This window comes from Myxine glutinosa, chromosome 1, assembly GCF_964187855.1.
Source record: "Myxine glutinosa chromosome 1, kmMyxGlut1.1, whole genome shotgun sequence".
NCBI lineage: Eukaryota > Metazoa > Chordata > Myxini > Myxiniformes > Myxinidae > Myxine > Myxine glutinosa.
Genome location: NC_136261.1, coordinates 340,603,163 through 340,675,251, shown reverse-complemented (window position 1 = coordinate 340,675,251; position 72,089 = coordinate 340,603,163). Strand labels below are relative to the sequence as shown.

The 72,089-nt window shown below is 39.8% G+C and overlaps 1 protein-coding gene across 1 annotated transcript; it reads right to left on the bottom strand.

Annotated features, from left to right (window-relative positions):
- Nucleotides 1-51,150: 51,150 nt before the first annotated feature.
- LOC144892612 (olfactory receptor 51I1-like) lies at nt 51,151-54,172 on the bottom strand. The gene is made up of 5 exons (XM_078779956.1): nt 54,150-54,172; nt 53,661-53,727; nt 53,448-53,568; nt 51,319-52,285; nt 51,151-51,196 (listed from the first exon to the last, which is right to left on the bottom strand). Exons 1-5 carry the CDS (start codon nt 54,170-54,172, stop codon nt 51,151-51,153), a joined length of 1,224 nt encoding a protein of 407 aa, XP_078636082.1.
- Nucleotides 54,173-72,089: the final 17,917 nt, after the last annotated feature.

Here is a 72,089-nt window from a genome sequence, read left to right as displayed (position 1 = left end):
CACAAAAACAATTCACACATCTCCTATTACTCATATCAGATTTCTTGATACATTTAAATTCATGGCAAGTCCATTGGCTAACTTGGTTCAAAATCTAAAAGAGTTTCCATGTCTTTCAGAGTATTTTTCAGATAAAGATTTTCTAACACAAAAGGGAATTTACCCCTATGACTATATGGACTCATTTGAGAGATTCAATGAAACACAACTTCCTTTAAAAGAAAATTTCTATAACAAATTAAACAACAGTCATATATCTGATAAAGATTATGTACACGCACAAAATGTTTGGGAAAAATATAAAATCAAGAGTCTTGGCGAGTATCACGATTTGTATCTCAAAACTGATGTGCTTTTATTGGCCGATGTATTTGAAGCCTTTAGATCTGTTTGTCGCACTGGATATGGATTCGATCCTGCTCACTACTACACAGCACCTGGATTGGCTTGGAGCGCGATGTTGAAAATGACAAAACAAGCTTTGGATTTGATAACCGATGTCGATATGCTTTTGATGATTGAAAAGGCAAAAAGAGGTGGAATTTCACAAGTCTGCTCGAGCAGATACGCAAAAGCAAATAACAAATATCTTCCAAATTATGATTCAACGAAAGAGAGTTCTTACTTGAAGTACTATGACGCAAACAACTTGTATGGCTGGGCAATGTCTCTAGCTCTTCCTTATGGGAAACTAAGATGGGTAAAGGAAAAAGACTACACAAAGGTTTTACAAGATGTATGTATCTCTACACAAAAAGAATTGGATGATTCAAAGGTTGGTTATTATTTTGAGGTCGATTTAAAATATCCTGAAGAACTTCATATCAAACATAAAGATCTTCCATTTGCTTGTGAGAAAGAAAGTCCAAAGAAAGAATGGTTGAGTGATAATTATCAACGATCGTTTGATATAGGTGAATCAACAGAAAAATTACTTACTACATTATATAACAAGAAAAATTATGTACTACACCAAAGAAATTTGCGACAATATTTATCAAAAGGTCTAAGAGTAGAGAAGATCCACAGGGTTCTAAAGTTCAATCAAAGTCATTGGTTAAAGGGGTACATTGATTTTAATACACAAAGAAGAACAGAGTCAAAAACAGATTTTGAGAGAGACTTTTATAAATTGATGAATAATGCGGTCTTTGGTAAGACCATGGAGAATGTGAGGAAAAGACAAAATATCAGACTAGCAACATCTTGGGAACAAGCATCAAAATTAATTAATAGACCGAGTTTTATTAGAGCTGAGGTCTTTACTGAGAACTTTTGTGCGATCCATTTGGTTAAAGAGAGTATTGAAATGGACAAACCTATTTACATTGGAACATCAATTCTTGACTTGTCAAAGTCATTAATGTATGATTACTTTTATATTAATCTAAAATCAAAGGATAAGGATAATGTGTCATTGTTGTATATGGATACTGATAGTTTTATTTTGAAAATTAATACTGATGATGTTTATTCAGACATGAAAAAGGACATTAATATCTATGATACAAGTAATTACAGTCCAGAGAGTGAGTTGTTCTCTTCTAAAAATAAAAAGGTGATTGGAAAGTTCAAGGATGAATTGGGAGGAAATGTTATGAGTGAATTTGTGGGATTGAGGTCGAAGGCTTATGCTTATAAATACATTGTGAATAACGTTGAAAAGGCTGATAAGAAGTTAAAAGGTATAAAGAAAAATGTCATTAAAGAAACAATAAACTTTAAGGATTATTATAACTGTTTAACAACAAAGAAAGAAGAATTTAGAAAGATTAATGGAATAAGAAGTTATAAACATCAATTATATTCAGAAGAGGTGAATAAGAAAGCATTGGGGGCTTTTGATGATAAGAGGTTTATTTTAGAAAATGGAATTGATAGTCTCCCTTATGGTTATATAAGTATATAAGTGATAAGATATATAAGTGATAAGATATATAAGTGATAAGATATATAAGTGATAAGATATATATAAGTGATAAGATATATATATATATATATATATATATATATATATATATATATATATATATAAATATATATATATATATATATATATATATATATATATACATACATATATATATATATATATATATATATATATATATATATATATATATATATATATATATATAAGTGATAAGTTAAAAAAGGGGGTTAGGGATTTTAATGGGCTACCGACGCCTTTTTTACTATTATATAAATGATAGAACCAAGTATCAACCAGACTAAAGAGTGGAGGTGTAATCAACCTTGGTATATAAATGGAAAACATAACGAATGTGAAAAATATCAGATTCAAGAGGTTGAGAGAATCACTGGTCAGAAGGTTCTCAAGCCGGATAAACGTATTCATTTGTTAAGTGGGGTAATGGAGGGCGGGAAGAAAAATATATTAGAGTGGAGTGAGAACTTTAATGGTTATCAATCGGATAATAAATATTATAATTTTAAAATGGTATGTGGGAGAGGAGGAGGTCAAACAAGAACCCTCCGTGAAACATACCACTTTATACTTTCACAACAAAAGGTTAAGGAACCTGTATACTTTATAAATATACTTGATGGGGATGAGTTCTATAGGAGAATGGAACTCTTTAAAAAGTTAGAAAGAGATAATATATTTATAGGCTCATTAGTAGAGTGGTCTAAGGAACTACATTAAGGGGGTAGTGGGGGGAATAGGGTAAAAATTACATGTAAGTGAGAAGGATCATAGGTTCATAAGGCTAGAAGGATTATAGGTTCATAAAGGAAGAAAATCATAGGTTCATAAGGTGAGAAGGATTATAGGTTCATAAGGTGAGAAGGATTATAGGTTCATAAGGCGAGAAGGATTATAGGTTCATAAGGTGAGAAGGATAATAGGTTGATAAGGTGAGAAGGATTATAGGTTCATAAGGTGAGAAGGATTATAGGTTCATAGAGGGAGAAATAGAGGTGTTTATGGTTTTTTAAAAAGACAGGGGGGTAAATGACATTAGATAGGGATTTCCCATGTTAAACGGAGGTGTCCCAGAAGCAACATTTATCACCTACTCCCCTTGTATAGAGGGACGAGAGTACTCAGTTCCCAATACACTGGAATGCGGCCTTCTTTCACAACCAGATTACAGATCTCTGTCATTCTCTTCACACCCCAACTTCCTGCTGCCTTCAACATATCTCTCACAACTCCCCTTGGCCCTCCCGCTTTTCTGCTCTTCATTGCTTTCATCGGTTCCTCAACTTCCTTCTCGGTTATCTTCTCTGCCGGTCCTAAAACTGGGTTACTCCCTATGTTGCCATCCCATTCATTCTCTGCATTCAACAGTATTTCCATATATCTCTTCCATCTTCCTTTACTTCCATCTGGGTCCACAATGATTTGTCCCACTTCATCCTTCAAGCAACTCAAGCTAATATTTGGACATGACAATGACCAAGTGATTTGTCTGTAAAGGGTATTTTTGATTTATTGATTAATCAATTAATCGATTAATTAATTATTTGTTGATTAATCAATTAATTATTTAATTTTTCATGAATGACTTATTTAATGAAATTTCTAAAAGTTACATCTTCGGATGAAGCACTAGTGGTTTAGTTATGCTATTAGCCAATTGATTAAGAAAATATTTTATGACAATCTTTTGTTGATTTTAAATATGCAATTTATCAATCAAATATTGTGCACCTCGCCCTCCAAATACAGTCTCTATGAGCTGCACGGCGGTATTGCCGGGCGCCAAGGGCGCCCCGGCAATGCCGCGCTGGAGGATATTTAATTATTTGGCATGGGGGCGGTGTACTTTGAATGTATCTGTACTTGTTTGTTTGTTTGTTTGTCCGGGCAGCTTCTTAGCCATCAATTGAGCTAGGAAGCGGATATTTGGGCGCAATAGTGTGCAAGTGCTTTTGAAAAAACGGTATTTTTTGTTTTTTGATTAATCAATTAATTAATGAGTTACTTGATTATTATCGACTAATTAAGTACTTATTTATTTCCTTTCTCATGTGGGCAATATCTCAGGCACCTTTTGAGCTAGGAAGCTGATATTTGGACCTGACAATGACCAAGTGATGTGGCTATAAAGAGTATTTTTCATTTATCTGTTAATCACATACTCCATTAATTCATTATTTTTTCAATTGTTTATTTAATTATATAATTTTCAAAAAGTTACAGATTCGGATGAAACAGCGGCGGTTTAGGTATGCTATTTGCCAATTGGTTAAGAAATACGATTATTATTTATTTATTTTAATTATGCAATAAATCAGTTATTGTACACTGCTTACTCCCAACTCCGTTTCCATGTGCTGCATGGTGGCATCGACAGATGCCAAAGGCCCTGTGGCAATGTTGCATGCTGCATGTATTTAGTTGGAATATGTTATGTATTTATTTAGTGTGGGGGTGGTGTACTTTGAATGTAGCTCTACTTTTTTGTTTTACTCCACCCCCTCTCGATTACATCTCCAGACACTGAATGACGTCATCGCCAGGCGTTGAAGATGGCCCGTCGATGATGTGTGCGGAAGGAGCATATTCAGTTTTCACTTTTTGTACTCTGCACCTCGCTATCCCATCTCCAAACACTGCATGACATCATCTCCGGGTGTTGAAGGCATTTTGTCCCTCCCAATTACGTCTCTATGTGCTGTGTGGCGGCATCGTCGGGCGTCTGAGGCGCCTTGGCAATGACTCGCGCTGGAGGATATGTTATCGATTCATTTGGCATGGGGGTGGTGTACTTTAAACATAGCACTATGTGTCGATATGCTTATTTGAGAGAGTAAACCCTCACTAATTTGAAACCTGGTAATTTTAATTCAAAACAAGCTGATTCAAGTTTGAGTTTTAGCTCATACTGAATATCTTACATAGCCTAAGGCCATGCACACGCACCTCAAAGCAATTTAGCTTGGGTTTTTGTGTGACCCTGCTAAAAACAGGCAGTGCAATGCATCACTGTGTGCACCAACCATGAGAAGGATGTTAAACTGGAGGGCTCTTCCAGCACTGGTTGTTGGTGGATGTTAAAGATCCCATGATGTCTTTTGCACATAGTGGGTGATTTATCACCGTCACCTTGGCCAAATTCCAAATGCTTGTCAATGTTGTGACCAAGCGTTGGCTTCACCAAGCTTATTAAATTATACAATGGACTACAAAATGTAAATGTTTCATGATATTTTTAATATTATATCACCTTTATCTGTCAATATTGTTGAAATGAAGATCAAATAGCTGTGTGTTGAAATATGTTGAAAAAGTCAAAACTTTACATGGGGTGTACATACTTTTTCATGTGACTGTATATATATATACACAAAGAATTAAGTTAAGCACCCCTACACAAAGAATTAAGTTAAGCACCCCCTAATCCTGTCCTGAACCTGAACCCCCTCGAGCACGTTTGGGACATGTTGGGACGACAAATTGCGAAGATGGTCCCTCCAATAGCCAATCTGGATGAATTGGAACGTGCATTACATCGGGAATGGAACAACCTGCCACAGCAACGCATACGACGGCTTACAGGGTCTATGAGACGTAGGGTTGAGTCAGTGATCCGATCACGTGGGTCCTACACACGTTATTGACGCAAAGATCGCTAGAGGTCTTCTCAGAACAATGACTGTACGTTAGAAAACATAAACGTCATCCACACTGTCCGTGATGGACCTATAGCTCCATACTTAAATTGAGGTGAAAATATGCCTAAAATTCCCAAAAATTTTCACCTTAAATTATTCAGAATAAAATATTGAAAACGGCATGATTGTTATGTTTTTATGTGACCATAATATCACTTCTCCAGAAAATATAGCAATATCATGGGTATATTACACTGTTTTGACGACAACAAACTTGTAATGTGCGAGGTTGTAAAAAAACGGGGGGGGGGGTGCTTAACTTAATTCTTTGTGTGTATATATATATATATATATATATATATATATATATATATATGCAGAAGTATTCATTTTATTTCCTTATTTATTGAATTATTATTTTGCCAAAACATTTACATGAGGTATTTTACATCCTTCTGAAATCAGTAGTGATTCAGGGCCTAAATGCATATTATGGAAGGGTAATGCTTGTCTGATAAACAAAGCTCTTACTGACTGACTGACTGATATTAATGTACCTTTCAGGTGTCAAAGCTGAAATTTGGCATGCCAACGAGCATTGAAGCTGATATACTGGGAAAAAAATCACAGAACCATTGCAAAGCGTCAGTAAATGAAAATGTAAGTTTAAAAACCGAAAACACGTCCGTAAACGCAGAACATCAATCGTTATCTAGTATTTGAAAGTTGTAATTTATATAACTGAATGAATGAATGAATGATCGTTTTAAGGCCATTTTCCCTGCTAGAGCGGGGGTTAGCCTTGCGGGCCCCATGACAATCATGGTTCCCTGTTTGAGGCAATGTTTTTATGGCTGGATGTCCTTCCTGACGCCAACGCTTTATCACGCTCTTATGATGCGTAGGGATACGGTGTACCTATTCTAAATTTCTATAACTATATACAGCGTGAGTCAAAAGTAGCGCCCGATTTCTGTTTTTTCGGCTTTCTGTTCTGTTTCTGTTCTGGCGAATTTCCCCCCGAATAAATGGTTAGATAAACATGCCGTTCATTTATTTCTACCATCTTGTACACTGTAATACAAATGGCAAACAAACAATCAACTGACAGAAATATATATATATATATATATATATATATATATATATATATATATATATATATATATATATATAAACAGAAATCGGGCGCTACTTCTGACTCACCCTGAATAACTAAATAAATATAACTATAAATATAACAATAATAATAATAACTATATATATAATATATAAATATAATATAATAAATATATATATAATATATATAACTACACAACTAAATGTAATTTCTATAACCGTAAACTGTGAAATAAACATGACAATAATGTCCCTAAAGGAGAAAAATAAAAAAAACGTCCGTAAATGAATATTTACTTTAAAAACCATAAAAGTGTTTTTTTCCATTAAAAATAAATAAATAAATAAAATGTAGCAGGAGGTCGTTAATGCTTGCTTATAATGATAAAGCTTTTATTTATCATGTACCGACATACTTATTGCTTACTCGGTAGGCATAAGCATAACCCACTGTTATAAGAAATCAGTGCTGTTCCGGAGTGACATATGTACTGCTTTGCACGTACAGTACTTCGCAGAGTGCAGCCGTTGTCGCAGTGACGTCACGTTCTTCGGTCGTAGGTTTAAGCACAAATTATATATATATATATATATATATATATATATATATATATATATATATATATATATATATATATATATATATCTGTGCAGCGTCTGTCCTGTCCTGTGTTGTGTTGTCTAGTCACTGAACTACTTTCTCAAACTTTTGTGAAATCGCACCAAACTTCTGGCATGCACATATCTCTCCCGTCGGTATGTCCTAAGGGTCGTTTTTTGGAAACATTTGTGTTTACAAATATTACAAATACATTTGTGCAAAATAATTGTTTGAATTATGATTGGTTTAAACCATGACAAAACGGCAACTCGGGTACAGTCATTTATCTATATATCTACATATCTGGGCAGTCTCTGTGTTGTCACTTAACGACTCCCTCAAACTTTTGTTTCCGTGGTTGTGAAGTGTTTTTAATAACGTGGTGGTGAGGTATTTTGAATTATGTGGTGGTGATGTGTTTTTATTACGTTTTTTATGGCTGTGAGGTGTTTTCAATTTCGTAGTGGTGAGGTGTTTTCAATTTCGTGGCTGTGAAGTGTTTTTATTACGTGTTTTATGGCTGTGAGGTGTTTTTAATTTCGTGGTGGTGAGGTGTTTTTAATTTCGTGGCTGTGAGGTGTTTTTATTATGTGTTTTATGGCTGTGAGGTGTTTTTAATTTCGTGGTGGTGAGGTGTTTTTAATTTCGTGGCTGTGAGGTATTTTTATTATGTGTTTTATGGCTGTTAGGTGTTTTTAATTTCGTGGTGGTGAGGTGTTTTTAATTTCGTGGCTGTGAGGTGTTTTTATTACGTGTTTTATGGCTGTGTGGTGATTTAAATTTCGTGGTGGTGAGGTGTTTTAAATTATGTGGTGGTGAGGTGTTTTAAATTATGTGGTGGTGAGGTGTTTTAAATTATGTGGTGGTGAGGTGTAATCGTCCCAAACTTCCAGTCTGCACCTACCCCTCCCCTATGTGTGTGCTGAGGGGTTCTTTTTTGGAAAAAAAAACATTCAACCTAAATCTTTAACCTAAATTGCCTATAAAAATGTAATGTCACAAACACAACAAATACATTTGTGCAAAATAATTGTTTGTATTATCATTGGTGTAAATCATGACAACACAGCAACTCAGGTGCAGTCATTATCCTCAGCTAAAATAATGCCGTTCCTCAGTAAAGAAGTTCGGTGAGGGGAGCGGAGCGAGCCGAGCCAATCTAATATATGTGTCCCATAAGTTTGGAAAATAAATGGGACAAAATAAGCGATTCATTGATTTGTTTCATTTAAGAATGATTTTTTTTCATGATTTTTTTCATTTCATGATGTTCCAAATTTATGGAACACCCTGTATACTGAATATAAAACTGAAAAACATAGATGGATTTAGAATCCTCGTCGAGGTGAAGTCTTGGTCTTCTGCTGTGAGTATATCTATTAATTACGTACTGTCTGAATGTGAGTTTGGTCATCAGTATGTCTATTAATTACTTTTTATAGGAGCTTGACTATATCTATTAATTACCTCTATTAATTATGGACTATTGGAACATGTCTCTCAGACACGTAGACCTGGAGCCCTTAAACCTTTTAGACCCCTTGGACCTTTTCGACCCCTTTAGACCATCTTAACCTTTTATACTCTTCAGAACTTTTAAGACCATTTATACCCTTTAAACCTTGTTGTAAATATAATCTCTATATTAAAGAAGTGGCAGTTTTTTGTCCGTCCGTCCCTCACGCCATAGCGTGACGATGATGTCATTTACATCTATGATGTCATTGTAATCATTACGTACATCATTACGTCTGTGATGTCTATATGGGGTAGGACGGCTGACTCCACCGGCCGGCATTTTAATTTATATGCCGTTCAGGCCAAACACGTCGTCAAAGCGGTCAAACCTATCATATATCACAATCGCCATGTTCTACCTTCACGTTTTTCATTCAGTGTGAAACAAACAAACCGATTGTTAAAATGACCATCACATATTGAAGGCATAGGCGTTATGGGTCTTCCAGCAACACAGTCCGTAAAGGCCTTAGGCTTCATGCCTCTCCTTCAGGCCGCTTCAGACAAATTGAGGCCAGTTTCTTTATACAGTAGTATCGTTTTCATAATAATAATAATGTTAACAATAATAGCCAGCGAAGCCGGTGTTGTGAATGAACGTGTACGTATTGTGTTGAAAAGCCAGATTTTGCTGGATCCTTCGAGAATTTCGAAGCTTTGACGCACCAAATCGCTCAATGGAGGCCGCCATCTTGCGGATGCGGAAGTATGCATAAAAAATTGAGAAAAAGTTAAAGAGGAGTTTGTTTCACCCGTCTTTGTTTGATTCACCATCTTATGCACCTCTAATTTGTAATTAAAATACTTTAAGTCCAACCTCGTTCCCCAGGCCCACACGAGCCCTGGTTGTCTTCAACGAAAATCGTCACCAAACACCGGAACCAATGAGATTCGAGCATTTGAAAAAATATTTCAAAAACCAAATCGCTCAATGGAGGCCGCCATCTTGCGGATGCGGAAGTATGCATAAAAAATTGCGAAAAAGTTCAATAGGAGTTTGTTTCACCCATCTTTCTTTGATTCACAATCTTATGCACCTCTAATTTCTAATTAAAATACTTTAAGACCAACCTTGTTCCCCGGGCCCTGGTTATCTTCAACGAAAATCGTCACCAAACACCGGAACCAATGAGATTCGAGCATTTGAAAAATTATTTCAAAAAAGCTTATGACAGCATTCCGGAGGCTGAAAACGGCGTCAAATATTCTAAAATTGACGAAGAATTATTTTTTAGAAATCTCGGGGCCGTAGGCGATAGTTTTTCACAGCCGGAAATATCCGAAGTTGAGACGGAATTCACCGAATTAATCAAGAAGTAAATTTTATAAATTTTAATCTCATCCAGAATGCAAATGGTGTTATTTTGAACTAGGTACGGTAGCTACTACACCTACCTACTACCAACTACCTAACCTACTGATGCCATAGTGATGGGTAAAATATTGGCAAGAGGCTTTGGCTTCGCCGGCTCATTGCGGCTTTGCCGTCAGGTACTAGTAATATAGAAAATATAACCGTAACACTTTGATCCCAATGTTGTGAATGCAAAGTTTAAGGATTGAAGCAGTGTATGGTTCATGAATCAATGATAAGTGGTGTACGGTACTGATAACCGCAGGAGTAAGGAATTAGCCCAGGTTTCTTGTTACAGTAGTATCGTTTTCGTAATAATGTGCCATTGTCTCATCCTGTACTTTCTGTCCAGGTGTATCGCGGTGCTTTTCGCCCAACCCCCATTATCTCCTTGCCATCCACCTTTTGCCCTGTTCACGTGACTCGTGGTGGTCCCTCTCGGCCCTCCCCCCGTTGGTATTTTGTGCATATAAGACTGTTCACGGTTCTGTTTAAATATTATTTTAAATATGTTTAACCTTTCCCCTTCAGTGGTTTATTCAGTGGTATATTACAACACGCTGTTTTTCTTCCTATTTAAAAGGCTTTTCTCAATTTCCTCTCCAACTCATTCCACGTCAAAAAAAAGAAATTCAATATCTTATACGTCTCCCTCACTACATGGTCTAAATTCACATTCATTCCATCCCTCCTCCATCGTTCTGAATCGGATTGCTAACTTGAAAATCACAACAAACCCAATTTGTTATCAATGTTCGTCTTTCATTAATCATCCACTTTCTAAACTCCCCTCTTGCCCCTCCCCTCCAAATCCCCCCCCTTGCACCTACACTCCTAAACTCCCCCCTTTCCCCTCCACTCTTAAACTCCCCCCTTGCCCCTCCACTCCTGAACTCCCCCCCTGCCCTTCCCCTCATAAACTCCTCCCTTGCCCCTCCCCTCCAAATCCCCCCCTTGCCCCTACACTCCTAAATTCCCCCCTTGCCCCTCCACTACTAGACTCCCCCCTTGCCCCTCCCCTCCTAAACTCCCCCCTTGCCCCTCCCCTCCTAAACTCCCACCTCACTCCTCCCCTTCAAAACTCCCCCCCAACTCCTCCCATTCAAATCTCCCCCCATACCATTCCTCTCAAATTCTCCCTCCTCCCCCCTCCTCAAAGTTTCCTCCTCCCCACCTCGTCTCCCTTCTATCTCATGCCTCCACCCCCCCCAAACCTTCTACTGTCCCATGCCCTCCCTCAAACAACCCCTCACTCTGCCTCATCCCTTCACCACCAAACCTTTCATCCTCCTCATCCTTCCTTTTCTTGGAACTCTTCTATAATCTCTGACACACTATCAACTGCTCTCCCTACCTCCCCCTCTCATCCTTCATCTTACCCTACTCCTCCCCTCCCCTGTCCTGTACCCGATGCTCCCCCTCTCTCTTCTTTAACGGTATGGACCTCAAACATCCGGGGCCTTCGCCTGACTGATCTCTCCATACAGGTTGCTTCTGACAATCCAGACTTGATCTGCTTAACAGAGACTTTCCTCCTTCAAGATGTCTCTGATTCCTCAATATCTCTTCCTGGTTACTCCCTCTTCCGGTATGATAGACCTGAGCCTCGTCCTGGTGGTGGGGTGGCTATCTTTATCAAAAACTCTCTTCCTCATTCTCCTTGCACTGCCCTCTCTCCTCCTCACCCCCAGGAGTACCTCTGGCTACGGCTTCCTCTCCGCTCCCACCTTTTGTTCATATGTGTTCTGTACCATCCCCCAAACAGTGATGACTCAATTTACATTTCACTCTCTGACAACATGGACCAACTTCTATCCACTCATCCCAACTCTCTCTTCCTCATATGTGGTGACTTCAACTCTCATCATGCCACCTGGTTGGGTGTGGGTTCCTCTCTCACCAGTCATGGCACCTCAGCAAAGGACTTCTGTGACTCACTGGGATTGACACAATCTGTCAATTTCCCGACCCGGATCTCAGCCAATGGAGTTTCTTCTCTTCTAGACTTGGTTATGACAAACTTCCCTGCTAATGTCTGCTACTCTTCTTCTGCTCCAATCGGTTCTTCTGATCATGTGCTTGTCAAAGTGGACGTCTCTCTGGCCATTCTCAGAGAGCCTCCTCAGCGTCGAAGAGTCTGGCATTTCACTCAGGCCGACTGGGACGGGCTTCAAGCAGCCATCAATCGTCTGGATTGGTCTCCCATCTCCACTGCCTCTGACATCAATTCTTCCTGGGAATTCTTCCAAAGCAAACTGATCTCTCTCATGCACAGATTTATCCCATCTCGTCTTCAGTTGTCTTACCCTTCCTCCCGTCCATGGTACACCGAATCTTGTGGTGAGGCAGTTGCCCTGAAACAACTTGCCTTTGCCTCTTGGAAGGCTAATCCAACTGAAGGCAATCTCAGTTCCTTCCACCAAGCTCGGAACAAGTGTGTGTCTACCCTCAGGAGTGCCAGGAAGCACTATCTCTCCTCACTCAAGAACGAACTCTCAAACCTGTCTCCTTCCTCCAAATCCTGGTGGCGTCTGGTCAAATCCGTTTCTGGTGTTTGTTCCTCCTCCATCCCCTCCCTTACCTCAAATGGCCACACAGTTGACATCGCACGTGACAAAGCCGAATGCCTCAACTCTGTGTTTGCCTCAAAATCTTTAGTCCCAAACCCATCTCTCTCTGTTCCCACCTTTCCCAGTCGAACCCAACTGCTCCTGGACTCTGTGTCCTTCTCTCCTGACAAGGTGGAGGAGTTTTTGTCTAACCTCGACTCTGACTCTGCAACTGGACCAGACGGCATCAGCCCACGAGTCCTAAAATCCTGCTCTGCCACTCTATCTCACCCTCTCTCTGTTCTTTTCACCCTATCTTTTGCTCAAGGTCATCTGCCAGCATCCTGGAAATCAGCAAACATTACCGCTTTACACAAAAAAGGTGCAAAAACAGATCCTTGCAACTACAGACCAATCAGCCTGCTCCCAATTATCAGCAAAGTCATGGAATCCATCATTGCTTCGGATATGAAATCTTTCCTCTTCTCCAATGGCTTGATCTCTGATCATCAATTTGGATTCAGACCAGGTCACTCTACTCTGGACATGCTGCTTCTCCTGTCTCAACAATGGATGGAGGTCCTCAATGCCAAACAGGAAATTAGAGCTGTCTCCCTCGACATATCACGTGCCTTCGATACGGTCTGGCACCCAGCTCTGCTCACCAAACTCTACTCCTATGGTATCCATGGAAATCTCCATGCATGGCTTGCGGACTTCCTCTCTGGTCGTAGTCAACGTGTGGTCCTGAATGGATTTCTCTCATCTCCCCTTCCTGTTCAGGCTGGAGTTCCCCAAGGCAGTGTGCTGGGCCCTGTGCTTTTTCTGGTCTTTATCAATGATCTCTCCGACTCTCTGGAAAATCCTCTCTATCTCTTTGCTGATGACTCCACTCTCTGCCGCTCCATTCCTCTTCCCTCAGATCGGCAGTCTGCAGCCTCCTCACTCTCTGAAGACCTGGACAAAATCACAGACTGGTCAAACAAGTGGAACATGTCTTTCAATCCTGACAAATCTCACACTCTTACTATGTCTCTCCGAAAAGATCGACTGGACAACCCTCCCATCTACTTTCTCAACAATCCTCTCCAAGAAGTTCTGTCGCTCAAGCTTTTGGGTCTCACTATCTGCCATGATCTTTCTTGGGAAAACCACATTTCCAAGCTGGCCTGCAAAGCCAGTTGCCGACTGGGCATCCTCCGTCGTGCGAAGTCCTTCCTAGGCACACCTGAGCTCCTCACCACATACAAGGCTTTCATCCGCAGCTCAATGGAATACTGTTCTCCCCTATGGGCTGGTGCTCCTGCCTCACACCTAGCTCGGCTTCACGCTGTTGAAACCAAAGCTTTCAGAATCATTGGAATCTCCCGCGATGAAGCTATCTCTGAGGGCCTTTCACTCACTCACCGCAGGCAGGTAGGTGGTCTCTCTGTCTTCTACCGACTCCTCTCCGGCCTTGCTCCCCCAGCTCTCTCTGTGCTATGTCCCCCAAATATTCCTACAGGTCGCACAAGATCTGCCAGCAAGCCTCTGATGGTTAAACTGCCAAAATCTCGACTCTCTGCTCACCTTCACTCCTTCATGCCTCTTTTCTCCCGCCTCTGGAACAAACTCCCACACTCCCTTCAATCCCACTCCTCCCTCCAGGTCTTTAAAACAGCTGTTCACCACCATCTCTTATCTTCCCCCATCCAAAACCTTGATCTTTTCTACCCCCGCTAATTCACCCCAGATCCATCTTGTTTGAAATTCCAACTTCTTTCCTGGAGGTCCTGGCAGTGTCCATATGTTTTATACCTCTCCCACCGCCCCCTTCCCATGACCCCCCCCCCCCCCCCCCCAAAGCCCTCGCCCTCTCTCAGATCTCTCGATGTCTCCATGTCTCTCGGTCCCTGCTCTCAAATGTTGTGTTTGTGTCCTTCCCCCTCTCTCCCCATCTTGTCTACCGCTCCCGATGTTATATGTTTTATGTGTCGGTTTGTCTTTCTGTGTGATTAATGTTCGCTCTTTCACGAGCCTCGATCTTGTATACAAAAAAAAAAAAAGAAAAAAAAAAAAGAATAATAATCTATCTATAATTCCAGTAATCTCTGTACGTTTGTACGTCTGTACGTTTGTTTGTCTGTGACCGCTGTTTCTCGACAACCACGGGTCCGATATACTTTTAACTTGCCAGGTATATTGCTGGGGACCCGAGGATGTGCCTTTTCAAGGTTTCATATTAATCGGACAATTACTTACCGAGCTATGTCCAAAAAACGATTCAACCAATCAGAGAGCAGCGAACGATCGCGTGTGCCGAACGTGGAGGACACACTCTGCCTCGGATGGCACATTTGAGAGCGTATTCATTTATTTCACGTTTGCAAACTATGTTGGCGTTAAACTATGTTTTAAAACTAATAAAACCGAATTTGCGATTCATTCGCTTTCCTGCGCGTTTGTGCACGCGATGGCGATTTCTTTACCAAACTCCGGAAGCCGTTCGCTTTGGACCAAACCATTGCATGTAAATAGAGGGGGGGGATTGTCACCGTACTCGCAAGCCGTTCGCTTTGGACCAAACCATTTCATGTAAATAGAGGGGGGGGGATATAATTTTAGATATAGATATAGTACGGGCAATGCCCTAGTAATAATAATAATAATAACGTAACGTTAATATTATAGTAAATCTAATCGGAACACTAATCCCTTCGTAGTGACTGCAAAGTTACTGAAGGTTAAAATATATCACATATCAAAATCACCATGCTCTGCCTTTGCATTTTTCATTGTGTGAAATGCAAAGTGATTGTTAAAATCATTCCAAAAGCATACTTGTCATGGGTCTTCCAACGACACTGTACGTTTCGGCCAATAATACTGTGCTAAGTAACGTTCATTTTTAAGGCGGTGTATTTTTTTAGAACTCACGATGTTATCTCCCATGGCCAAGAAGGACTTTTATCGTTGAAGAAATTAATTGTACTGCAATAACATATTAATACTATTGTGGCGGACACGAAAGCACTGACGTGGTGACATCACCCGCACACCGAGTGGGGGTGGGCCACGCCCGGGAGAGAGGCGTGGCCTCACGATATACACGGGGTGCGCAGCCCTGAGAGTTCAGTGTTACGGTGAGCTCTTGAATAAAGACTCTTACAAATTACCGCGTTGTCCGCTTCCTCCTTGTTTACAAACAGCGCGCGTAACACCGCGCTTTACTGTTGACCCTCGACGTTGGATCTGCCATAGCGATCCTTCCAAACACGACGCCATTACCATGGCCAACAACGCGATGTCGATTAAACTTCCCGAATTTTGGGAGGCCCAGGCCGAAGTTTGGTTCGTCCAAGCCGAAGCCCAGTTTCAGCTTCGGCGCCTCACCCACGACGACACGCGCTACTGCCACGTCGTCGCCTCCCGCGGGCCCGGCACGGCCGCTCGAGTTGTGTCCGTCCTTCGCCACCCACCGGATGGCCACAAGTACGAGGCACTCAAGCGGCTGCTCCTAGCCACGTTCGGCCTCACGGAGGACGCACGGGCCGACCGCCTCCTGGATCTCCCCGAGCTCGGCGACACGCGCCCGTCGGTCCGAATGGACCATATGCTGTCACTGTTGGGCGACGAAGCCCGTGGTTCTCTATTCCGGGCGCTTTTCCGTCGCCAACTTCCAGCACAGGTACGCCTCGCGTTGGCCGGGACCGTGCTAACGGAACCCCGAGCATTGGCCACCGCGGCGGACAGGTACTTCGCGGCTTCGGACACACGGGCGAGAGTCGGTGCGGCCGCCATGGACCTCGAGGCTGATACTACTGATGATGATGCTGATGATGCTGATCCACAGCATCAGCTTACACAGCATACGCAGCATGCTGATACGCACCTCGTGACCGCCGCCACGCCCCGCCCACCGCCGCGGCGAAAACCACCACCGCGGGGAACACCGCCAACTCCGCCGGCCTGGCGGAGCCAGCCGCACTCCTCCAGCTCCACCACCTGGTGCTGGTTCCACGCCAAGTTCGGCCACGAGGCTCGACAGTGTCATCCGCCATGCTCCTTCAACAGGTCGGGAAACGCCCGGGCCAGCGCTCGATAGTGGCAATGAGCGCCGGCCGTTCGAACAGCCTGCGGTTCATCACGGACACCTTATCCGGGCGCCGTTACCTGTGCGACACAGGAGCGCAGGTGAGTGTCGTTCCTGCCGGTACGTCGGACAAGCACGCCGCAGGCGGGGGCCCCGCGCTGCTTGCCGCAAACGGGACGCCCATCCATACGTACGGAAAATGCTGCCTCTCTCTGCGGTTCGGAGGGCAGGTTTTCCGATGGTCGTTCATCACCGCCGACGTGCCCATGGCATTGCTTGGCGCGGACATCCTGTGCGCAAATGGGCTCCTGGTCGACGTAAAGCACAGACGTCTTGTCCAGGCCGAGACGTTCAGCTCACTCGCTTGTGTGCTGCCCAGTTCGTCGAGCAGCCCACTGAGCGGCTCACCGAGCGGCTTGCCAAGCGGCTTGCTGAACGGTTCGGTTCCAGCCACGTTGATCTGTACGCTTCCGGCAGCGGACGAATTCACCCGCCTCCTCGCCGGCTTCTCGGCCCTCACGCGGCCCACCTTCTTGGCGGGGGCCGTCAAGCATGGGGTGGCCCATCACATCCCCACCGTCGGGCCACCGGTCTATGCCCGGGCACGCCGCCTCGAGCCAACGAAGCTGGCGGTAGCAAAAGCGGCGTTCACTACCCTGGAGCGACTCGGCATCGTTCGGTGCTCGGAGAGTGCTTGGGCGTCGCCGCTGCACATCGTGCCGAAGCCTGGCGGGGGATGGCGACCGTGCGGGGACTATCGCCGTCTCAATGACGCCACCACCCCCGACCGCTACCCCGTCCCCCACATTCAGGACTTTTCCACCCGTTTGGCGGGCATGTCCTTCTTCTCGAAGGTGGACCTCATACGCGGTTACCATCAGGTCCCCGTCAGGCCGGAGGACGTCCCGAAGACGGCGGTCATCATGCCGTTCGGACTCTTCGAATTCCTGCGGATGCCCTTCGGTCTGAAGAATGCGGCTCAGGCGTTCCAGCGGCTGATGGACAGCGTCCTGCGAGACTTGGATTTTGTATACGTCTATCTGGACGATATCATCGTCCCCAGCGCGTCCCACGAAGAGCACCTACACCACCTCCGCACGCTCTTCGAACGCCTGGGCCAGCATGGCCTGATTGTGAACCTGCAAAGTGCAGGTTCGGCGTCGCTGAACTCGATTTTCTGGGGCACCGCGTCACCAGGCACGGAGCCGTCCCCCTGCCGGCCAAGGTGGAGGCAGTGAAGGGGTTTCTGCGCCCCCGCACGATCAGGGGGCTGCAGGAGTTCCTGGGCATGGTGAACTTTTACCATCGGTTCCTGCCCCGTATCGCCCAGCTCCTGCGCCCCCTGCACGAAGCTCCCTGAGGTAAGCCGGGCAAAGGCGACGTCACCTGGACCGAGCAGATGGACGCGGCGTTCACGGGCGCGAAGCTCACCTTGGCTAACGCCACCATGCTCGCGCACCCGGCGCCCGATGCGCCGATCGCCCTCACCACCGACGCCTCGGACTACGCGATGGGCGCGGTGCACGAGCAATGGCTGCCTGGAGCTTGGCAACCGCTGGCGTTCTTTAGCCGGCAGCTTCGCCCGCCCGAACGCCATTACAGTACCTTCGACCGCGAGTTGCTTGGGCTTCACTTGGCGGTCAGGCACTTCCGCCATCTGCTCGAGGGCCGTGCGTTCACGGCCTTCGTCGACCACAAGCCGCTGGTCTTCGCGATGGGCAAGGTCACCGAGCCGTGGTCGGCCCGGCAGCAGCGTCACCTCTCGGCCGTGTTCGAGTACATGACGGACATCCGGCACGTCGCGGGGAAGGACAACCCGGTGACGGATTGCCTTTCCCGGGCCGTCACCCACGCAGTCCACCTCGGCATTGACTAAGCCCGGATGGCAGCGTACCAGGCCGCTGACCCCGACGTCCAGGCCTTGCGAACCGCCGTCATGGGCCTCCGCGTCACCGAGGTGCCGTTCGACGGCGCGGGCGCGGCCCTCTTGTGCGACGTCTCCCTCGGGCAGCCTCACCCCATCGTGCCCGCGGGCTGGCAGCGCCAGGTGTTTGACGCCATCCACGGCCTGTCCCACCCGGGCGCGAGGGCCTCCCAAAGGTTGATCGCTGACAAATTCGTCTGGCATGGCCTCCGGAAGGCCGTCCACGGCTGGGCCAGGATGTGCCTCGCGTGCCAGCGCGCCAAGGTGCACTGGTACACCCAGGCCCCGTTGGCCCCGTTTACGGTGCCGGAACGCCAGTTTGACCATGTCCACGTGGACCTGGTGGGACCTCTGCCCCCCTCGCGGGGTTTCACCCACGTCCTCACCATGATGGACCGCACCACCCGGTGTCCGGAGGCCGTGCCCTTGGCGTCGACGACGGCGGCGGACATCGCGCAGGCTTTCATCGCCACCTGGGTTGCCCGGTTCGGCGCCCCCTCAGACATCTCGTCTGACCGCGGCCCCCAGTTCACCTCGGAGCTCTGGGGGGCGGTCGCGCAGGGGCTCGGGGTCCGGCTGTGCCGAACCACGGCCTACCACCCCCAGGCTAACGGCCTGTGTGAGTGATTTCACCGCTCATTGAAGGCCGTGCTCCGTGCCACCCTCCGCGACGGCGGCTGGGTCGACAGGCTCCCCTGGGTCCTGCTGGGCCTCCAGACGGCGCCCAAAGAGGACCTGCGCGCATCCGCGGTGGAGTTGGTCTTCGGGCAACCGCTGCGGGTGCCGGGCGAGTTCCTTCCCGACTCCACGGCACCATGGTCCGCGGCACAGCAGTGCTCCGCTCTGCAGGAGACCGCCCAGAGGTTCGCCCCGGTGCCAACGGCATGCCACGGGCACCCACCGACGCACGTCGCCCCGGACCTTCGCACGGCGGAGTACGTCTTCGTCCGCCATGATGCCCACCGGACACCACTGCGGCCCCCATACGACGGGCCTTTCCGCGTGCTGGAGACCGGGGTGAAGCACTTCACCCTGGACATCGGCGGTACTCCTGACCGCGATTCTGTGGACCGCCTCAAGCCGGCCCACCTCGACGTGGACCATCCACCGCCAGTGGACCGACCCCCGCGTCGGGGCCGCCCCCCTGCGGGCGGACCCCCGGCACCACCCAGCCCCGCCACCACGCCCCCCCCCGGTCCTGCACCCATCCCAGGGGCAGCCGGAGGCATCCCAGATGGCATCCCTGCATCCCAGACGCCGCCAGTCGCCAGGGGGCGCTTCGGCCGAATCATCCGTTTGCCCCGCAAACTGGCCCTTCAGGTGCGCGGGGATTCTGGGGGGGCGCGTGTGGCGGACACGAAAGCACTGACGTGGTGACATCACCCCGCACACCGAGTGGGGGTGGGCCACGCCCGGGAGAGAGGCGTGGCCTCACGATATACACGGGGCGCGCAGCCCTGAGAGTTCAGTGTTACAGTGAGCTCTTGAATAAAGACTTACAAATTACCGTGTTGTCCGCTTCCTCCTTGTTTACAAACAGCGCGCGTAACACCGCGCTTTACTATACTGATTGCCTCTACACTGCCCAAACAAAGGGAGGGTTTTCCATGGAACTCCATTCAACGCATCCCTGCTATTGATGTGGTAAATAATGATAATGGTACAAAATTTGAGTATGTCTCTTACTTAATTACCGGTTCTAATGAAATGTAAGTACTACGTCTATTAATTACGTTTCATTCCAACATGAGAACGTCTATTAATTCCATGCTATTGTAATGTAAGTATGTACATTAATTACATAGTAATTCAATGTGAGTACATCTATTAATTATGTACTCATGAAATGTGAATTCTATGTCTATTAATTGGATTTCATTTGCAAGTGAGTATGTCTATTACCCTTAGATCCCTTCAAATCTTTTTACCCTTTGGACTCCTTGGACCATTTATATCCTCAAAGAACCTTTTATAACTTTTTCAGACCTTTACACATTCAGACCATTACATCTTTAAAACCTGTTAATACACTTTAGACCACTTGACTTTTTGACCCTTTTTGGATATTTTAAGATGCTTTAGACCCCTTTATACAATTGAGACCCTTTAGACATTAACTTACACCCTTTAGACCCCTTATACCTGTAAAGACTCCTGACACCCTTCATCCCTTTTCACCCCTTAGACTATGTAGATCCCTTCGACCAGTTCAACCACTTTAGACCCCTTTATACCCTTTTATACCCCTTTAGAAATACTTACATTCTTTTAGATCCCTTTAGATCTTTTCAGAACTTTGACCTTTACTCCTTTACACCTTTTTAGAAGTTTGCCCTGAAGACCATTCAGTCTTTTTTGGGAAATGCTTCCATTTATTTGACACACAAAATACACAACATAAAAGAAGTCCTCGTGAGGGTCTGCAATCTCTGATTGTTCTTTCCAGTTTGTATTGTATTCAAGTGTGTAAAGATGGTCCCATCTTGCAAAACAAGAAGTTTTTATATGCTGCCATGAATTCAGGGTTTCGTGAATAGAGGAAAGGGTTAAATGTTGAATTAATGTAACCAAGCCAGTTGAAGAAAAGGAACAGAGGATTGGGAATGCAGAAATCACATAAAACGTTCAAAGAGTTTGCAATAAAGAAAGGAAGCCAGCACATAATAAAAACCCCCATGACCAGACCAAGTGTTTTTAATGCCCTCTTCTCACTGATGGACGCCGTCAGGTTTTTTGCTTGATTCTGTAGGTTTTGTCCATTCAGTCCATGTTGCTTATCCCGCAGGATGATCAGCTTCGCCTAAAGGAGCAATAACACTTGAGTTTCTCTTATAGTAAGGGCATTTTATGAGATATTTCACAAATCTGTTAACTAAATTGTTACCAAAAAATTTCTTCACCAATATGTTTGTAAAGGTGTGTAATAACATGTGTTAAAATGTTGAAGGTCAACTCCCGTGGGAAACCCAGAAAAAAAGCTGTTGAATTCGGGTACCGAAAAATTATTTTCGAGAATTTTTACTTTTTTTAAATCGGCCCTTAAGTAACTTATGAGGGGTCAAATAAGGGTTTTTCATGATTCTGAGTTGATTGTTGATCACCCGGGGGAAAGCTGCTGTTGTCTGTGGATCTGGCAAAGGTGGTGCCGGAGAGGTGACTTCGATCCAACCCATTGAGTGAAAGGGAGTGTTTCCGTGAATAGAGACAATGTTTAAATCTATATTGTCTCCAACAAACTGAGTGACTGCATTGTTTGTTTCCCCAACCTCCATAAAGACCACCTGATCATTACTTGACAATTCACTTTCACTGGCTGGCACTTTGGCTGTCATCACTGATTGATCCTCAAGCGCAGCATCAACCGCAACCTCATCATTGATCTGTTCATCGGTTTCCTCCACAATGGTGTCAAGAGTGCCAGAAGTATCTGGAACATCATCTCCACTCCTACTCCACATTGGATGAGCGCCCTCTTGTGGCATTAAACGCATAACCCTGACATTCACTTAACATTGGATGAGCGCCCTCTTGTGGCATTAAACGCATAACCCTGACATTCACTTAACATTGGATTGGAAGCAGTATTTGTAGTTTTGTGTCTCCGTGTAAGACTCAGTGTATCCCAGCCGGTGGAACTTGTTGAGCATCCATTTTGACCCAAATCTATGATCAAGTTGTATGGCAAGCCCCATTTGGTGTGGCAATACTCCAGACTGAGGTCGACAGGCCTTAATAAAATTCTGCCCCCAAACGGCAACTCTTTCGTCTGTCTTGACAATCGGTCTCAAGAACATCTGAAGGCTTGCAGGAACAAGTGTCAGCTGACTATCGATGTCAGTCATACTGTGTGTAGTGGGGTATGACTTTGGACCTAAATCAATCAAGGCAATATCATTGGATATGAACTTGAGTGCCGTCTTTATGATCTGAGTCTTCTCATCTCCATGGTCAAGATTAGCATGATGCCCTCGCAGAATATTGGCGGTGCCATCTTTGAGACAGAGTACATCTGCCCTTCTTTCCTGTGTTGTGAAATACAAGGTGTCTTCGTATTTCTCTAGAAGTTTTATCTTTAGCCAATGCTTTGAATAAGAAAGGCTCTTGTCTGGTGACTGATCAAACTCCTGCAGCTTTTCATGGACTTGGTCCATGTTCATTACCCCATGCTCTAATTCTGAGTCTAACCATTCGCAGAATTCAATAAAAACTGCCTCTCGCTCCTCATCAATACTCCTCTGTCCTCTCTTCCTTTTTCCTTCCTCATCAGTCTTGGACAAACTGTCACCTCTCGCAAACATAAGTTTGCATCGCAAATGGTACAGTGTTTCTTCTGCTACCAAGTCGTTGATCCCTTCCAGGCGTCCAGTGACTTCAGTGCCCCAGTCATCCCCGCCACTCCGTGCTGTCTTCAGCAAGCTTGCCTTCAGTGTATCTGCAGTCAAATTATCTGGCACTCTGTATTTCTTTCTAGCTTGTGCTGGATTATTTTTGTAGAGCTGGGCTGGTTGGTTGCAAAGAATGCATACATCCTTATACAGGAGGTCAACTGACTGTGATCTTCTAGAACTGCAGCCAGTTGATGAACTGAACTCACAAGTAGTGCGTCTTCTCTTCAACTTTGATGACTCTTTCTCTGCCTTTGATGCTTGAGCTGACTTCTTGGTGGTTGCAACAAAGTTGTTGTACAGATCATTTTTACACTTCTGGTGGTACCTCAGTTTTCCTTCCTTTTGAGCCTCCTTCATACGTTCCACAACAGTAACATTTTCGACAGTTTCTGCTTGTTTCAATAAAGTTGAGTATCCCTTTGGAGTTGCCTGTATGAGCCTTTCAGCTGGTGTATCCGAGCGTGCACAGATGAAGCAATTGAGCACAGGTGGAGTAACGTCTTCATCCATATTGCTAGACTCCATGTCCTGCAAAGTAGAAAATGAGATATATTTAGAAATTATTTTTCCACAAAGGAGTGTCTGTGGTGAAATATAAATGTTAACAATCAACTCAGAATCATGAAAAACCCTTATTTGACCCCTCATAAGTTACTTAAGGGCTGATCAAAAAAAAAAAAATTCTCGAAAATAATTTTTCGTTACCCGAATTCAACAGCTTTTTTCTGGGTTTCCCACGGGATTGACCTTCAACATTTTAACACATGTTATTACACACCTTTACAAACATATTGGTGAAGAAATTTTTTGGTAACAATTTAGTTAACAGATTTTCATATGTTTCCCTTACTATTATGCATATCGACTCGTTCATCAAACGTAATTTCAACAACAAAGTTAATGCTGACTGCCAGAGAGGTGGTTTAGCAGAGAGCAACTACATAGATATGAGTTGAGCTGTATTAAAGTATTAGGAACACTTTTTTTGTATACAAAGTCGAGGCTCATGTAAGAGCGAACACATTAAACACAAAAAACATAAATGGACACAAAAAGCATTAAATAAAGGGAGCGGGAGACGAGAGGGGGAGAGAGAGGAAAGCACACAAGCACAACAACAGTAGAAAACAGGGACTTCAGTCGATCTGTCGAAGGGAGAGGGCTGCGACGGGGTACACGGGATAAACAAATGGACACTACTTGGCCCTTCAGGAATTAAGTCAGAGATTGAGAGAGGTGAATTTGGGGTGCATTAACGGGGGTAGAAAAGATAAAAGTTTTGGATGGGGAAGACAAGAGATGGTGGTGAACAGCTGTTTTAAAGACCTGGAGGGAGGAGTGGGATTAAAGAGAGTGTGGGGGTTTGTTCCAGAGGAGGGAGAAAAGAGGAATGAAAGGGTGAAGGTGAACAGAGAGTCTTGCTTTTAGCCGTTTCACCAGAAAAGGGTTGCTGGCAGTTCTTGTGCGTCCTGCAGGAATATTTGGGAATATCTGCAGGAATATTTAACTTCTCCACACAGATGAGCAGCACACCCATGAGAGAATAAGCAACAATGCTTCGTGTTCTCCACCACCAAACCACTCACGACAGTGGACAACGACTATGAAAAATGTAAAAGTATTATGTATTGTCACACACAAGCAGTTGATTACACTCGATAACTTTTCCGAAGACATCCAATTGCTGATTTCGGAATAAATAATATCACAACCTCAATAATTCAGCAGCTTGCATGAATAATTCCGTTTAGACAAATACATTTATTAACAGGATTGCGGGAAAATTACACGTCCAGGTTCTCCGTTGAAAATGACATGCGGGAAAATTACACACCCAGACCAGGAATCAAACCCATGCCCTCCGTTGAACTGCACCAGCGCTCTGCCATCTGCGCTATCTGGGTAATGTCACGTATATCAATTTAATTATTTATAATCCTGTTCATTTATTTCATTGTTTCTACGCCCCTGGTGGTATTTATAATAGAGGACATGGATTAGTTCCCCCCCCCCCCCCCCCCCCCATTGGAGGAAGACCCTCTCGTGTTCTGGCCGTTGGCGCTCCTATGGTTGGCAGCGAGTGCCCCAGAAGCATTGACGGAACGAGAGTGGCAAATATATGTGTGGGTACATAAAGGTTCCTCAGATAGCTCAGATGGCAGAGCACTGGTCCAGGTCCACCTGAGGACCTGGGCTTGATTCCTGGTCTGGGTGTGTAATTTTCCCACATATATCAATTTATTTAGATGTAATTGTTCAATATGGCAGTGACCTGGCGTAAAATGCTAATTGTAAATGTATTATACAAATGAAACAATTATTATCAATCGATGGACTGAAATAGTATAATGTGGAGTGGTTTTTGATTTTTTGAAATGTGGAGATGAAAATAACTCGTGGAGTCGGTTTTTAAATGAATTTCTATTGCAAAACGAAAGTTTCGCGAAGTAAATTCTCAAGACGTTCTCATCTCCCATTGGAATAATTCAGTTGATCATCATAAAAGTAAATTTTGTGATTCATGAAGACATTTTTTCCAAGATATATATATATTTTTTATTAAGTTGCATCATCTACTCTTCTGCTGCATTATTCATATTCTAAGAATCATAGCACTACCACAAGGGGGTTGTCTGCATATTTGGACAAATAATTCACCTGTAGACTTACCTATTATATTTCATAGAACATTTAAGTGACAAACAAAATATGACAGAAATCTTTGCCACATGAAATTGAGGACACCAAAAACACTTACCTGACGTTCAGCCTCCTTCAATACTCGATTATAGACAAATATCATGATGATAAGTGGGATGTAGAAAGAGATCGCAGAGCTAATAACGGCAAAATATTTGTTTGTGATGAAATCGCAACACGTTGGATCATCATAACAAGTCTGGGCTGCGGGATCGTCTGACCGCCACCAGCCGAGGTTAATTGGGAGGATGGAAATTGCAGCAGACATGACCCACACGCAGATAATGAGGATGTAAGCTCGGCGTCGAGTCATGATGGACTGATAGCGCAGCGGAGACGTGATGGCCACATATCGATCAATAGCGATCGCACACAGGGTCTCGATACTGGCAGTGACTGAAAGAATGTCGATGGAAAACCACACTGCACACATTGTTGAACCGGCACTCCAATAGCCGGTGAGCATAAGAGAAGCACCAGGAGGCATGATGAGAGCACCAATCAGCAGATCTGCACAGGCGAGTGAACTCACAAAACAGTTCGTTACTCCTTGCATCAACCGTTTGTTGCTCGAAATTGCTCCAAGAACCAGAATATTTCCTACAACTGTTATTATTGCCAGGAAAATGAAAAATGTCCCAAAAGCAATGTTGATACGTTGAAGTAACACATTCGAATTTTTTACGTTCGTACTGCTGTTCATCTTGCCATGTGTTGCTGATCATCTTGGATTGAATCACCCACAGCAGAGATATATAAGAGGGTTCCATGTCTCCAGAGTAAACACTCCTTTGAGAATTCTCGTGCAATGCACCAATTGGAGTTCGTACCATTCTATTGGGACGTATGTTTTAATTGGTTTTCATCAATCTTGATCAAATGGTGTTGTGTTTATCTGAACATATTACAGCAAAACAATGAGATGTTTTATCTCGTACACAGTGACTTCAAAAAGTATTCACATCCCTTGACTTTTGGCACATTTTGTTACAGCCTGAAATTAAAATGGATTAAACTGAGATTTTTTGTCACTGATCTACACATTATATATATATATATACGTATATATATATATATATACATATATATACACACATATATATATATATATATACATATATATATACATATATATATATATATACATATATATATACATATATATATATATATATATATATATATATATATATATATATATATATATATATATATATATATATATCTTTTCTTTTTTTTCAGTTGCAGATTCTGATGAAATGGTGGTGGTTCATGTGTTCTGTGACCGAATTGATTAATAATTTAATTTTTTTATGATTATTATTTATTTATTTTCATTATTAATCATTTATTTATTTTCTTTCTCATTTGGCCAATGTCTCAGGCACCTTTTGAGCTGGGAAGCTAATATTTGGACATGACAGTGACCATGTGATGTGGCTATCAAGGATATTTTTGATTTATTGTACACCTCACCTTTCCTATGCCATCTCCAGGCATTGCAAAACGTGATTGCTGGGCACCGAAGGGGGCTCGGCAGTGACGCACGCTGAAAGGGAGTACTCACTTTTCACTCGGGTTGTTTGTTTTCTTGTTTGATTTCTTTCTTGTTTGTTTGTCCGGGCGATATCTCAGCCATCCTTTGAGCTGGGAAGCTGAAATTTCGGCACAATAGTGAGCAAGTCCTTTGTCAAAAACTGTATTTTTTGTTTTTTGATTAATCCATTAATTGAGGAGTTATTTAATTATTCGCGATTAATTAAGTACTTATTTAATTAATTAAATTTCCTTTCTCTTCTGACCATTAACTCAGGCACCTTTTGAGTTAGGAAGCTGATATTTGGACATGAGTGACCAAGTGATGTGGCTATCAAGCATATTTTTGATTTATTGATTAATCAATTAATTAATTAATCGATTAATTATTTAATTATTCGATTAATTACGAAAAATAAATAAATTCAGTTACAGATTCTGATGAAATGGTGGTGGTTTATGTGTTCTGTGACCGAATTGATTCGTAATTTAATTTTTTCATGATTATTATTTATTTATTTTCATTATTAATCATTTATTTATTTTCTTTCTCATTTGGCCAAATATCTCAGGCACCTTTTGAGCTGGGAAACTAATATTTGGACATGACAGTGACCAAGTGATGTGGCTATAAAGGATATTTTTGATTTATTGATTAATTCCTTAATCGATTAATTATTTCTTGATTAATTGATTAATTATTTATTGATTAATCAATTGATTTTTTTATTTATGAATGACATATTTAATTAAATTTCTAAAAGATGCATCTTCGGATGAAGCACTTGTGGTTTAGTTATGCTATTAGCCAATTGATTAAGAAAATATTTTGTGATAATCTTTTATTGATTTTAATTATTCAATTAATCAATCAATTAGTGTACACCTCTCCCCCCCAATGCAGACTCTATGAGCTGCACTGCGGTATTGCCAGGCGCCTGCCACGCTGTAGGATATTTAATTATTTGGCATGGGGGCGGTGCACAATGAATGTATCTGTACTTGTTTTCTTTCTTGTTTGTTTGTTTGTTTGTCCGGGCGATATCTCAGCCATCCTTTGAGCTAGGAAGCTGAAATTTTGGCACAATAGTGAGCAAGTCCTTTTTCAAAAAAGGATATTTTTGTTTCTTGATTAATCAATTAATTGAGGAGTTATTTAATTATAAGCGATTAATTAAGTACTTATTTAATTAATCAAATATCCTTTCTCTTCTGACCATTAACCTTGGCACCTTTTGAGTTAGGAATCTGATATTTGGACATGCCAATGACCAGGTGATTTGGCTGCAAAGGCTATTTTTTATTTATTAATTAATAAATTAATCAATTATTCGATTAATTATTTAATTATTCGATTAATGACGATTTTATTTTTTTTAAGTTACAGATTCTGATGAAATGGTGGTGGTTTATGTGTTCTGTGACCGAATTAATTAATAATTTAATTTTTTTATAATTATTATTTATTTATTTTCATTATTAATCATTTATTTATATTCTTTCTCATTTGGCCAAAATCTCAGGCACCTTTTGAGCTCGGAAGCTAATCTTTGGACATGAGTGACAAAGTGATGTGGCTATCAAGGATATTTTTGATTTATTGATTAATCATTTCATCTATTAATTATTTATTGATTAATCGATTAATTATTTATTGAGTAATCAATTAATTATTTAATTTTTTATAAATGACTTATTTCATTAAATTTCTAAAAGATACATCTTCGGATGAAGCACTATTGTTTAGTTATGCTATTAGCCAATTGATTAAGAAAATATTTTGTGATAATCATTTATTGATTTTAATTATACAATTAATCAATCAATTGGCGTACACCTCTCCCTCCCAATGCAGCCTCTATGAGCTGCACTGCGGTATTGCCGGGCGCCAGAGGCGCCCCGGCAATGCAGCGCTGTAGGATATTTAATTATTTGGCATGGGGGCGGTGTACTTTGAATGTAAGTAGGGTAATAATGTTGTTCCTGGACCACCCTCATTTTCCCATTGACTTACATGTTAATTTTTCTCTCACCCTCATTTCCCTTAACACCTCTATTTCTCCCACCCTGTTCTTTACGAATCTTTTAGCCTTTTGCCAAACTCTTATTCTCAATGTTGTTCATTAGACCACTCAAACAATGATTCTACGAATATTTGCTCCCTCTCACTCTCTTAATATCAATAATCCCGAGTAGACCACTCAAACAATGATCCTACAAATATTTGTTTATGTGTGGGAAATAATTTAATTATCTTACCACTACCATCACCATCTAATACATTAACAAAAAAGATGTTTGAGTTTGGTTCTTTATTAAGATATTTTAACTGAGTTAAGATAAAATGATAAACCTCCCTCAATGTTCTTGTCTGAGCGCCTCCTGTGCCACACACTTTTTGTTAAGCTCCGCCCACTTTTTGGTAAGCCCCGCCCACTTTTGTTAAGCCACGTCCGCTTTTGTTAAGCCACGCCCACTTTTTACTAAGCCCCCCGCCCACTTTTTAACTAAGCCCCCCCCCCCCCCCCCCACTTTGCGAAGCCCCACCTACTTTATAAACTCTCCAGCATTGTATCATTTCCAGGTAAAACATTACATCATTTTCAGGGAATTTCCATCACATCATTTCCAGTTAAGACACGCCCAGGGAATTTCCACAGGAAATGACACACCCAGTCCTTATAAAAGGCACCGACCACACAGGCTTTTTCAAACACGCTTTCTGCTTCACTTGAGAATGGACTACTATGCCGAAATGGAATGGGATAACTTTGCTATTCCTTGGAGTCCTACTACCTGTGTAGAACTCAACCTTCAGATTGATGAGCTGGACTCGAACCTCTTATCAATGGAGGTAAGTTTGTTTATTTATTTATTTATTTATTTATTTATTTAATTATTTATTTAATTCTTTTTTTTTTTTTTTTTTTTAGATGAGACTCGTGTAAGAGTAAACAAAGTTTATTTTAATATTCATAGAGCTTGATTTATACAAATAAAAATATTGTATTAAATTAATACATTGTTATTTTATCTTTCACAGGAAATTGTATCTGAGATACGAAATGAAATTTCTGCTTTTAACACAACTTGGGATGAAGTTATTTTTTTGTTTAAAGACATTTTGAACAACCAAGCCCCACAGAACGAGTTCTACCTTGATGACCCAGCCAAAGAGTTATACCTTGGAGATCCACAAAATCCTGAAAAAGAGTTCTACCATGATGATACTTATTGTGAGTTTTCAAAACAAAACCCACTGAACAAGTTCTACCTTGATGAGCCAGAATACAAGTCATACATTGGAGACCCACAAATTTCTGAAAATTGGGAAAGGGGAGTTCTCCCTGATGGTCCGCAGTTATACTATGTGAGACACATCATAGAAACCCTAAAAAATTGGGAAACGGGAATTCTCCCTGATGGTCCGCAGTTATACTATGTGAGACACATCACAGAAACCCTAAAAAATTGGGCAAGGAGAGTTCTCCCTGATGGTCCGCAGTTATACTATGTGAGACACATCATAGAAACCCTAAAAAATTGGGCAAGGAGAGTTCTCCCTGATGGTCCGCAGTTATACTATGTGAGACACATCATAGAAACCCTAAAAAATTGGGAAACGGGAATTCTCCCTGATGGTCCGCAGTTATACTATGTAAGACACATCATAGAAACCCTAAAAAAATTGGGAAATGGAAGTTTTCCCTGATGGTCCGCAGTTATACTATGTGAGACTTATCATGGAAACCCCCAATATTTCTGAAAATTGTGGTTCTACCTTGGAGACTTGGAAAGATGGTTATATTTTTGGAGACTCGGAATGGGGGTTTTGTTTTGATGACTCGGAATGTGATACCTATCTTGGAGGCTCAACAGGAATGTGGTTATACCTTGGGAACTTGGAAAGTTGGTTTTATTTTGGAGACTCTACCTGTGGGGTCCATCTTGGAGACTCTTTGGATTCTAAAGCAATGAACAATGTGCTTTGTTTAATGACGCTTGATTTAAGCAATATCAAGAAAGTTCGAGGAAGAAAATGCTGGAAAATTCTTTCTTCCCATTTCTACTTCTTCAAACTTGAAAGCCTTGAAATACAGAATTGGAAGAAGAGGAAGAAAAAAAATGAAATATGTATTTAAAAAAAGAAGAAAAAAAAGATTATGTTAGGGTTAGGGTGGGATTTTGAATGTGAGGGTTAGGGATGGGGTTGGGTTAGGGTTGGGATTTTGAATGTGAGGGTTAGGGATGGGTTGGGTTAGGGATGGGGTTGGGTTGGGGATGGGGTTGGGTTAGGGTTGGAATTTTGAATGTGAGGGTTAGGGATGGGGTTGGGTTGGGGATGGGTTGGGTTAGGGATGGGGTTCGGATGGGGTTGGGTTAGGGATGGGGTTGGGTTAAGGATGGGGTTGGGTTAGGGATGGGGTTGGGTTAGGGATGGGGTTGGGTTAGGGATGGGGTTGGGTTAGGGATGGTGTTGGGTTAGGGATGGGGTTGGGTTAGGGATGGGGTTGGGTTAGGGATGGGGTTGGGTTAGGGATGGGTTGGGTTAGGGAAGGGGTTGGGTTAGGGATGGGTTTGGGTTAGGGATGGGGTTGGGTTAGGGATGGGGTTGGGTTAGGGTTTGTATATTATTATGACTCACTCACACATACACACACACAAAAATTAAGCCCCAACTGAAAAGTTGAGGGATTCTGTGTTTGGGGTTCACAGATCTCAATAACGTATCCCCATTGTACACACACACAAAAGTTAAGCCCCAACTGAAAAGTTGAGGGATTCTGTGTTTGGGGTTCACAGATCTCAAGAACGTATCCCCATTGTACACACACACAAAAGTTAAGCCCCAACTGAAAAGTTGAGGGATTCTGTGTTTGGGGTTCACAGATCTCAAGAACATATCCCTATTGTACACACACGCAAAAGTTAAGCCCCAACTGAAAAGTTGAGGGATTCGGTGTTTGGGATTCACAGATCTCAAGAACGTATCCCCATTACATTTTATTTATTTATTTATTATTTTCAAGGGTATTATCTGCTTACTTGTGTTTTTTGTAATTCTTGTGAGTAAAATGAACCCAAGATTTCTTCCCCATTCATATCATATAATTTGTAAGTCCAAGGGACTGAATCCATTACATCAACAATTTTAAATAATTCATTAATCCATCTCTTTGTATAACCTTTCTCAAAATGGCTTTTCCATCTGTATATTCTTACAATATCACCAACTTTGAACTTGGGCTTTCTCAAATTAATCTCCTTTTCATATTCTAATTTTGTAAATGATTCTGACGGTTTTGATTTTGTTGATGAATGAACGGTATTATTGTAATTATCTACAATATCCTGAATTAAATATACCCATTGTTGAGAACCGAGTTGTGTGAATTTTTTATATAATTTCTCTTTCAAAGTACGATTAAAACACTGAATAACAACTGCTTTTCCTTCATTAAAGGTGCTGTATAATTTAATACCCTCCCCCTTAAGAAATTTAATAAATATTTTGTTATAGAACTCTGTTACCTCATCAGTCCATAACTTCTTTGGTTTCCTTTTATCCTTATCAAATATTAGCTTAAAGGTTAACATTAAAGTATTACCTCTCTTGTTTTTCAAAGGAACAACGCAGGCAAATCTACTCCTCAAATCAATAACGGTTAAAGCATACCTGTATCCCTTATCATTATTTAGTTCGATTAAATCAGCGGACCATATGTGGTCGGTGTATTTAGAATAAACTTTCCTTCTTTTAAACTTTGTGATTATAGGTTTATGTAAATCATTAGCCAAAAGCTCCTCAGTCTTGATAACATCATTGGAGTTTAATAGTTTTTGGGGAATAACCAAGACCAAGTTTCAATTTAGCACTTATCATTTTTTTCACAATAAACCTATCAACTTTCTCTCTCAATGTAGGATTTCGTATCAAGGACAAATTATACAACATTTCTCTGTCTGCTTCATGTTTTTCATCCAATGTAGTGGTATTCCCATAAGCAATATCATGCTTCATACACACTTCATCAACCCTATTTATAGGCTTGGACCAAGGTTTAGGATTGTCAGCCTCATCTAATCTTTTCTCCAGGTTTGTTCTAGGACCACAGAAAGAATATCCAGGTAGATGTAGTTCCCCAGGAATTCCAGTTGTTGTAAATTTACTTCCTGACAGAAACTTTTGTATGTCTCCTCCACTTTTAGGAGAGATGAATTGGCACTTTTTAGAGCCACACACTTGACATATTCCTTTTTGATAAACTCTATTATTTTTAGCTTTAACATAAGAGATATTTTTAGATTTGGTTTTCTTTTTACATTTGAGACAATAACTCATATTTATTTATCAGAAAAATTCCGACAGAGTATCAAAACCTTTTTGGTTTTCAACATATACATTTCTATCTTAATTTTTCAAACATAAAGAATCCTTAGGAATGCCTTCACTCTCTCCTCCATTTATTTACAAATAAAAACTAACTAAAGTCAATAACACCAACATCATCAACTATATGACCTTTGTCTTCTTCATGTAAATCTCCTCGCTGAACTCATCTCAACCATTTTTAAAATAATTATCTTAGTAAGAGTCGTTAATTCTTTATTTTCCTCTTCGGTGCGTTGAGATTGATATGTTTGCTGTAAGACACTCAATCTTTTACGAATCTCACTGATTTCCATCTTTTTATATTTTTCCTCCCTCTCTCTTTGCTCCCTTTCCTCCCTCTCCTCCTTCTCCTTTTTCTCCCTCTCCTCCTTCTCCTTTTTCTCCCTCTCCTCCCTCTTCTCCTTCTCCCTTTTCTCTCTTTCCTCCTCCTCCCTTTTCTCCCTCTCCTCCTCCTCCCTTTTCTCTCTTTCCTCCTTCTCCCTTTTCTCCCTCTCCTCCTTCTCCTTTTTCTCCCTCTCCTCCTTCTCCTTTTTCTCCCTTTCCTCCTTGTCCTTTTTTTTTTTTTTTTGGATACAGGATCGAGACTCGTGAAAGAGGGAACATTTATCACACAAAAAAAATCAAAACAGACACATAAAATATATAATAAAGGGAGTGGTCGACAAGATGGGGAGAGAAGGGGAAGCACACACAAACAACATTAGAGAGCAGGGACAACAGGAGATCTGTGAGAGGGAGAGGGCTTGGGGGGAGGAGGTGTGGGAAGTATAAAACGCAAGGACACCAAGGACTTCCAGGAAAGAAGTTGGTATTTCAAAAAAGTGGAATTGGGGTGAAATTAGCGGGGATAGAAAAGATCAAGGTTTTGGATGGGGGAAGATAAGAGATGGTGGTGAACAGCTGTTTTAAAGACCTGGAGGGAGGAGTGGGATTGAAGGGAGTGAGGGAGTTTGTTCCAGAGGCGGGAGAAAAGAGGAATGAAGGAGTGAAGGTGAGCAGAGAGTCTTGATTTTGGCAGTTTGACCATAAGAGGGTTGCAGGCAGATCTTGAGCGACCTGGAGGAATTTAGCAATATTTGGCAATAACTATGAATTAATACTCGGGATGAACGAATGATGAAATGACAGGCCATAAATGAACGTTATCTGAAAGAACATGCACTTTTTGATTTGTATCGATGAGATCAAGCTGTTACATTCGATTAGAAGGATTTATTTTTGGTCATCATCGAAAAGAGAGGGGAGGGGGGGGAGGGTGACTAAACAATACAAACTCGTCTTCAGGCATTAATACACATTACTCATCAAATATATAAATAATGCTCATCTCCTGTCCATGGTGTTCCCATGTAAACCTCATTGAAGGCGTCATCGTATCATTTGCTTTGTTTTCTCAGCACGGGCAATCAACAATCACTGGGTGTGGAAGTGGTTTGGTGGTCAAAGTTGCACTTAAACCTTTTTCTCCCTTTCCTCCTTCTCCTTTTTCTCCCTTTCCTCCTTCTCCTTTTTCTCTCTTTCCTCCTTCTCTTCTTCAACTCCTTCCTCATCCCTTGCTACCCTTGAGTTTGAGCCCCAAAGAATATTATACATATACTCATCTGGATTTTGAGATATTCTTGTATCTATAATTATTTTTCTCATAATAGGATAACAATAAGATTTGTTGATGATTTCTAAAAGAGTTTTATATTTCATAACTTTGAGAAGTTCATTTTTATTTAATATTTTAAACAAGTCTCTATTTGTGGGTTTAGCAATATCAGTATAAGGCCAGTTTTTTATGACAAAATTCCCATGTATATGCTCCAAATCATAAGGTATGTAATACCGAGCACCCTTTTCTTGTAGGTATCCTTGAATACAAAAATTATAATTCTCTTGTAGTCTTCTTCCTGCCATTTATGTATCAGAAATATATGTGAGATTAATATTATGACAGGTAATACCACCCCATCTTCCCACTTCCAAATCGGTTTGTATTCCTCAGCTTTCTATCCTTATCTCATTACCTTCCTTCTTTGTCATGCTAACCATCGCTAGACTATCATACATTTTTCTTTTCTTAAAATCACGTATTTGTTGTTTACTAATTGTACTTCCACATAAATCCTTATCCTCGCCAAGTGGATAATATTCTTCTTTACGAGACTGATTCAAATCATGTAGGTCTTCTAATTTTATTGAAAAATACCAATTATACTCTAAATCAGGCATATCATACCCCCATTTATTAATTCGCATATTAACTATATGTCCTTCTTTATAAAATTCAATTGTAAGCAGGTAGTTAAATTCAATGAGGAAAGGTGTATGGTCAGTATAACCAGGTGTTGTGGTTGTAAATTTTACTTGTTTAACAAAACGTGCTGTTTTCTTAAAAAATATATTTTGTGATAAATCACTGAATCTAATTAAGTCATTCGCATCTGTAGGGTTTGGATAATTGATTAATTTATAAGTATTCTTCATATTAATATTTTTACTTATACTATATTTTTGTCGTTCAGCCTGTGCCTTTGTATAATAATTTGATAAATCAATATCCTGAGAGGATTCTCCAAAGATAGAACCATCTTTTCCAACATAAGCCATTTATATTAGATTAAAAATGATATCATAAAAATTTTCATTATTGTTGAGTTGAAATAATACATATAAACATAATTGACCACAACATTTAGAATTAATTTCTTGAACTTGAAATGTTTGATAAACACCATTCTGTAAGAATTGTATTACTTCAACAGGTGGTGGCATACCATAACTATCAAAATAATATTTATCCTGACTATTATGAATACAAACCCAATGAGAACCATTCAGTGTGTCTAAATTCATAATAATATTCTTTGTATTCTTATTTATATGTATTAATTCATCTCTCATACAAATAACCACATTATCAATTTTTTGTGTTTTACAATACTTAGCTAGTTCTATATTTGATGTTGTATTCTTTCCAAATTGTTTAAACCATTTATCCATTTATTTATGAGAAAGATACAATCCATTACCCCATTTAGTTAGTTTAACACCCGCTTGAGCGATAGAGGAAAGCATATCTCCAACCAACAATCTAGCTTTATCAGGAAGACTTTCAAGTTTTTGAGCAAAATCTACAATTACACCACTTCCACTAATTTGTTTCTCCAACTCCTTGTTATGTCTTTCCAATTCTTTTTGAGCTTTTAGTTGTGCCTTCCTTTCGTTAGCAGTTTTTACCGCTGCTGAAATACCACCAGTCAATGCTCCCGCCGCACTTAAACCAGCAAATAAAGGAATTAGAAACGGGAGAAATCCTCCCTCTTGTATTGAATATTTCTTCAACAGAGGTTTTGTCATTTTAATTTTAGGTGATCCAACATCATTTAGTGTTTTCACCTGCTCTCTTGTGAGTAAAACATCAATTCTTACTGCTCCTTTTCTTTGAATTGAATTAACATTAATAATACAAGGCTTTTGATTTTGAATACAAGATGTTAATTTATTAAGATTGATTTGATTAACATATACCAGTTCTTTCCTACTCATTTATTTATGAGAAAAAACCTATGTGATATTAATCATAACACCATTATCTGTATTAATCTGTAATTCTGTTTCTTCCAAAAGCAAACAATAAGCATCAACTTTTTCACTCTCCCCTCTTTCAATGTATAGAGAAGTATCCACTCTATTGGACTTTATAGTTTCCTTTTGAGAACTCAGGTCAATTGTGTAGATTGTATAAAGTTTTTGAAACGCAACCATATCCAAAATAGGATCATTATTACCGTTGCTTTCACACACCTTTTGGTAAGACTTGTAGGCTTCTGCATAATCATTTTTTTCCCAATCAATTTCCAATCTATCTCGCGGGTAAAATGTACCATCAAGAGAAACCCGAAGTTGTTTCACCTTAGCATTATCACTCAGCGCATTATTCTTATCAGTACCTTCATCTCCATCTGGTTTTTTAAAAATGAGCCATAGGTATCGTGGTTTTCCTGCCAAAACACCCAAATTCCAAGTGTAGGTAGTGTGTTCCAGTTTAACTTGTTGACATCTTCTTTTAAGGTATGATACATTTAGTGGTTTATTTGAGTTAAGTCTTCTATTTAACATCTCTTCCGTTTTAAGATTAGGAGTATATTCACTGATATACCAACACAAATCATTAATAACAAATTTATTATTGTCTCCAAAAGCATTTTGAGCCCCAAAAAGCCACCTATTTACATTATCATTCCTTTGTAGTTGAAATCTAATTTTAAGACCATACAAAACTTTATCATAATCACAAAATCCAAATATACCTTTCAGAGGTACTGCTACGGTAAAACTATTCTCTGCTTTTGTATCATCATTATACATTGACTTCCTTTGACTATAACCAGGGTCAGCATTTGTTCCCGTTGACATATCAGGAATAAAACCTTCAACAGCTCCCTTACCCATTCTATCACTAAACGAATATAGTGTAAATTTCATCATTTCAGATGTAGCAGAGACATAATCAACCGCTTCAACCTCTTGTGTTCCAATATACAGGTGGACACTATCAAACATTTTCCAGAAGAAATCATTTATGAGTGTAGCATTAGTATTATTCGCAGCCTTAGTGAATTTAAATTTACACAGCAAGAAACTATCAGCTATATTCAAGTAAGTTTGTTGATTATTTATTTCAAAACTTTTTGTTCCGTTTGAATTCCAGTCTGTTCCTGTTATAGCATTTACCTTAAAATAGTCTTCCTTTTTAGTGGAGTTTGAAATGATAATCGTATCATCCAAATCATAGATACTATCAATCGCTTCCATACTTGTATTTATATAGCATTAAAATTGTTGAAACCCTGACCCAAGTATTTTAATGATTTTTTGTCGTTCTTGTGAAGATAGTTGAGTTTAACTTTTTTTATTTCTTTGATTGCTTGTAATTTATGAGACTCCTTTTGAGCATCTTTTATACCCTTTATAGCACCCGCAACTGAGCCCACGGCAGAAGCAGTTGAACCAATTAGGTCTTTATGTTTTAGGATGGTTGAACCAATACCCATTAGAGTATCAATTATCCCATCTCCTTTATTTCTAAATTGATGTCCCACACCCCGTTGTCTCTTTGGTTTATAGTCTCCTCTACCAAGAAACATACCTTCACCCTTATAGTATGGTGAAAGGAACATCCCATCCCCTGTAATTATTTTATATTTTCCCAACTCGTGTTTTCTCACAATAACCATTATTTATTTATTGAAAAACTTCACGTAGGTGAATTCTGATGGATATAATTTTATCATTAAAGGATATCATACGATTATCTTGGTCGGTTATCCTAAAATTTACTCTGTATATGGTTTTTCCTGACACAGGTAAATAGACAAGATTTCTTGGTTCCATATTAAATTTATAACCAATCGGGGTTGAGTATGCGCTGAATGAAAATATTGTATTTGTTCTTATTCCATCGTTATAAGCACCATCAATCAAATCACAATGAATTAATACTGAATTTATACCGGAGGATATTTGAATGACATTATCACTGTAAAACGTCCCGTTAGTTTCAATCTTTTTTGAAGAGAAACCCAATAGCTCTCTAAACGATTTTTCAATCGTGAAATCAACTTTATAATTATTTTTAAGTTTAATTGTTGATTTTGAAGTGTTTTTGAATATCTATTACAATATTTTTTGGTTCATCACCTTGTTCTTTCATAAGGCGACTTCAGAAGATATTTGAGAAATCTCGTAAGCTCCGGGTGAAACTGTTATAGTTTTGTATCCACTTCCTGTATTATAACTAAACTTGTTGTTTTTCTCTGTGATATTAAAAAGTGTATTATAAGTTTCCATTGATAACAAAGAAGCCTCATATTCTTTTGTGGGGTCAAGTTGTAGTGGGTAAGGGAATGAAGCTGTGTAATCACTCGTTGTGAAATTAAAACTAAGAATTGAGCTTCTCATCTTATTTAATATCTAATAAAATATCTTTGTATTGATATTTATTAATTATTTTCTTAATCATCAACTCGTCTAAAATGGCGGATGTTTCATTAAAACAATTGTTGTTTCCAGCCTTCTTACTACCTAACAGCAATCATAGTCTATTAACTAATTGTGATGGGTCATTTGGAAGAAAGCTAACACCCGAACCAAGCTTACTTAAAGCATCAATAATATGTTTCTCCTTCTCATTCTTCTTACTTTTACCAGCAACAGAAACTCCATAATCAAGTGAGTTTAGTAAATCAATATATACCATATCTTCCTCTCTTTCCATATCAAGTGGTTCCTCAAAATATTTTGAACCGCTGAATCCGGAGTTTGTTAGAAGAAACATTAATCTTGGAGTTAATTCAACATTTGGTTGAGCAGAACTTAAGAACACCAATTTATCATTAAATATCAATAACTTTTCTTTCACAAGATGGAACTGTGCTGGTTCTTCTGTTGGAATGAGACCTGCTCTGGTTTTTGAACCCGCCGAATATTCATTGTTTTGAAGAGCTTCCACAACATAATTAGGGGGTTGATTTACCTCCTCAAGTTTCCGAAATAATCCTTCATCATCATATTCTAATTCTCCAAGTTCTTGCTCTGTCATTTGACTGAAATCTTTGAGCATTTGAAGTTTTTTCGGAGTAAATTCTAACGTGGGAACTGGAGGTGAAATCGTTTGTTGAGTTTTTTAAAGTGGTTTAAAAAATTTCTCTTGTTTTCTTTCAAAGGCTTCTTCACCAGTTAGTTTTTGTCTCCGTTTCTTCTTTATCTCTTCCTGTTGTTTTACAACCTTTGAAACCAACTCTTGATGTTCTTTAAACTTTCTTGCTCTTTCTTCGGTATTCATTTTCTGTATTTATTTTTTGAAAAATATCATTTAATGAATTGTAAAGGTCAATGGGAAAATTTTCCTTTTCTTCATCATTATAGTAAATGTGTTGAAATAAATCCTTTTCTTTAAATATTTCATCAAATTCTTTATTGGTATTAATACGAGTTGTTATTTCTTCTTCACTAATACTTGTATCTCTGCTTTTCATACATTTGTGTTGAGTCTCCTCATCGATATCAAAACCGAATGATAAAATCTTAACTCCATTAACAGACAATTGTTTAATAATTTGTCTCATTCCTTCAGGATTAGTTTCTAAAATCCCAAGACCATTAGATTTTACTTTATTTAACTCACTCTTACAATGTGAATATTTTGTAAAACCAAGAGAGGCCTCCTCAAATATTTGACCTTCGTTCCTTAATCGCATATGTTCCTCCATTGAAATGTCGTAATAATCTTTCCCTTCTACTTCTCCTGGTCGCTTTGCTCTGGTTGTAGTACTCACAAAACGAATCATAGGGTGTTTCTAAAAAAAACTTACAATCTTTTTATTTTTACTATTCCAGAGTTTAGATTTATGAAAGTTCTTTCCTGAAGCAGATTTATCCACAAGATTAATAATAATAGTTATCATTTATGTGTGTAAAATATCAGTTAGTATCTCATCTTGTTTCACAACAATATATTTATATTTTCCAATCGTGTGTTTCATATAATTTTCAAATTCTTTTTTACTACATAACGTAGAGCAATTATCTCTCCGAAAATTATTTACATCTATTGAATTTAACTTAAATAAAATAAAAGTATTGGCATTGTTTCTTATTGAGCGTCGAGGGAGTTGAAAATATGATTGACTAAGATAAATACAATTACAAGAAGAATGTCTCCCTCTTGTATAGTAGCTATCCATTACTGTTTGGTTTCTCTCATTAACACAATCATCAAAGATAACGAGGTTCTTTTTTGATTTATCTAAATCTTGAGGTGAAGGTATATCATCCGTATTATCACTGAGAATACAAGTTATGGGTTTTGGTTTCGGTTTCTGTGTATCACAAAATAGTTGTATTATATCCTCAATGTTAAAATCATTTAGTTTGTTTTGAAGTTTAAATAAACCGATAATGTCTTCCTTTTTAAGACCCGCATTAAAACCTTGTGAGAGTAGTTGATACTCGGGTTGAAAACTTGACTTTGTTAAAATTATTAAATTATCATAATCTAAAAAATTAGGACGAAGGAGCATCTTTAAAAGCAAACAGGTTTTTCCACATCCACTTGAACCAACTATTAGACATCTCAATGAATTTGGAATATTTTTATGGTTATTAAATTTTATCTTATTTTCCCAAACGGGTAAAAAATCATTCATTTATATATTTGGAAAACAAGTAATCTAACTTTTTTTGAGCTATTTTAGAAACTCTATATTTTATCCTGAGTTCAGGTTTAATTTCAAAATAATTCATTATTTTATTTACATAGTATCTTGTATTAACATTTCCATTAAAATTATTTTGAATAATAAATATCATTAAACCCTTATACATTTCCTCAATACAAATAGTCTCTTCCCTTGTAAGAAATGGTGTATTATCATCATAATAATTAACATTCATCTCTCTTATTAATCTTGTAAAGTAATTCATTTTTGGTTCTAATTTAAAAGAGTTATATATATATTTATATTTTTTATTATCATTAATTAGAAGATAATCTCAGAATAAACATTGTCTGTATGAATCCTCATCATTAAGCCCCACTCTATCACAAGCCGGACAATTCTCTAATTTATCATATGGAGAGTCTGGAAATTCTAAATATCCTTCTATCATATTTATATAGTAAATTTTTACTTAAACTAAACGCAAGTTTATAAGCTAATAAATACAATGTTTCAAAACACAAAAGACAAATTTCAATCAATCTCTACTTCGGTGGAAGATATAGAAAAATATGTCAAAGATGTTAAATTGAACAAAGATAAATATGGAAATTTTTGGATTAAACCCATAATGGAGAATAACATGTGTCCTTTTATTAAATTTACGGGACAAGCTATGTTAATTAATAACTCTATTAAAGTAAATTTGACAAAAGTTTCTCAACTACTACTGGCAATTTACTCAAAGCTTGAAAAGATCATTGATAAAGAAGCTTTGAAAATGAATGATAAGACCATCAACGATTCTAGAGGAAACATTTGAATATTCTTTAATAGACCCAAAGATGTGGGTGAAATTAATAATATGAATATTAGTGGTGAACTATCATTCCGGACCCTGATTATTAGAGATTATTTGAAAATAACATTTAATGTAAAAAATATTGTGGTTATTAGTTCTAATGAAAGAAAATATATAGATATTGATGGAAGTTTAATGGTATGTAAATGAGTGGTATTAACAGTCAATACTCTGAGAGTCCAGGATCTGAATGTGATACTGAGAGTCTAGGATCTAATGATAATTATGATACTAATAGTTTGTGCTCAAATGATAGTTATGAGAGTAGCTTTATTGATGATGATAGTGAATCAATGAGTGATAGTGATAGTAATTTTAGTGATGATAATTCAGTGTACACAGATGATACTGTGTTCTCATTGAACTTTGATGATAGTGATGATGATGATTTTAGTGTTGTATTTTGTGATTAAAAAGTGTTTTACTTTAAGCACAGTTTCATATATAAAAAGCCTGTAAAAAGGCACTTTCTTTTATAAGTGTTTTACTTTAAGTATAGTTTCATATATAAAACAGAGTTGAAAAGCTCAAAAAGTGTTTTACTTTTAAGTATAGTTTCATATATAAAACAGCACGTTTTCTCACGCTATAAATATGGTTTATTGTGATACTTGCGAGAAGGAAGTAAAATATTATAAACGACATATTCTCACCACAAAACACACTTACAACATTCTAAATCAATTATCACCACTTCCTAAGAACAAAAAACATTGTAGTCTCTGTAATAGAGATATCCTAAAGAAGGGTTTCAAAGCCCATCTTAAAACAAACAAACACTTGTCAAAATTGTTTAGTATTAAAAAGACTGATGGTGCTTTCAAAAGACATATCAGGATTCGAATCTTTAACTTTAATCCTCCTGGTCCAAAGTCAATACTTGAAGCTGTAGAGGTTATTAAACCATCAATGAAAGCCTTCATTGAAAAGACTCTTCTCGAATTGAATTCAATCAAGTTCTATATGGGTATTAAAATAAAAATCTCAAAAGATTGTCCATTCACTGGTGAAAACATCATTGATTTAGCTTACATGAGAACAGGCACACACTTTATAACAACATACAATCAGATTAATCCCACTTATGTTGAACTTATCCAGCAAGAACAAGAACTTGAGCATACTATTACTGGAAGTGGTTGGAATATAGATGAGATACTATTTATTGAAATTCATATTCTTAAATCAGATCCTCTAAACGCTTCTTCTTACATTGATTTACCAAGTGTTATCAAAAATAGAAAAGCAGTTATCAATATCAAAAATAAAGACAATAAATGTTTTCTCTGGTCTATTCTTGCACATCTACATCCTCAAGATAGCCATGTTGAAAGAGTATCTCATTATAAAAAATATGAGAATACATTGAAAACAAAAGATTTAAATTTTCCAATGGCTTTTAATGATATTCCTAAATTTGAAAAGATGAATAATTTATCAGTTAATGTTTATGGTTTGACAGAAACAAACAACATTCAGATTTTAAAGCTTTCTGAAAATTATAATCAAACTCATATTAATCTTCTTTATGTTAATTCAGAGGAAAATTCACATTATACATACATCAAAGATATTACAAAATTAATAAAACCACAAGTATGTAAAAGAACAAATAAAATATATATTTGTTTGCGTTGTCTTAACTTCTTCCATACACAAGAAAGATTAGATAAACATTCAAATTATTGTGGTGAACATAAATCAACGGTAATCAATATGCCAAAAGAAGGCTCAAATATCTCATTCAAAGATGAAAAGCAAACAGTAAAACATCCATTTGTTATATATGCTGATTTTGAAAGTATTTTAGAAAAAATTGATACTGCTTCTACAGATCCAGAAGAATCATACACAAATAAATATAAAAAACATACTCCTTGTGGTTTTTGTTAATATATCAAATCATCCATTGGTCATGAATATAACAAATTAGAGGTGTATAGAGGCTCAAATACCCCAGAGGAGTTTGTGAAACGACTAGAAAAAGACTGTGTTCGATTAAGAAAGATAATGAGAGAAACCAATAAACCAATGTCCTTGACGAGTAAAGAGAAAAGGGAATTTATAAAAAACAATGTCTGTCATATTTGTGAGGAGAAAATTGGTGAAGGTCTAAAGGTTAGAGATCATTGCCATCTCACTGGTAAATATAGAGGTCCGGCTCATCAAAGTTGTAATATTAATTATAAACTCCCCTCTTTCATTCCTGTCTTTCTTCATAACAACGCTAATTATGATACGCATCTATTTATCAAGGAACTCTCAAAGACATCTGGACACATTTCAGCAATTCCTAACACGGATCAGAAATACATTTCATTCACAAAAACAATTCATACATCTCCTATAACTCAGATCAGATTTCTTGATACATTTAAATTCATGACAAGTCCATTGGCTAACTCGGTTCAAAATCTAAAAGAGTTCCCATGTCTTTCAGAGTATTTTTCAGACAAAGATTTACTAACACAAAAGGGAATTTATCCCTATGACTATATGAACTCATTTGAGAGATTCAATGAAACACAACTTCCTTCAAAAGAAAATTTCTATAATAAATTAAATAATAGTCATATATCTTATAAAGATTATGTACGTGCACAAAATGTTTGGAAAAAATATAACATCAAGAATCTTGGTGAGTATCACGATTTGTATCTCAAAACTGATGTGCTTTTGTTGGCTGATGTGTTTGAGGCTTTCAGAACAATCTGTCATTCTGGATATGGATTGGATCCTGCTCACTATTACACTGCTCCTGGATTGGCTTGGAGTGCAATGTTAAAAATGACAAAACAAGCTTTGGATTTGATAACCGATGTCGATATGCTTTTAATGATTGAAAAGGCAAAAAAAGGTGGATTTCACAAGTATACTCGAGCAGATCCGCAAAAGCAAATAACAAATATCTTCCGAATTGTGATTCAACGAAAGAGAGTTCTTACTTGATGTACTATGACACGAACAACCTCTATGGCTGGGCAATGTCTCAGGCTCTTCCTTATGGAAAACTTAGATGGGTAAAGGAAAAAGACTACAAAAAGGTTTTACAAGATGTATGTATCTCTACACAAGCTGAATTAGATGAAAAAGTTGGTTATTATTTTGAAGTTGATTTGAAATATCCAGAGGAACTCCATAACCTACACAAAGATCTCCCATTTGCTTGTGAAAAGGAAAGTCCAAAGAAGGAGTGGTTAAGTGATTATCAACAATCATTTAATGTAAAGGGTAAAGCATCAGAGAAGCTTCTAACAACACTATACACCAAGAAAACTTATGTGCTCCATCAAAGAAATTTGAGACAATGTCTTTCAAAGGGTCTCCGTGTTGAAAAGATACATAGGATTCTCAAGTTTAATCAGAGTCATTGGTTGAAAGAGTACATTGATTTTAATACACAAAGAAGAACAGAGTCAAAAACTGATTTTGAGAAAGACTTTTATAAATTGATGAATAATGCTGTATTTGGAAAAACGATGGAGAATGTTAGAAAGAGACAAAACATTCGTCTATCAACATCATGGAAACAAGCATCAAAATTAATCAACAGACCAAGCTTCTCGAGAGTAGAAGTTTTTACGGAAAACTTTTGTGCGATACATTTGATGAGAGACAGCATTGAGATGGACAAATCTATTTACATTGGTACCTCAATACTTGATTTATCAAAGTCCTTGATGTATGATTACTTTTACAATAACTTGAGGAAGAAATATCAAAATGATGTTAATCTACTTTATATGGATACAGATAGTTTTATTTTACAAATTAATACTGATGATGTTTATTTTGACATGAAAAAGGACATTAATATCTATGATACAAGTAATTACAGTCCAGAGAGTGAGTTGTTCTCTTCTAAAAATAAAAAGGTGATTGGAAAGTTCAAGGATGAATTAGGAGGATATGTTATGAGTGAATTTGTGGGATTGAGGTCGAAGGCTTATGCTTATAAATACATTGTGAATAACGTTGAAAAGACTGATAAGAAGTTAAAAGGTGTAAAGGAAAATCTTATTAAAGAAACAATAAACTTAAAGGATTATTATAACTGTTTAACAACAAAGAAAGAAGAGTTAAGAAAGATTAATGGAATAAGAAGTTATAAACATCAATTATATACAGAAGAGATAAATAAGAAAGCATTAGGGGCTTTTGATGATAAGAGGTTTATTTTTTAAAATGGAATTGATAGTCTCCCTTATGGTTATATAAGTATATAAGTCATAAGATTTATAAGTGATAAGATATATAAGTGATAAGATATATATAAGTGATAAGATAATGGGGTTAGGGATTTTCAGGGCTACCGCTGCCTTTTTTATAAATAAATAAATGATAAAACCAAGTATCAACCAGACTAAAGAGTGGAGGTGTAATCAACCTTGGTATATAAATGGTAAACATAACGAATGTGAAAAATATCAAATAGGTATAATTGAAAAGGCAACTGGTAGAAAAGTTCACAAAACAAATAAGAGAATTAATTTAAATACCGGTGAGTTGGGTAAAAAAGATGGAAATATTTTTGAGTGGACGGAAAACTTTGATGGTTGTCAGGAAAATATATACTTTAATTTAAAAATGGTGTGTGGCACTGGAGGCGCTCAAACAAGAACATTGAGGGAGGTTTATCATTTTATCTTAACTCAGTTAAAATATCTTAATAAAGAACCAAACTCAAACATCTTTTTTGTTAATGTATTAGATGGTGATGGTAGTGGTAAGATAATTAAATTATTTCCCACACATAAACAAATATTTGTAGGACCATTGTTTGAGTGGTCTACTCGGGATTATTGATATTAAGAGAGTGAGAGGGAGCAAATATTCGTAGAATCATTGTTTGAGTAGTCTAATGAACAACATTGAGAATAAGAGTATGTCAAAAGGCTAAAAGGTTCGTAAAGACCAGGGTGGGAGAAATAGAGGTGTTAAGGGAAATGAGGGTGAGAGAAAAATTAACATGTAAGTCAATGGGAAAATGAGGGTGGTCCAGGAACAACATTATTACCCTACTAATGTATCTGTACTTGTTTGTTGTACACCGCACCTTTCCTATGCCATCTCCAGGCATTGCAAATCGTCATTGCTCGGCACCGAAGGGGGCTCGGCAGTGACCCACCCTGAAAGGGAGTACTCAGTTTTCACTCTGGTTGTTTTCTTGCTCTCTTGTTTTCTTGTTTGTTTGTTTGTCCCGGCGATATCTCAGCCATCCTTTGAGCTAGGAAGCTGAAATTTCGGCACAGTAGTGAGAAAGTCCTTTGTCAAAAACTTATATTTGGTTTTTTGAATAATCAATTAATTAAGGAGTTATTTAATTATTAGCGATGAATTAAGTACTTATTTAATTAATTAAATTTAATTTATCTTCTGACCATTAACTCAGGCACCTTTTGAGTTGGGAAGCTGATATTTGGACATGCCAATGACCAGGTGATTTGGCTGCAAAGGCTATTTTTTATTTATTAATTAATCAATTAATCAATTAATCGATTAATTATTTAATTATTCGATTAATGACTAAATGTTTTTTTTTTTAAAGTTACAGATTCTGATGAAATTCTGGTGGTTTATGTGTTCTCTGACCGAATTGATTAATAATTTAATTTTTTTGTGATTATTATTTATTTATTTTCATTATTATTCATTTATTTATTTTCTTTCTCATTTCGCCAATATCTCAGGCACCTTTTGAGCTCGGAAGCTAATATTTGGACATGAGTGACCAAGTGATGTGGCTATCAAGGATATTTTTGATTTATTGATTAATCATTTAATCGATTAATTATTTATTGATTAATCGATTCATTAATTTATTGATTAATCAATTAATTATTAAATTTTATATTAATGACCTATTTAATTAAATTTCTAAAAGACACATCTTCGGATGAAGCACTTGTGGTTTAGTTAAGCTATTAGCCAATTGATTAAGAAAATATTTTTTGATAATCTTTTATGGATTTTAATTATACAATTAATCAATCAATTAGCGTACACCTCTCCCTCCCAATGCAGCCTCTATGAGGTGCACTGCGGTATTGCCGGGCACCGGAGGCGCCCCGGCAATGCCGCGCTGTAGGATATTTAATCATTTGGCATGGGGCGGTGTACTTTGAATGTATCTGTACTTGTTGTACACCGCACCTTTCCTATGCCATCCCCAGGCATTGCAAATCGTCATTGCTGGGCACCGAAGGGGTCTCGGCAGTGATGCACGCTGAAAGGGAGTACTCAGTTTTCACTCTCATTGTTTTCTTGCTTTCTTGTTTTCTTTCTTCTTTGTTTGTTTGTCCGGACGATATCTCAGCCATCCTTGGAGCTAGGAAGCTGAAATTTCGGCACAATAGTGAGCAAGTCCTTTGTCAAAAACGCGATTTTTTTTTTGATTAATCAATAAATTGAGGAGTTATTTAATTATTAGCGATTAATTAAGTACTTATTTAATTAATCAAATTTCCTTTCTCTTCTGACCATTAACTCAGGCACCTTTTGAGTTAGGAAGCTGATATTTGGACATGCCAATGACCAGGTGATTTGGCTGCAAAGGCTATTTTTGATTTATTAATTAATCAATTAATCAATTAATCGATTAATTATTTAATTATTCGATTAATGACAAATTTTTTTTTTTTTGGCAGATTCTGATGAAATCGTGGTGGTTTCTGTGTTCTCTGACCGAATTGATTAATAATTTAATTTTTTAATGATTATTATTTATTTCTTTTCATTATTAATCTTTTTTTGTTTTTTCTTTCTCATTTGGCCAATATCTCAGGCATTTGGACATGAGTGACCAAGTGATGTGGCTATCAAGGATATTTTTGATTTATTGATTGATAAAGTAATCAATTAATCGATTAATTATTTAATTATTCGATTAATTACTAAAAAAAAAAAAACAGTTGCAGATTCTGATGAAATGGTGGTGGTTTATGTGTTCTGTGAACGAATTGATAAATAATTTAATTTTTCAAAGATTATTATTCATTTTTTTTCATTATTAATCATTTATTTATTTTCTTTCTCATTTGGCCAATATCTCAAGCACCTTTTGAGCTGGGAAGCTAATATTTGGACATGACAGTGACCAAGTGATGTGGCTATCAATGATATTTTTGATATATTGATTAATCATTTAATCGATTAGTTATTTATTGATTAATTGATTAAGTATTTATTGATTAATCAGTTAATTATTTAATTTTTTAGTAATGACTTATTTCATTAAATTTCTAAAAGATACATCTTCGGATGAAGCTCTAGTGTTTAGTTATGCTATTAGCCAATTGATTAAGAAAATATTTTGTGATAATCTTTTATTGATTTTAATTGTACAATTAATCAATCAATTGGCGTACACCTCTCCCTCCCAATGCAGCCTCTATGAGCTGCACTGCGGTATTGCCGGGTGCCGAAGGCGTCCCGGCAATGCAGCGCTGTAGGATATTTAATTATTTGGCATGGGGGCGGTCTACTTTGAATATATCTGTACTTGTTTGTTGTACACCGCACCTTTCCTATGCCATCTCCAGGCATTGCAAATCGTCATTTCTGGGCACCGAAGGGTGCTCGGCAGTGACCCACCCTGAAAGTGGTACTCAGTTTTCACTCTCGTTATTTTCTTGCTCTCTTGCTTTCTTGTTTGTTTGTCCGGGCGATATCTCAGCCATCCTTTGAGCTAGCAAGCTGAGATTTCGGCAAAGTAGTGAGCAAGTCCTTTGTCAAAAACTGTATTTTTTGTTTTTTGAATAATCAATTAATTAAGGAGTTATTTAATTATTAGCGATGAATTAAGTACTTATTTAATTAATTAAATTTCCTTTCTCTTCTGACCATTAACTCAGGCACCTTTTGAGTTAGGAAGCTGATATTTGGACATGCCAATGACCAGGTGATTTGGCTGCAAAGGCTATTTTTGATTTATTAATTAATCAATTAATCAATTCATCGATTAATTATTTAATTATTCGATTAATGACTACTTTTTTTTTTTTTAGTTGCACATTCTGATGAAATCGTGGTGGTTTATGTGTTCTCTAACCGAATTGATTAATAATTTAATTTTTTAATGATTATTTTCTTTTTTTTTTCATTATTAATCATTTATTTATTTTCTTTCTCATTTGGCCAAAATCTCAGGCACCTTTTAAGCTCGGAAGCTAATATTTGGACATGAGTGACCTAGTGATGTGGCTATCAAGGATATTTTTGATTTATTGATTTTATTCAGGCATCATTTACGTTTGTGCCAGAGGTGGAGAGGAAGAGGAATGAGTGAGTACAGGTGAGCAGAGAGAGGGTGGAGGGGGGGAGGGGGGGGAGCTTCTACCTTCAGAATGCCTGCAGAAACTTTGCCCAGTTGGAGCGATAAGTTGAACTGGAGAGCACAATTTAGCACTGAAGGGTGCTACTAACGGGGGAGTACGATAAACTAAACTGGCTTTCAGATTACAGTTTTTTTTCTCTGACGATTACCATTCTCATTGAGGGCAATCACACAGATTGAATGGCTTTTCATGGGGAATTGCTTGCATATGTCGGAAAGCAAGAACAATCGTTGAGCGAATCTCCTGCATTCTGAAACCGAAGATTAATGGATTAACAAGAGCCGGTGTTACCGAACTGAAAAGATCCAAGATGAAACCAAACGTAGGAAGTCGGACAAATCGTTTCAACACCATCATGACAATAAGTGAAATGAACTGTGCTGAAGATGCAAACAATTGTGTAAAACATGTGTGCAACGCTTTTATATTTGCCTCTGTGGATGATTTTCGACATTTACGAACAATACACCATGTGGAGTACACTGCGGTAAAACCAGTTAATCCATACACCACGTACTGAAAAAATAGAGAATGAATGAGTGAAGGAGAAACATTTCCACAGGCTGATCTTGCAACGGGTGAAGAAGCACAGATAACGTCGGGAACTACGATGGAGTAGTTGCAGTACACCATAGTTGTTGGTACTACAACATAGCTTACACCCAACAACAACCCGATTGTTAAAACTACAATCACAAGTTTCACAGCACCACCTTTGTTCACCATCAGAGACACGTAACTGTACGGCCAGAAAATAGCCCAATGTCGGTCAACGTACATCAACCACGTGGTGAGAAACTGCTGAAACACTGTGCAATGTATACAAAACACCTGAACCAAACATTCATTAAACGATATTATTTTACGTTTTGCAATTATTCTGCTGAAAAAGCTTGATATTCCCACGACTCCCCATAAAGTGTCAGCGAGCGATGATAGAGCAATGTACATGAGCATGGGTGAATTGAATCTCCGATAAAAACAAGCTGCGATGATTACTGCATTGAGAGGGATTGAAATACACATGATAAACGTGAAAACCGACATGATGACTCGTGCGCCGTAATTCAAAGGAATGTCCGACACATCCAGGGTGACCGTGCGAGGCAAAGATCCCACAACTGTTTCGTTCATGGCTCCTGGAGAAACACAATGAAAATTGTAATAACTTGTGTTACACCAACTTCACAATGAAACATGCACTTTCTAAAACATTCATACATATCTCACAAATTAATATGACTAGAGAGCTACCTGTGCTACGCACGAGTGGGAGGCCAGAAGCAAACAGGCAATGCAGATATGGCGAATGCTAAAGCATGAAACCAATAAATTCCACATTCCTGTAGCACTTTCAGTCGCACGTCAGACATGGACAGCAAGTTCGTGAAGGATTTCCATGAAAAACTTACCCGTTCGCAAACAAACGGGTACGTTCACGTCGAGAAACATCGATCGTGGGACCGTGGCGAATCTGCATATGGCGATGGCAAAATATCAGAAATTGAAGGTTTTTTTTATTTTAAACGATTCATATAAACATCCGTTGAATCATATCACATGCAAATCATCAAAATCTAAACAGTATGTTGAGAATTTCAATAAAAGCCACATCACTGTTCATATCGGTAAATATTATTCCATCGTGTTTCAAATCGTGATCGATACACTATGATCGTGATGATCGTGATCGTGAATCGTGATCGATAATCGTGTTCACAATCGCTATGGCGTATTACTCGCGATACGTGTACCAAATTCCCGATACGTGTAACTGTACCAAATCAACAGGTAAAAGGATTTTGAGCCGATAGCTGTTACGGCCTTGGCAAGATCGATGGAGACAGTGATCTGTGAGCGATCGATGGAGACATGTTGCTTTCCCGGGTGCAGCCGTTTGTGCGTCGTCACAATGAGAACAATGGACGTCATGCGAACGCGAATGTTATGCGGGAGTCCAAACCTGAGAATGCTGGAGAGCAACGCTGAAATTGGGAAAACTAAATAGCCTATTTTACTCCCAGGGGTCGCAGGATTACCCACCCAAAATATATTTTCGATCGGTTCAGCTGTTTTTACGGTACCTTCGAACAGACGGACGGACATTTGGTGAATTATAGTAAGATAACCATATATGTTGAGGATAAACACTGTTTGGTGAAGAAACCCTGAGATATGACATTAACATTTGAAATCTAAACTAAATTGGTTTGTTCTGCTTTATGTCGGGTCTATTCATCTCTACATGTGGAATCTCAAGTCCAAATCCGAGATATTTGAGATGATTTGTGCTTTATTTACTGTGGTCTTTGTAATTCATGTTAAAGCAAATGCTGATGTCACCTGATGGACTGGAGTATATGTAATAATTACCTCGCGTACGAAGAGAAACGCGGGGCCAAGCAATTGCTTCACTTTCTGTCTACAAACGTCAAATTATGATCCAGGAACTACTTAGTTATAATTGAATTATATATTTTGAACACGAATCGGAACATGAATTGGAACACGAACTGCAGTTTCGCAGTAATTTGACTCGATTGTGCGGCGCATGGAGTGAGATAGTTTTTTTACTGCTTGTCTGTCCGTCAAAGAAAATAGAAAATCATTCCAAATAATATACTTGCTGTTTTGAAGGACGTCATAAAGGACACAAACAACAGGCACAAATAACTAATGTAACGTGTTGAATAAGGTGGGGTAAAAGACGCAGCATCATCGATGGTAAACTTCTCAAAATGGTTTTTCCTAAAACCTCTAATGTCTTTATTGTATTTATATTGAATTAGCCACTTGATATATGGAACACAAATCGCCTTCATGGCACTTTCTAAAACCTTAAGTTTAGCAGCATTTGGACAAAATATTACGGCATTTCACGTCATCTGAACCAGAAACATTTGCTGCTCGCTGTCCCTCCCGTGTACTTTTTTCTGAAGACTGTGGAGTGAGATATTTCCATGAACTCGATATTTGTTGAAAGTAAAAAAAAAATTGATTTACTTTCCAATTTTTAGAGATGTCATGGTCGGCAAACAGGTTCTGGATTTTCTCATAACAACAAATTTCAACAACACAAGGCATCCTGTGATCTAATTTTCACGTTGAACAAATGTTTGTTATTTATCTTTCCATCCATAGATTTTGTCTATGTTCACAATCCTCATCCGACCGCTGGTGAGCTGGGGATCTGCTTTGTGTTCAAACAACAGGAAGCATTTTGGAGCTTTCAAAAGGAGAAATTTTATATTTACCAGAAAAAAAGAGCAGAAAAGAGCAGATGTGGTGGGCAGGACGATGGACAATGGATAACAGACGGGAAAGGTAGAATAGAGATGTACAATTGGCCAAGTGCACTGATCCTTTTGTTTTCCAATCATTGACAGCAATATACAATCAGTTGAAAAAAGATTCATTTCAGATTCATAAAATGAGATTTTGTGTTTGACTTCCTCTATGACGTTCACATTTTTCAGAATAGAACATCAAAGCTATTGAGGGAACATTACTTCAAACTAGAGCAACATTTACATCATGGGGACTCCAAAGATATTGATGCTTCGATTTGATCAGTGAATTGCGATCCATTTTTTAAGACGGGTTCCAAATTGGGCACGACCGCAAGATGTTCTGAACTTGTCAAAGTATTCTCACGTATAATGTCCGCCACACATGTAACGCTTTCCGCATCCTCTTCACACTCGCTAATTCTGTAGGCGGAATGAGCGAAGCTTTTCCAAGGTAAAGTTGATAAAAAAAACATCCATCCCTTCATCAGGGATGCAACAAAGACATGTTATATTGGGCAATCCACCTTGTCAGGAGAACATGAAATTACACAAAACATTGATGTGAAAGAACCTGTTTCTACCTTTAGTAAAATCAAAGCATGGAAAGAAAAAATGCAAATTCTAATGATCAATATTGTAAAACTAACACTGGAGTATCTGGAGTATCAGGAGTAAAAAGACAAAGATGGAGACATTATGAGGAACCTGGATAGGATTCGGGCTTCAACTGGTACTTCTGCAATCAAACCCATCCAAGCGCAGTCAGGTGAACCCAACAAAATCTTACATATTACACATTGTAATGTACATTTTTGAGGACATATATCCTGTGAAAACCATGACGATGTGCAATCAGTTTGCCTTTCCCTTTTTTCATGTAAAATAAATCCAAGTATAAATGTGTAAGTTTTATTCATTCCGATGCACAATTTGCATTTTTGAAAGTTAATTGTGGGAGGAGGGGAGGGCGGAAGGGGAAGGGGGAGAGTTGTGGAGGTCAAGCTGAAGGTTCGTCTATGGCACCAAATACTATTACACTGCAGGACCATCGTTTACACACACAATACACGCACCCGTCTAGCATTGATACAGAACCATGTTTTACACACACAATACACGCACCCGTCTAGCATTGTTACAGGACCATGTTTTACACACACAATACACGCACCCGTCTAGCATTGGTACAGGACCATGTTTTACACACACAATACACGCACCCGTCTAGCATTGGTACAGGACCATGTTTTACACACACAATACACGCACCCGTCTAGCATTGTTACAGGACCATGTTTTACACACACAATACACGCACCCGTCTAGCATTGTTACAGGACCATGTTTTACACACACAATACACGCACCCGTCTAGCATTGGTACAGGACCATGTTTTACACACACAATACACGCACCCGTCTAGCATTGGTACAGAACCATGTTTTACACACACAATACACGCACCCGTCTAGCATTGGTACAGGACCATGTTTTACACACACAATACACGCACCAGTCTAGCATTGGTACAGGACCATGTTTTACACACACAATACACGCACCAGTCTAGCATTGGTACAGGACCATGTTTTACACACACAATACATGCACCAGTCTAGCATTGGTACAGGACCATGTTTTACACACACAATACACGCACCCGTCTAGCATTGGTACAGAACCATGTTTTACACAAACAATACACGCACCCGTCTAGCATTGGTACAGGACCATGTTTTACACACACAATACACGCACCCGTCTAGCATTGGTACAGAACCATGTTTTACACACACAATACACGCACCAGTCTAGCATTGGTACAGGACCATGTTTTACACACGCAATACACGCACCAGTCTAGCATTGGTACAGGATCATGTTTTACACACACAATACACGCACCAGTCTAGCATTGGTACAGGACCATGTTTTACACACACAATACACGCACCAGTCTAGCATTGGTACAGGACCATGTTTTACACACACAATACACGCACCCGTCTAGCATTGGTACAGAACCATGTTTTACACACACAATACACGCACCAGTCTAGCATTGGTACAGGACCATGTTTTACACACACAATACACGCACCAGTCTAGCATTGGTACAGGACCATGTTTTACACACACAATACACGCACCCGTCTAGCATTGTTACAGAACCATGTTTTACACACACAATACACTCACCCGTCTAGCATTGGTACAGGACCATGTTTTACACACACAATACACGCACCCGTCTAGCATTGGTACAGAACCATGTTTTACACACACAATACACTCACCCGTCTAGCATTGGTACAGAACCATGTTTTACACACACAATACACGCACCCGTTTAGCACTGGTACAGAACTATGGTTTTCATGCACGCATCTAGCATTGGTACAGGACCATGTTTTACACACACAATACACGCACCCGTCTAGCATTGGTACAGAACCATGTTTTACACACACAATACACTCACCCGTCTAGCATTGGTACAGGACCATGTTTTACACACACAATACACGCACCAGTCTAGCATTGGTACAGGACCATGTTTTACACACACAATACACTCACCCGTCTAGCATTGGTGCAGGACCATGTTTTACACACACAATACACGCACCCGTCTAGCATTGGTACAGGACCATGTTTAACACACAATACACTCACCCGTCTAGCATTGGTGCAGGACCATGTTTTACACACACAATACACGCACCCGTCTAGCATTGGTACAGGACCATGTTTAACACACAATACACGCACCCATCTCGCATTGGTGCAGGACCATGTTTTACACACACAATACACGCACCCGTCTCGCATTGGTACAGGACCATGTTTAACACACAATACACGCACCCATCTCGCATTGGTGCAGGACCATGTTTTACACACACAATACACGCACCCGTTTAGCACTGGTACAGAACTATGGTTTTCATGCACGCATCTAGCATTGGTACAGGACCATGTTTTACACACACAATACACGCACCCGTCTCGCATTGGTACAGAACCATGGTTTTCAGACACGCATCTAGCATTGGTACAGGACCATGGTTTTTAGACACGCGTCTAGCATTGGTACTCGTGGTGTGCTGGAGACGATCATTGTGTTATAACAATGCCGTGTGTGCGTCCTGATCACACCTGCCGTGTGCATGACTGATTTCATGTCCAGCCGGTGCACAATGCATTGGATCTGTACCAGCAGGTGTGGATCAAACATCAGCACAGCATGAACAAGAACATACAGTGAAACTGGTTTTGTGTCTGACACAAGGAGCCTCACGAACCGTCATTTCATTTGTTCCCGAACCGTGCTGTTCAGTTTATGAGAGAAACACTACCTGCATGAAATAAACAGGTGATCATGCAATACCAATAACAAAGTTGGAGGTTATGAGAATTCAAATCAATGAACCTTACAAATCTAGCTGAAGCACTCCAACTTCATATATTCACAGCATTCTCAGATATGTAATGCCGTAATACTTACCTGTATGATAGGTGTATAAAATACTAGTGGGGTATGCTTACACGTCATGTAAGCAATAACAAACCGTGCTAACTACGTAGGTATATCATAAATAGAAGCTTTGTTATTTTATGCAAGCATTCTGCTGCGAGATGGCAATTTAGGTTTTATTCATTTACGTATTTACGGGCGAGTTTATGGTTATTTACATACATTTTCATTTACAGACGTTTTTTCATTTTTTCATTTACATTTACTTGTTGTCATGTTTATTTCACAGATAAAAGTTATAGAAATTGAAATTTTCAGATGCGAGATGTTGATTGAGGTTCATTTTTTGCTCTTTATTTGTTGTATATTTGTTTTTATGTTTTGCTCTCTGTAACTTATTTAATTTCTTCCGATTTTATATATATGTATATGCATATATATAAATACATACATATACATATATACACATATATGTACACAAGATTAAATTGAGCGGTCAGCGAAAACACACGGATCCGTTTCAATAGCATACAGGTTGTGCACGAGTCCGGCATTTACTCACCTTCATTGGCCATAACACAATGCTATACAATATATTTTCAAGTATTTTTTGTGTTTGTTTGTGCGCTTTTACATTATCCCTTCTGTATCGAACACACCCCGCAACCACCACCGGGAAAAGCTCACCCAGCCAGGCAGCGCCAGGTATCCCTCCACTCCCCACCCCCTCGCTCCCCGAAGGTCAAACCCAGGAAGCGCTGGGTAGCCCCTGCTTGTACTATATAATATTCCATGAGATGTACTCAATCTATCTAACTCTACTATGAGATGCATTCTACTTTCTATGCATAATCACTTACTTGTACTGGATATAGAAGCTCTCGGTCTTCACGAGTTGTCCATGTTGCATCCGAGTCTCCATTATATATACTCGTAGCACAATTCTACAGAGAGTCCTTGGGCCTAAGGGAGTCTTTGATGGATTAGTCAAATTGGGACTTTCTTCTTTTGTGGTTCATTGTTAATTGAAGGGGAAACATAAACAACACTATTTCGTGCTGTCATCTGAAGTAGTCGTACATGATGCTTCAAACCCAGGATCAAATTCCATATACAGCACAATACGATGTCACAGAAACGATCTCAACGGAAAGAAGCCTTTGATAAAGTTGAAATACCAAAACTATATTGAGAACAATATTCAAACCACCATTAATCCTTTGGCATAATTTGGTTCACACACACTGGTCCAAAGCATTCGCTGATTCAAATTAAAGGGGGATTGAGTTGAGAATCTCGTGAAAAAACACATCAATTATTAAACAAAGAGATTATCGATATCTATATCTTTATACCTCCTGTGGTGATGTTTGACCATTGGGTGAAGTGGATTTTGTTTGCTTGGCTGAACAACCACGATGACCACGAACAAGCATTTTCTTTGATTTGCATTCAATGCCATATTGAGGCTTCGGCGTCTCACAATGGGGGCTTCTCCAGGACACCTGCAGAAGCCTTGCTCAGTTGGAACGATACGTTGAACTGGAGAGTTCAATTTCGCACTGAAAGGTACTTGATAACTGGAGAATACGATAAACTGAACTGGCGAGTTGAATACAATTTCATATTTGTCACAATTCTTTCCATTACTACATTATTTATTGGGGACTGATCGATAACTTGCTTTATATTGTGGCCAGCAATGAGTGCAGTTTGATCAAGGTAATTTACCCCCATAATGATGATCCCAGCACATGGATGGTTCGAGAGGACGTGTTGATGGCATTCTGTAGGTGTTGCACAAACGAACGAGCATGGACGTTGTCTGGAGGCGAGTCGACAGAGGCAACAGATACCAGTTGACCTATTTTTTTTTGACTCGTACTTTTTTTTCTGGAAAAGACAAGACCTGGGAAACACCAAAGAAATCCAGGCTGCTGCTAAAAGCTTGGATCTTCTCTTGCATTTATTTATTTGGACCTAAACATCCGAGGTCTCTGCTCCAACCTGACATCTCTCAATCCAAGCCATTGCCTATAAACGAGACAACTCCCACAGGACATCACAGACTCCATGGGTCTCTCTCTGGTTATTGTCTCCTCCACCATGTTGGGGAGTCGCTCTTTTCATCAATAACAAAATTTATCGATGTGCGTGTGCCGCTCTCACACCTCCCAACACACAGGAGTACCATTGGCTGCGCTTTGTCCCTCCGTTCCAACCTCTTTTTTGCCTATGTGTTGTACCATCCTCCAAACAGCGATGCCTCTACCTGTATCTCTCTCTCTCTCTCTCTCTCTCAGACAACATGGACAAACCTTTATCCACTCATCCCAACTCTCTCTTCCTCATATGTGGCGATTTTAATTGTCACCATGCAAAATGGTTGGGTGTTAGTACCCCTGACACCAGCCTTGACACTTCAGCAAAGGATTTCTGGGACTCCATGTGACTGATTCAATCTATGAACTTTCCCACCTGGATTTCTCCCAAAAGCAAATCCTCCCTTCTGGACTTGGTGATGACTGACTTCCCTGCAAAGGTATCCTGCTCTTCCTTTGCACCAATTGGTTCATCTGATCATGCTTGTGAGTCAAAATCTCTCTGGCTATTCTCAGAGAGCCGCCTCACGCAGTTCAGTTCACGTTCAGTTCAGACACGCAGTTCGAGGAACATTGAAATTGGTGAAAGAACAGTGGCTACAGGAGGAGTCGCAGTCAACAGTGGTAGAGTATGTGTCAACGGTTAGGCACAGATTGGCAAAGGCTTCTGAAGTTGCGAGAAGAAACTTGAAAGTGACACAGGAATAAAATGAAAGTGAGACATGACAATAAATCTCAGATAAGAAATTTCAGTCCTGAGGACCGGGTGTTAGTGTTGCTTCCTGTTCCAGGTCAGACACTACATGCTAGATATTTTGGTCCCTATGCAATCGAAAAGAGGGTTAATGAAACAGATTACGTGGTGACAACTCCCGACCGACGGAAAAAGCGGCAGCTGTGTCATGTCAACCGACTGAAGAAATATTATGAGAGGAAGCCTGGGGAAAAAATGGTTCCTGTCTCACCTATCGTGCCTGTAGTCGGGGTTCAAGAGAATCCAGAGTTAAAACTCTTCACTGATCACAACCCCTTAACCTTCATTCAAAAAAAGAAAAATACAAATCAGAGGTTGATGAGATGGAGTTTGGCTTTGCAGGAGTTCAACTTGGAAATTGAGCATGTAAAGGGCAGGGACAATGTCATTGCTGATGCTTTATCCAGAGTGAAATAACTTTGAAAATTCCTGTAGGTTGTTTGGAAGTTTTGTTGCTTTATTCTGGTGAATATTAATTATTGTTGCTCACGTGAATTGATCCTTTGGGTGTGAGTTTTACTTTTGTTTGTTAAAAGGGTTTTTGCAGGAAAAGAAAGTTTTCACTATGTTCAAACTTCTTTCTTGAGGGGGGCAATTGTTACGGATTCGTCACTTCCGTCGTTGTGGTTTTCATCCACTGTAAGCATTTTTGGTTCCATGTACTATTATTGTTATTGTTTAAGTGAAATGGAGATAACTGTTTTCAAAAGGTGAAAAAAATAGTGTTTTAAAAGAAACCAGAAACCGGATCTGGAGAAAACCGGAAGGAGAAGAAGAGGAAAAAAAGCGTAGCAAGAGAGGGCGGAAAATAAAGCCGAGATGCTTTGAGGTCTCGAGGAGATGCTGGCGAACGGGGGTCATGAGTGAACTTTGGGTTTCCTGGGAAAGGCATTCCTGTGACAGAGTGGTTATCGCTGTGACAGATAAACCTGCGTGACAGGTTTTGTGGTTGATTCCAAAGAGAATCGTTGTTGGAGTGCAGGTACGCCTTCAGTATGGGCCTGTCGGCCATTTTGCCTTGCTCCCGCCTTTTCACCTCACTCCAGCCATTTCACCGCACCCAGCCGTTGGCGTGGTTTGCATGTGTAATGTGGAGTTCGATTGGGAATTTGTGGTTCTCCGTTTGGGAGCCGTTGAACGTTCATGCCCGAAGGTGTGATTTCCCAGTCGCCTTTTGAGGGCACCTTTGCGCCTCTTTGGCAGCGTTGACTGTCAGCCGAACTGGATTCTGGTCTCGATACGACATCGTTCTTGCGATCACCGGAGTGTGGATCGACTTTGGCTTGGTGCCGGGACAGAGACTTTAGGAATGTTCTTTTCGCTCACTTGGGGCACAGTGAGTTATATTGTAAGAAACTGATGGTACCATCATAGGAATGATATAATATGTGTTGTACAATTGATTCATATTGTTCTTGTGCTGTTATTCTTGTGTGACCTTAATACAATACTTGTTTTTTGGTAACAATTGGAGTGGTTTCACCATTGGTCATTGACACCCAGAATAACACATCTTTCTGCCGTGACTTCTTTCGGGGCTCGGAGGTACACCGTGACCGGGGTTTGGGGAGGAGCACGTAACACTATGTACAGGGATTTGAAGAAGGAAAGGGACACAGGGAAGAACTTAGTCATTCTTACTTATCTCCAGACAATGGGCCCACTTACACACACGGGGAGATGGAGGAAGGATGTTCGCGCGCCAAACGCGCCTGCTTCGGTCGCTCCGGGAACAGCTCACCCGGCGTGGCCCTCTGGCGGTCATGGCACGTATCCCGGCGAAGGCAGGCAGGAGGAAAATCCTCGCGGCGCGTATGCAGGCAAAGGCAGGCAGGGGGAAATCGCGCGTATGTGGCCCGGCGCGGGACGTTCTTTACAGCGCGCAATTAATACTGCGCAGAGCGTGGGGAACAGGGCAAAGTTCGTGTACCATGAGGTAATTCAGTTCATAGGCGAAATGATTCAATACGAGGCAATGCTGACGCGCGTTCTCAACTCATCTGCGTCTCCTCTCGAACTTGAACTCAGAACTCAACTGATCTGTGCTCCTCTCACCTTCTCACCTCTGAGGCGGGGGGCTTTGAACAGGGTTATATGGCCCGGCCCCAGCCCGACTCGAATGTTTCAAACCCCGCCTCTTGCCGCAGTGGTAAGCCACTCCCCTTGAGCCCTGATTGGCGGCTCGTGCTTACCGATGGCTCCTACTCCTCCTGTCCCGCCTTCTTTCGGCCTCGGTCGACTTGTTCAGGCCTGCCGCGTGGTATTTCAGCGACAATACCAAACCAAAGTGCCATAAGGACACCTAATTTTCACTGGCCTACTCAATGCAAAACTAACACAGGAAAGGACTATGCTTACATTTACTAAGAAATAACTGAACTTAAGCAAGGCTACATGTAGTGGTGTAACTAACTAAGAGGGGAAATTAACCTTTATTACAAAACCGCAACAATATTTACTCTCTTATAATCATTATAAGTCATATTAGTGTCAAAACTTAATTGTTGGTTATTACACCGCAAACACGTTTTAATATTTGTGTTATTTATTTCAAAATCAGATAAGTTTTGATTTTTACAAAATGTACAAGTAATATTAGCGATATGTTTAATTTTATATAAAATGGGTATATTCCATAAATTTACCATTATTATTTCTCTAACAATATCTAAAAACTCATTTATAATAGATACTTTCTTTTTAAAGATTGGATTATGTGTATTCATCGGTGATAATGGTTTAGATAAAATTGATTTATATTCATGTATCAATAATCCTGTCCTTACAATGTAGAACATTTTATCCTGATTAATATTCTGTAATGTTTGTTCAATATTTGCAATATTTGTTTTAATATCAACTGACGTTTCATTATAAGTTACAATTAAATAATTTATCCTATTTAATTTTCCATGAAGTACATCAAATTCCATGTTAAATTTATTAATTATTTCATTAACAATGTTAATGACATCTATTTTTTCATTTAAGTTATTCATTTGTATTATCATTCTCATCCTGTCAAATAAAAAATTCAATTATTTATTTTTATAATTATTTTAGCAAAAATCGGGAATTTTGGGAAATTTTGGAAAATTTTAGAAAATTCGAGAAATTCGTGAAAATGTGAAAATTAAATAATCAATTGGTCACTTCCGGTTTGTCGTGAGTCACTTCTTGTTTTGGGTTGAGGCAGTTTCGGTTTGGGGGCAAGGGGGATGTGGGGAATGTGGGGAATGTGGTCCTGGATCTCTCCTTTTATATCTACTGCCCTACCCCTCGTCATGGGGAAAATTATATACTTTTACACGACACCCGGTTTAATGGGTTCCCTACTTATGTACATGGTGGTTCTTCTTCTTCATCGCGACATACAAAGCATGGTAATCAATACACTGCTACCTGGACTACGGTATTTCATTGACTACCCCCCACAAACGTAACAATATAGAGGTATTGGGAGCTTTTGATGATAAAAAATACATTTTAGGAAATGTAATTGACACCCTCCCTTATGGGAGGATAAAAGTGTAAGAGATATACATGAGTTAAGATATCTCATAAATCAAATTCATAGGGCTGTGATGTGGAACTAATTAATTTAGCCTTGAATGACAGACAGACTCAAAAATGAATGTCCAAAACTGTTTCAGAAGACAATCGGCCGATTTTAATGGAACGTGGGAGATCTCAATTCACTTTTACAAAGGTATTACAAATCACAGAAAACGAGTTTTAAGAAACACACACTTCAATTTCCATACACAAACTCTCAGTAAGAGATCTCGTCAAAGTGACACATACAAGAACAGAGTAAAATCTCCAAGCAGGATTCTCAGTATTCAACATTCAATACAGGCAAACTAGAATGAGAATCTCAACAACTTTGCTGTTACATGGCTATTTATGGTTGTAGATGAAAGCGTGAGGGGTCAGGAGAGGGTCAGAGGGGAGGAGGAAAAATAGATCAAGGGCCAAAGGAAAGATCGGCCAGGAGTGTAAAGTCAAACAGAGATTCTAGTTGTTTTACAATATAAACAAAGCTCGCTGCTTCTTTAAGATAACGATATGCTAGTGTGACAGAGGACATCTGTTTTTGTCCCAATCTCCCACCTGGAGAAAAGAGGAGTACAAGAGTTCAGATTCACAGTATTACAAGTTACAGACTTACTAACAATTAAATGTTTGTTCTATCGATTTTTTAAATCCTTTTCAAAAGTAACATGAAATCCTATGCATATTTAATTAAAGAACTTCAAACTGGTTGATGTGCCGATAAGTCAATCTTAGACGAGCAGGCTCATTGCCTCATAGTCCAGTATTTTTAGGCGAGTTATATAAGGCAACCCAGGGAAAAAGGTTATAGTTTTTATACTTTGCACACATACAGCATAATCATCATTGCTTACTGTCTGAAAGTTCCTGAAAAATCCAATGTCAGCAACTTTGTCAAAAGTCACACCAAACATGCCTACCCTTTTAACGACTGTGGCAGAATAATTTTGGGGGGTACGTTTGCTGGGAAACAAATATTGTTAATTGTTATTGCCTTTTTGTGTGTTCGCAGGCTTTAAAAATGGCAGAAGATTGCTTGTTCTGTGGTGAAAGTTTGAACCAGGGTTCCACTTGTGCTGTTTCAAGAGGACTTCAAACGATTATTGAGAAAAGTTTAGAGTATGGAGATGGGCTGCATACTAAGCTCACTCAATTGTTCCTCAATTGTTGTGCATACAGACTGTGGGAAGGATTATACCCATCCAGGATCCAAAAAGAAACCTTCCAGCATAGACAAACCATCATCAGAAACACCCGGTCTATGTTCTGCCATGCGAGAATTTGATTTCAAGACTGACTGCGTCTTCTGTGGCGAGGAAGCCAGCACGAGGGTTGAAAACAACAAAGGAGCTAAATTTCGGAGGGAAATCTAAGAAGTCAGAACCATTGAAATGAAAGACAAAGTGATTGCCGGAGTTCTTCAAAGAGGGGATGAGTGGGGTGAGGTTGTTCTAGCCCGGGCAGAGAGTGTCATAGATTTTGTGGCAGCTGAAGCAAATCACCACAAACAAGCGCTATTCAAGATACTTTTCTGACAAGATCTCTGATAAAAGTCAAGGTCGTCCAGAGGATGAAGAAAAGCAGTATGCGTTCAACAAGCTTTGTGCATATCTGTATGAGAATGATGAATGTCAATATTCTATTGCCGAGCTTGAAGAAAGAAATGAATGAAGAAGGCAACCAGGCATACAGCAGGAAACATTTTAAAGAAAAACTACTGGCAAACTTTGGAGACAATCTCACCATAACTGAGTTACCAGGGAAGAATGGAGTGGTGAGTTTCAGAGACAATGCACAGAAGAACCTTCATAACAAGTGGTACACAGATAAAGCGTCTGACACAATGACTGAAAGAAAACGGATAGTTGAGACGGCAGCAGCAATTGTCCGAGAGGATGTCAGGTCGTACATCTTCGATGGTGATACCTATCCAGCAGCGAATTCTTTGGAAGAAACAGCTGGCAAGATGGTCCCAGAAACGCTGAAATGCTTCGTTGATGGTGTCACTCAACCATGCAAAGGAAGAAACAAAAACTCAGACAGAAAGTCAGCAACTATCCAGCATGCTATCATGTTTGCTAGCCACCCAAGATCCTTTGTGTCACCAATCCTGTTGACTGTTGCGGTGCACAATCATCGTAAATATGGCCATAAGGATCTCATCAATCTGCTGCATAATACTGGATTAGCAGAGAGCTACACTGAAGCACTCCGATACGAAAATTCCCTTGTCCTGGACTCATCAACTCCTGACAACACATTGATAGAGAGATTCATGCAATTTGCATTCGACAATGCTGATTTCAACACCAACACCCTTGATGGTCATAACACATTTCACGCAATGGGGGTATTGAGTGCACCACCCCTGCCATGAACACTGGAAGGAACACACCAGTGCCAAGGTGCAAGGAAAATTTACTTGCACGTGTCATTGGCACTTTTTGAGACATACCCATCAGGACATACAAAAAGCCAGAAACACGTGGACTGCAACGAATCGCAGTCAGAAGCCTGTATCTGTGTCCTGAGGAAGCATCTCGATCCTTGATGAGGGCCATGAAGTTGGATTCTTTGTGGATGGCAGGCTGTGCCATGGAAATACTACCAACGCCATCATGTGCTGGTTTCATGGAGGAAGCAATGCAAAATTCAGGACTGTATGCAGTCAGTTCAGTTGATGCACTTCCATTTATAAACCTTGACCCAACCAAACCAAGTGCCATCTATACAGCTCTGATGTTTGCTGTTGATGAGTGCAAGAATAACAACAAAGCCTGGTGCGTCGTGACGTTTGATTGTGACGTTATGTTCAACCATTGGAGAAGAGGAAGCATTTGTTATCAGAAGCGATGATTGATTCCATGACCTTGCTGATTATTGCTGATTTCCAAGCAGATGGCAGATGACCTTGAACAAAAGAGAGGGTGAAGAGAATGGAGAGAGGGTGAGATAGAGCGGCAGAGCAGGATTTTAGGACTCGTGGGCTGATGCCGTCTGGTCCAGTTGCAGAATCAGAGTCGAGGTTTGACAGAAACTTCTCCATCTTTGTCAGGAGAGAAGGACACAGAGTCCAGGAGCAGCTGGGTTCGACTGGGTAAGGTGGATACAGAGAGAGATGGGTTTTGAGGCAAACACAGAGTTGAGGCATTTGGCTTTTTCACGTGCAGTGTCAGCTGTGTAGCCGAGGGGATATAAGGTGAACAAACACCAGAAAAGATTGGAACAGACGCCACCAGGATTTGGAGGAGGGAGACAGGTTTGAGAGTTCCGTCTTGAGAGTAGAGAGATAGTGTTTCCTGACGCTCCTGAAGGTAGACACACACTTGCTCTGAGCTTTGTGAAAGGAACTGAGATTGCCTACAGTTGGATTAGCCTTCCAAGAGGCAAAGGCAAAAAAAAAAATCATCGCAACTGCCTTACCACAAGAATCAATGTACCATGGACGGGAGGAAGGGTATGACAACTGAAGACGAGATGGGATAAATATGTGCATGAGAGAGAGCAGTTTACTTTGGAAGAATTCGCAGGAAGAGTTGATGAAAGAGGCAGTGGAGATGGCAGACCAGTCCAGATGATTGATGGCTGCTTGAAGACTGTGTCAGTCAGCCTAAGTGAAATGCCAGACTCGTCAATGCTGAGGAGGCTCTCTGAGAATGGCCAGAGAGGTGTCACTTTAACAAGGAAATTATCAGAAGAACCGATTGGAGCAAAAGAAGAGCAGCAGACATTTGCAGGGAAGTTTGTCATAACCAAATCGAGAAGAGATGATGCTCCGTTGACTGAGATCTGGGCCGGGAAATTGACAGATTGAGTCAGTCCCAGTGAGTTGAAGAAGTCCTTTGCTGAGGTGCCAGGTGAGGTACCCACACCCAGCCAGCTGGCATGATGACAGTTGGGTTTAAGGAGTCTCAGGGGTTTAAAGCGTCTAAGGGATGTGAAAAGTCTAAGTCTAAGGGATGTAAAGGGTGTAGGAGTCCGAATGGTGAGATGTTTCTCTTGTTAAGAGAAGGTGAGTTAGCAGCATCTTGTTTCAAATTTGTTTTATCGCGTTTTAATTCTCAGGATTAATAAATGTCATTTGTCATTGCTGTTTAAAGATAATGGCAAATTTTGAATGATGGTGTCTTCCAATAATTGTTGTCAATCCTCACACCTCATGACACACCAATCATTATAATGTTCAAAATGTATATTGCCAATAACGGTCAAGAGTATAATTAGTGATAAAACTTTGAGTAATCTGCATTATGAATTATGGATATTGTGTGTTGTTGTATTTTTTAATACTTAGGAATAAAGTCCACATTGATAAATCCGTGAAAGGAAGGGATATGTAAAACAAACAAAGTTGTTTTGCCCGACAATAGTTCTCTGATGCTGGAGCTGCAAAACACCATGTGTGTTCTTCTTTCATCTTCAACAGCTTATCTCAAATGGTTTGAATTGAATTAACAACAGATGTTTTACCATGCTTATGGCGACAATGTGCCTCAAATCCCTGACCCCTTGTTTGACCTCTCATCTTCCAGACGGATGCCACAAAGCACAGAAGAATTTCCTTTTGTCTCACAAAACACTATAAAAGACTACATTCAACCGAAATGGGCAGAATATTTTGTGGAAACGTTTGTGATCCTTGGTGTATTCAAGAGAATCTTCTCCGGAGAATTAAATATTCAAAATTGTTCTGGGTGTGTGGACATTCAAATCGATACACCTTTGTCAAGGGTCTAAATGATGTAAAGGAGTGAAGCTGAAGTAAAGAAATTACCTTGGGTTAGTAATTCAATTAACTCGTGAGTGCAACTCGGAAATAACGGCCAAATGACATCCTCATCACGGTATAGACTCCGTTTAAGGTACGTCGTGGTTAAAGTTCCATTGTGATTATCCTTGGGACCTCAAAGCAGTATGATCACAAACAAACAGCAAAACAACAACTCACCTTGTTTTGATTTGATTGTGTTGGAGGGTTCACGCGTTGGAAGATGGCAGTTTGTAGATGGTGTCATGTGGATCATTTTTTGTACAAACTATTTTTTCTCCCTTGAGAGTTATGTTGTTAGATGAGCAGTACAATTCCCTTTGAATAAATGTAAAGGTTGTCTTTGTACTATTTTCGATTTTTGAATAATTGGTGAATTTCAGAAGTCACATTACTCCTTCATTGCCGAACTTACCGATCATGGTAATGCCTTAATTACCTTTGCCAGAGGAGAGGGTATTGCATTTCAAACCGTTTGTTTGTCTGTTTGTTTGTTTGTCCACACAGAATAAATATGATTTTCTCTGCAACCGTTGGTCCGATGGACAGAAATTTTTCACCATACATGCATCTCCACCTGTAGAATTTTATTGATAATTAAAACGTCATCGGTCACGTGCTTCAGCCGCCATCTTGGGAAAACCCTAAAAGTTTGCACCTCTATATCTGAAAGCGCTGAATAGAAAAATTGAGACATGGCTCATTGTAAAGAACTCTCCATGGGGAATAAAAGATGTTAATGATGATGTCATATGTGCCTCCATTATGACGTCATAATTCGACAAGTACAAAACTTCATCCGATGAAGATGAAATTTATTAAGCATAATCTAGGAATAAATTAGTTCAGGAAAAAAATAATGATGACGTCGTCGGTCACATGGTTCGGCCACCATATTTCTTTCAACACAAAAACCTTAAAAACCACTGAAAATACATCCTGGCGAGGGTTTGCAATCTCTGATTGCTCTTTCTTGTTAAGAGTTGTTTTTCACATCTGATAACATATTGGATGATTCGAGGTCACAGTCTCACTAATTATGTCGGTATCGATGTTCAAATCCGATAAAAATTGGACGTTTTATTAAGCTTTGTAGATGTGGATCAACCTTTGGAGATCTTGACGACAGGTGGCAGCTCGGATGTCTTTCGGATGTCATTCCCAAAAAACGGGCATTAATATGGAGTTGGTCTTCCCCCTTTGCTGCTTTAACAGCCTCCACTCTTCTGGGAAGGCTTTCCATAAGATGTTGGAACATTGCTGCGGGGATTTGCTTCCATTGAGCCACAAGAACATTTGTGAAGGTCGGGCACTGATGTTGGGCGACTCGGCCTGGCTCGCAGTCGGCGTTCCAATTCATCCCAAAGGTGTTCGATGGGGTTAAAATCAGGGCTCTGTGCAGGCCAGTCAAGTTCTTCCACACCGATCTCGACAAACCATTTCTGTATGGAATTCGCTCTGTGTATGGTGGCATTGTCATGCTGAAACAGGAAAGGGCCTTCCAAAACTGTTGCCACAAAGTTTGAAGCACACAATCGTCTAGAATGTAATTGTATGCTGTTGTGTTAAGATTTCCCTTCACTGAAACTAAGGGGCCCAGCCCGAACCATGCAAAAGAGCCCCAGACCATTATTCCTCCTCCACCAAACTTTACAGTTGGCACTATGCATTCCGGCAGGTAGCGCTTCCTGGCATCCGCCAAACCCAGATTCGTCCATCTGACTGCCAGATAATGAAGCGTGATTCATCACTCCAGAGAACGTGTTTCCACTGCTTCAGAGTCCAATGGTGGTGAGCTTTGCACCACTCCAGCCGATGCTTGGCATTGCGCATGGTGATCTTAGGCTTGTGTGCGGCTGCTCGGCCTTGGAAACCCATTTCATGAGCTCCCGACGAACAGTTGTTGCACTGACGTTGCTTCCAGAAGCATTTTGGAACTCGATAGTGAGTGTTGCAACTGAGGACAGACGATTTTTACACACTACGTGCTTCAGCACTTGGCTGTCCCGTTCTGTGTGATTGTGTGGCCTACCACGTCAAGGCTGAGCTGTTGTTGCTCCTAGACATTTCCACTTCACAATAACTGCACACAGTAGACCGGGGCAGTTCTAGCAGGGCAGAAATTTGACGAACTGACTTGTGGGAAAGGTGGCATCCCATGACGGTGCCACGTTCGTTGTAAGTCACTGAGTTCTTCAGTATGGCCCATTCTTCTGCCTATGTTTGACTATGGAGATTGCATGGCTGTGTGCTTGATTATATATATCTGTCAGTAATAGGTGTGCCTGAAACAGCCAAATCCACTAATTAGAAGGGGTGACCGCATACTTTTGGCCGTGCAGTGGACGCACATATGCATATATTGTTGCGTCAACGTCTGAACTGATGTCGAGCTTGTTGTGGTAGGAGGTTAAAATCTCACGAAGAACCGGATGGTTTTAACCCGTGGAGATGTTCCAAATTATGGCGGACAACATGCTCGTGGTTGTGAGAAGCAACACATGCACCTTTGCTCTGGAAAAACCAAAGGGTTTATTTCCCATAACAAATAATAACACAAATATTTCGGGAAAATTGACCCAACTGGGGAATTCGGCGGAATGGAAGGGAATAATGGGGAATGCAATCAAAACAACAATTATATCCGGTGAACTATAGCATCTGTGGGACCACACTCCGGACTCAATCACAGACAAGGAAAGGGACAAACCTAGGCACTCAGTTCTCGTGGAAGCAGGGTGGAGGATGGGTGCAGAGCAGCCACGAGCAGGCGATGAGGTGATGGGCAGGATGATGAGCAAGATGATGAGACGGCAGAACACCAAACAGGCAGCAGGCAGATGAAAGCAGTACAGGGCCATGGCAGGTAGGCAGGACGACCTCCTAAAAGCTCTCCTCAGAGCGCAAATGAGAAAAATTATCTAGTCCACAGCCAAACTCCTCTAAATCCCTCACTTCTCCTCCAAACAACTCCAAATCACTTACTTCTCCTCCA

Excerpts from the sequence above, each read along its gene's own strand:
- LOC144892612 (XM_078779956.1), bottom strand. The coding sequence starts at position 54,172 with ATGACATCTCTAAAAATTGGAAA. Across the intron at positions 53,728-54,149 it reads ACATCTCTAAAAATTGGAAA|ACAAGCAGTAAAAAAACTAT; the intron begins GTAAATCAATTT and ends TTTGACGGACAG. Across the intron at positions 53,569-53,660 it reads CAAATTACTGCGAAACTGCA|ACAGAAAGTGAAGCAATTGC; the intron begins GTTCGTGTTCCA and ends TGACGTTTGTAG.